We start from the raw sequence: 54,182 nt of genomic DNA on the forward strand, positions 1-54,182 counted from the left end.
GAATTTCTTCACAGAAATGATCTTTGGGCATTGGAATGGGCTGCCCAGGGAGGTGGCGGAGTCAACGTCCCTGGAGGTGTTTAAGAAAAGATTGGACATGTGGCACTCAGTGCCATGGTCTGGTTGACACGGTGGTGTTGGGTCATAGGTTGGACTTGGCAATCTGAAAGGTCTGTTCCAACCTAATTGATTCTGTGATTCTGTAAAAGAGAACAAACAAATGTTCCTTGGGGTCTCCATTTCTGTTCCCACTTTGGGAGTAACTGAAAGAAAAATAAGTTGCTCTGAGCAAAGTGTAGACCTAAGAAAACACTACTGAAAGAAACAGAAAAGCAAATCCATCCAGAATATATGAAGATTAGCCCCATCTCCATCCCAATTCATCTGCCACAAATTCTGTATAAAGATGACTCAAAATTGTAAACCTCCCTGATTTGGGACATTCCTTTCATTAAAAGGAATTAGGTAAAAACGTTCAATTACTTGCCTTCTATTTTTTTTAATTTTCAAAATCTTCTCTGAATAATATGTGTTTTGTTAGAACTCTGGCATCTCACGTTTCCAGAGCATGGCATGATTTTAGCAGGAAAACAAGGGGCAAAGGTGATTTGAGAGTTGTGCTGCATTCACTCATTACAGTAACTGGTACAGAGGGACAAGGCCCAGTGGAACAGGAACTGCTCTACAACACCCGATTCAGCTCCATGGTGGAGAAAAAAATATTGGGTCTGCTTTACACATGCAGCCTAATTCCAAATGGCATCTCACCTTGCAATGTTTCACACACAGGCAAAAGCGAGAAGTGTTAGTAAACGCTCCAGGTTTTAAGAAAAGGCTCCGCACAGTTCAGAAGTTTGTTACATCCTTCTGACCGATTCTGTGACATAAAGAGACAATTCTAACAATTTTAAAATGTTTCAGGAAGCAACAGATGGTATGCATGCAATGTATGCTGTGACAATATTCAAGGTTGCAAAGTGGAAAATCTGCAACCATGTGTGCAATGCAAAATTATGCAAAACAAAAGCAGACAAGAAAATACTGCAAATAACCTATGATGAGAAAAGTATCATGGAATCATAGACCTGTCTGGGTTGGAAGAGGACCTTAAAGATAATCCAGTTCCAATCTCCCTGTCATGGGCAGCAACACCTTCCACTAGACCAGGTTGCTCAAAGCATCCTTCCAGGGATGAGGCCTCCACAACTTTTTCTAGGCAACCTGTTCCAGTGCCTCACCACTCCCACAGTAAAGAATTTCTCCCTAATATCTAACCTAAACCTACTCTCTCTGGTTTAAAGGCATCCCTCCCTTGACCTGTCACTACATGGCCTCATCTAAAGTCCCTCTCCAGCTTTCTTGTACCACCCTTCAGGTACTGGAAGGTGCTCTCCAATGCCCCTTTGGAGCCTTCTCTTCTCAGGCTGAACAACCCCAACGCTCTCAGCCTGCTTCTTAAGAGATACTTCAGCCTTCTGCTCACCTTCATAATTTTGAGACGATAATTTCTTTTGACTAGTCCTGAGCTCAAAAAAAAAAAAAAAATGAAGAAAACAGAGAAGTGTCATCAGATTATCTCTTCAAGTTTTAGCCGACACGTTTTGGAGAGTTATCTTACTTAACATGCATTTTCAGTACGACTATGCTCGTGTAGCAATTCCGCGCACTCCTACATTTACTTTTGGTATGGCAATTTTTTGATGCCAAAATAACACCAAGAAAAGCATCCTAGCATCCATGATGGGCTTAATAGGGATTAAGCACTGTAGAGCTAACACAGTGTCATCATAGCCATATCTTCTCCACAGAATAATAGGATGAAGCAACATAATGCTATACTTGTACAGCAAACCCCACACTGGATGAGCCACACAGTTGTGTTGACAGCGCTGATTAACTGCTCTACCTTGCATTTGCAGAGATTAATTTCATGTGAAAGCATCCTAATAACAGACGTTCAGACTGAGCTCTGCTATTACACAACAGGACAGTAAATTGGCCAGTAGGAGATTTGGGTCTTGTTCAGAGATAATGATGAAGACCTGTCAGTACAGCAGTTGGTCTATTTCCAAACAACCTAAAAATGCATATCCTGCTTATGCTGCTCACATGGCAAAACATGTAATGTCTTCAGTGTATCTAAAGGCCAACCAGACAATCAGTGGTTTAGTCTAACCCTGCTAAAACTCCCTTTGAATACTTCTGCTTGATGCACAGTAAACCAAATCAGCTAAAAGGACGCCAGGTCTATGAGCTTACTTGTGAGAGTATCCATTCATGTCTGCCTATTTTTCAGTAAAACTAAGTAGGCAGTCATTCACACCCCAAATATATACAAATAAACTTTACTAGTCAGTATTTATAGCCTATTTTCTGTTGCATAACTTTTAACTAAAGTGGTACTGCAGCACTTGTAAAGGCCCTCTGCAGCACAGACTGCAATTATTAAAACTCAGATCTTATTGTTTATGTGACTTTTTTCCTTTATTTCACTGTTGTCTGAATTATTTTTCCTTTCACTCCTTATGGGGTTTTGTTCCTTCCATCCCTATTCAGTCACTGCAAGGCAAGAAGGGAATCTCAGGGGTATGTAGCTGCTCAAAACCACTCAAGGTTCAGCAGGACCAGCCATATACCCATTCCATTTAGTTCAAACACAACACAAAACTTCACAAGTCTGTTCCAGTTGTCAATTTTATTCAAAAGGTGTCTTCTATATATTTTTAATATATAGAAATAAATATCAAAGGCCTATACAAATATGAACACTTATAGAATACCAATACTGCCCTTCATTTTTTTATACTGATCTTTCAATACATAAGTGGACAAAACTGCAGCAAATAGCCCACATACTTAATAAAATAAATTTTACAAAATCTCTGGTAACAATGTCTGTCCATGTCTAACAGAACCTTTTAGATTGAGTTCTCTTTTACATACATGCAACCTCAACACAAAATACGTTCAGCTTTGAGATGTTCATAACACAGACTGATGTACATTTTCCTCAAGATGGACAGTAAACAAAAGATCATACTTAAGTTATACTTCAATGCAGGAATTTAGCATTATCCTTTTTCATGACATGCTGTCTTAACAGTATTTTTGAAACACAGTCCAATAAATTAAAGGGAATGCAATCTTGCCTTCAAGTAAAACCCAGGTCACTTAAACTTCAGAATGGGCGTTTGCTTTTACATAACGTGATTCTTCCCAAAGCTTTAAAAATTTTAACACCACGTAAAATGTTTTTGGTATAAGATAATGTCATAAAGTAAGCCTTTTGCTTCCTGCGAAACACATTTGATAGACAATTCCCCATTAAGTGATATTTTTCTAACACGGGGCATCACCCACATGCAGTTATGCAATGTCACTAATTTACACATTTAAAAGAGCATAAAGCAAAGTATGTGCTTAAATGGTGAGAGGAATGACTACTGTATCAAATACAACTGCTCCTTCAAATGTTGGTTATTTGTTGGGTATCTTTTTGGCAGTGGGTACACTTTGCTTTAAGAAAAGGTCACACACCACCAACATTGAAAGGCAACCACATCATATAGCAAAACCCTCTTTTTTTCTGAAGGAATCTGTACTCATCCCAGAACTAAAAATTCCCAGATATTAATTTATGAACTGTAGATCAAAATTCCTGGGAACTAGAAGAACTATTTCATGTATTTCCTATACGAACAATAAAACAATAGGCTTTATCTAAATAAAAAATATAACTTTTTAAGTGCACAAAAGCCCAATCTTGCATCTCTCTCCTGTTGATTCAATTGTTTTCACTTAAGGAAAATATACAGAACTTCCCTCTCATTCATTATTTAACTTATATAAATAACTGTTTGAAGAATATATTTAATAGTTTATTCACATACTAAATCTTAAGGGTATTTGGGAATGTCAATTCTGTTTTTCAAAAAAACTACTGCTTTTACAGTGTTGTAACAATTTTCTCTTTCCATCAAAACAAAGATTTTTGAGCTTAAATTACTAAACAGTATTGTCATTTCTACTTCTTGATGTTTGAATGCTTGGCTCATTGTTTCAACAGAGAATATGGAGATTCACTGAGAAATAAATGGGACAGGTGTCTTCTCAAGGGCGGATATCCAATATGCCTTGGCTTGGAATTGCAGTTGTGTTGTAGGGTTCTCATTCACAGCATCGGAGTGGTTTCTGGTTTCCATAACAAACCTCCTTGATCACTGTAGTTCTCTAATCAATTTTCACTCCTCTGAACCTTTTCTGAGCTCACCCAGCAAAATGAAACACTTTGCAACACAGGTTTTGCAGGCATTACTAGAGGTTCTTCAGGCCAGAAGTGGTGGACTGTTTCCCAGCAGTATGAGAGTAACAATTTCAGGACAGTTTTCATATGTGTTGTATGGCATTAACTGGCCCACAAAATCTCCTCACATTGATGAGGGTCAAGACAGTAAGACTCCAGGTCTGCAGAGGGTTTGACATTCAGGTTAGAGATCCATCATGGTGGGGATGGGAGACAGTGACAGACCAAAAGGGTGACAGACCAAAAGGATGACAGACCATATACATAAAGGCTTGCAGTATTATTTGAAAAAAAAACCCAAAAACAAACCCAGATCAACAACCCAGACACTTCCAAGGTAGGAATGCATTTATCAAAAATTAAAGTTTGTTCCATTATGAATGATTTGAAGTTTGGGTTCCTGAGCTTGATACTGGACAGGGGAAAGGGCAAGGCCAAGGGACTTCTATCTTAAATTATACAGCAGTATCATTAGGACAGTATTTAAAACCTATTGTTAGAAGTATGAATAATTTACAAATGTGACTTTAAGAATATTATAACTAAATAGTAGTTATAGAAGCTTAAGCTCAGAAGACCTTAATCGTCTTTCTTTTGTGTTTGAAATCGTTCCATTAAAGCCCTAAATATATTTCCTGGTATTTTCTGGTGTTTGTCTATGAGAGCTTGGACTGCTGCTTTTGTCTGTAGGGAAAGAAAAAAGGTTTTGGTCAGAAAACCTCATTTTCATACTGCTCATATAATAGCACAGTTTCTAGGCTCTTTTTAATCCTTTCAAATATGACAGATATATTGCAAATTCAAAACACTGTTCTTCCATATTTAAGCCCAGAGGATGTGATTGTGACAACATTGCCAAGAAACAGACCAATAAACTAGTATCTCTTCTGCGTGACAGCTGTGTTCACAAGCTGTATTAGTGATACACGAAAGTCAAATGACAACAGAGTAAATTCATGAAGAGACTTAGGGCTATAAAGCATGTTAAACACCTGCATGATGCACTGCAACTCAAACTCCTGCCTATGCCCAGATTTGCATCAATAACACTCTTCCAATAGGCACCACCTTGATTCTACACCTGCTCAGAAGCAGCACTGGAAACACCATTGTGTCTCAGCACATTTGACTCGTACAAAGTAATGCCCTCTGGCCCCAAGGCCCCTGAAGGGTCTGGTCCTGTGACACATGCTCAGGCCCCTTAGCTGCATGTGACAGCAGCCTTCACTTTCACTCAAAAAACAAACAGGCCAAGGAGTCATGGCAGTTACTCTTATTACATAAAAGCTATATAGGAAACATGTAAAAGCAGGGCAACATGCAAAAGGTGGGTGAGAACACTTCCTATTCTGCCTAGACAAGCACAGGCTAGGGAATTCTGCCAGAAACAGAACAACAGAGATTTGCCTCTGTAAACCAGCGGTCAGCAAGGGCAGATATTAGTAGAATATTGTTTGTTGGTACAAGCTCCCACTGTTTATATGGAGTAAGTGATCAAATGATATGTCCTGGGACAAGGACTTCATACATCTGGTCCTAAGTGATTGTACAGATCTAAAATTTGTATTAGGTTAAAAATTTGAGCTTTATGTTTTGCTCTATATAATGGGAAAATGCATACGGTGCCATTGCCTGAAACATGAGATACAACTTCAAAATCACTCTAACTAAATAGGATTCTAGGGAATTCACATTCTTGGGGCTTTATTTAGCAGAATCTGAACTCAAGTCAGAAAATAGTGACGGTTGGCATAAATGTAAGATGTCAATGCATGTCTGAAAGTAACTTAAACACATTCTCTGCTGAAAGGTAGTTCTGAAGTCCTGTCAGAGTGACCCCACAAAAGAAACAATCAGTGTTCCATAACCAGGGCCTAACATACTGCAGACAAACATTTTAAGAGTATTTTTGCAGAGATCTAATCATAGGATAAACAGACAAAGAGAAAACTGAACTGACACCTGCATGGTCAAGAAAAGTCTCTCTCTCAAATGAAATTTTTAGAATATTTTAAGTGATCATCTGTGGAGTTTTCAAAAATACCTGCTTCAGCCCACTCCATCTCACTGCTCCACCACTTAACTGGTTTATGTCTTTGCACTGTGAAATCTATTAATAAACTGAATGAACATGAGGACCTGAAGATCCTTTCTATAAGGCATGTAAATCTGAATTAAGAGGAACATTTAGAAGTTAAATTGCTGGGCTTGAAGCCGGACAAAATAGAAACATACTAGACGAAGCAGTGAAATTATATATTCTTTTCTTTTATTGTATGTAATTCCAGCAGTTTGTGAACATAGATTTGCTATGTTTGAAAGGCTTCCTTAGTATCTTTATGAAAACACCAGGAAGCAGAATGCTTCCTCTTGGGTGAAGTGCTTCTCTCTGTCAACTGAGAACTGTCTTGTCTGACCAAACTTCTTCAGTCTTTAAAGCAAGTTGTTTCTCAAAGCAAATATAGGGTGCAATTAACTTTATAAGACCTAGAACATCTGCAAGTTGCAGTAATAAGAAATACCCAGCAATTTAATTTAAGAACAACAGAGTTAGGTAAGTACAAAACTTACCATGATTCCACCAGCTTCTATAACTGGCTTCTAGACAGAAATCTCTTGACAAGACTATTGCAGTGGTTTTTATCAGAACATTCAGTATTTTAAATTTACATATATAGATATCTCTCTTACCTTTGTAGCTAGCTCCTCAGCAGTCATATTTGGTTCATATGGAATAGGTTCTCCAATAAATGTACGAAGCTTGACAGGAAACCCCCCGTACAGAGGAACTACTGGCAATCTAATACGCTCATATAGCGACCTAAGTATTTCTAATATGAAAAATATGAAAAAAATATGATTGAAAACGGGAGAAGGAAAGGTGGGGAAGGGAGAAGGGGAGTGGAGAAGGATAAAGGAAGGAAAAGTGAAAGAGAAAGAGAGAGAGAGAAAGACACTGGGATTATTCTCTAAACTTTTTTGTCCCCACTATGTCTTAACATTGAAACTGGCTTGCAAAGTAATCTAGCTCCCAATCCAAACTCTGAAATAATGTGGCATCTCAAGTGCTATCCTACCTTGACTTTCATTTCCTAAAAGCTGCATTAATGCTTATCTCAGACTTATTTCTACTCTAACTTGGTGTGAAATCTTTCCTCCAAAGAGCAGCTGAAACGAGAAGAAAGAAGAGGAGAGAAATTCAATAGCTGCCTCTCTGGAGAGGGAGAGAATCTTACACAATATAGGTTACAGGTTCAGCTCATTTGACAGGTTAGAATTAGAAACTAGTATTGGAAAACTGCACGTTCAGTCCCATTGAGGTCTACAGGATCAGAAATAGCCTTATCTGCCTAAAAGTCAGTCATGCTAACATACTGAATTGCTCTTTCATATCACACACTGGTTGCAGTTAAACAACAAAAAGAGAGAAAAAACAGGTATTTCAAACAGTTCTAAGAGGACACACTGTTCTCCACATGTCTGGGCACATCCCAAATGTACCCAGAAGAGATTCTTTGAAAAATAAGCACTAATATTATAATTCTCAATTTCAGACAAGGAACTTCATTAGCTGGCATGCTGGCATAAGAAACTCCTTGCTGATCAAGATGTGGAATTTTCTGTACACAACCTATAAAAACAAAGACAAAACTACTGAAACTGGAGTAACACCTCCAGTGATCAAGAAATTACACTCCTCTAACAACTCTGTTGTAGAATGCAAGGAGCACAAATGAATTTGGCTTCAATTTCCTCTGTTTGGGATTCTCCTGAACACAGCAACAATTAATTGCTGTTGATTTTTGTACAACATGACAAATGTGTGAATTATTCCAGCTTCTGCATCTGAGGCCTTGGCTTTCTCCATGCAATATATTTCTCCTCTTATACGGAGGGGGAGAGAAACAGAACTGTGCTGCCCTGCAGCATTCTGATGAAGGTGACAATGCCATACTTGAGGCAGAACATGTAGTGTGGAGACTTGTTCAGGCCCCTCTGCTAGACAGTAACTAAGAGATATAAAAAAGAGGGAGTTTAACACTAGCAAATGAGCAGAGATGTGGGCATCTAATCATCCCAGAGATGGACCCCTCAGACAAAAGACCCATCTATTCATTTTCTGGCTGCAAGTTCCACAGAGATAAGGAAGAAGAGCTGCCAAATGCAAGGTTTTGTGAGGAACCACAGGTCTAGAGCAGAACAGAAAAGCAACTACAGATTAAATGTAGTTCAAAACAGTCAAACTTTGAGTACAGGAAGAGGTGTAAGCACAAAGCTTTAGGAAAACAGGAATAATGTGTCAGTTGCCAACCTGTTTGCTTTGCTTCTTAACAGACTGCAGGAAACCTAGGGTTGGCCTAGCAGATATAAGCAGAGAAAAAAGTGCCTTAAATCTTCCTGCCTTTTTCTGGCTCCTTTTTTCTTTCTTCTACTGCTTGTGCAAAAGAACACTTATGTGGAAAGTAACCTAGATGAGCCAATATCACATCTAATGCATACAAATATTAAATCCTAGTAACATCTCTGAATTCTACCAGAGAGCAAACATCAAGAAACAAGGCTGTGTTAAATCTCAAGTTTATATGAGGATTATTTCTACAGATAGGCTAAACATACATGGAAAAATAAACTACAGAAAAATAGAAAATATCTTACTTATTCCTCCTAATGTCCTAAAGCCTTCTCGAACATTTTGTGTAAACATAGGAATGATGGGCTAGGAGGGAAAAAAAATAATTAAGAATTTAAGATAGCACTATCTAAAAAATTTCCACCTCACTTAATTAAAAGGCAAATTAATTTCAGAAGTGTTTCTCAGACAAGGATATATAGAGGGTAAAACAGGTACTCTGAAGTTCTTCTGTGACCTTCTGCCATGAGGTTTCAAACTGAAGAATACTACAAGATTCCAGTGAGTCACTGTTTCAGCAAGTCTATTAGAGCAGTCCAGAATTTCAGAACCTATGGAGCTTTCAGGTGTCCCTGCCCCCATCTAGCAGTTTCTGCACAGTTGTGACTTAAGTGCTTAAACCTCTTACCTAATTTGTAGTTATGCTCAAAGGGAAGGAATCACAGGATTGGGACACTAAACTTGTCTGATTCCTCTCTGCTATGCTGATGGTATTGCTTCACACTTGATGTGTCATATTCAATGCATGTCCATGACTTATTTCTGATGATGAGTACTTGGAATGGTGTTGAATATTTCAAGTTTTTATTGCTGTTTTTAAAATTGCAAACAGCTGCCAAGATTTATAAGAACTGTGAGGGGGTTAGCTATTATATAAAGTTTTTCAATAGCATTTTATAGTATGTCCCCACAACACACAGCATCATCAGAAATACAGAACTCTTTACGGGATTTTCATGAACTCAAATTATTTTAAACTTTTTAAAGACAAGCATGGGGATGAGCTAGCACATGTAACTTTCCAGACATGCATCAAGTTTGGGGTTTCTTGAGAGGAAAAAAAGGTCTGTAAATAATTACAGAGAATAAAAGGAAGTGCAGTTGCCTAAATTGAATGCATACAAATGTCTTTATTCTTGAACAATCTTATTTGGAACATCTTACTTTCGACACAGAGACAGAAATTTTTGTTTATATGATAGAAATTCTGGCAAAAAATCTGTTGAAATAAGACAGCTTCAACACATTGAAGGTCCCAGTTTTAGACAAATTTTTCTGATATTTCAGACAAATTCTTCTTTCCATGAGGAGTTCTGCTTATGATTCAAGGTGACTTAAAAGTTCATCTTTAATCTAAATAAAGATGCTTTTCCCACTTTCAGTCTGTCTCTGTCACTCTTTCTATTTTACTGCATCTCTCAGGGATTTTTTTTAGGGGGGAGGAAGCTACATACCTTGTGAGTGCATAAAGGGAACCAACACACATTCAATTAAATAAATGCAACTAGCACAATCACAGCTGAATCTCAAGCATAGCCTTTCACATGCTATTGTAATACATTAGTAAAATCTAAACCTGTTGAAAATACCTGCTTAAACAGTGTTATTTTCCTTGTGAGAAAAGTGATGCACACTTAGGTCTTAAAGTATTCTATTTCTGTGTAAAATCAACAGATTGAACTAGTCTGTCTTTGACAGTAGCTAAATATAAAACTCCTGGTGTGAGACTTGCTTTTAAATTAGGTATATGCAGACGTATGGACATATGCACACATCTTCCAAGTACGAATCTAGAACAGGAGGGATTCTGAAACGATTACTAAAATAGTTACAACTCAAATATATCTCACACTGTTTTGCCTCAGCATTTGGTCCGCTATGAATAACTACCTGCCTGCTGACCAAGCCCAATGCTGTACATTAGAACTGAAGAGTTCACACCAGTGACCAGCCCTGGACATCCCCACTACCATAAAATGCCAATACAGTACACAAAGTGTCAGTGAACCTATACCCTGCTGGGTCACACCATGCCTCAGTGACAGAACAAACAGAAACATGGAGTTGGACTCTATGATCCTGATGGTCCCTCCCAACTCAGCACATTCTGTGACTCTGATAGGGTTGTTTCCCAGCCATGCTGGTCAGGGAGGGCTAGGCCACCACAATACTAACCAGCTATGTATAAAACATCACATGCTTATAAGGAGAAACCATCTTGTATTTCATCTCTTGTTGTTTTGAACTCTGGATTTCCTAACCACACTATGCTTAGCTGACTCATAAGCCTTCTTATCTATCAAAAGCAACAAAAAGAGTCAGGAAATCTAGCTGTTAGAGCAAGTAGACCATACTCATGACAGTCAGAAATCTAACATCAAATACATGATAACCAAAACAGCTTTCTCTGGAAGAAAGTACTAATAACTTAGCTTTCTTTGCTTCTCTTCCATTACGTGTCATTCTTACCACTTTTGCATCAATGGCCACCTGAGCAAAGCCCTTCCGATCGCTCCACAAAATATTGTACGTCTCATCGCTGAAGAGAGCTTCCCGAACTCCTCCTGGGGCAATGGCCAACAGATGGCCCTGCTGCAGAGTCCTGACACAAGCTTCTTTTGGTCCATGTATAACTCCAAATACATCAAGTAGTATTCTGAAACCTGCAGGGGTAAGATAACATTAATTCCAAAAGTGTTAATTCATACTACCAGGGATTACAGATCCCCAGCACAGAACACTATGGCTAAAATTTAATTGTCTAATAAGCTGTGGCCCACAGTCCCCAAGAGGGACTGAAGCATTAAGTCTAACTTACAGATTTTGGTCTGCAAAGTTGAAGATTTAGAGGTTTCAGTGGCTTTTTGCTATAGTAAAGTCAGGTGCTAACCCACAGTCAGGACTAAACTGAAAAAGAACTGTCAAGCACTCTGTGATATCTTTCACATGTCCCATCAAAGGAATTGTTTGACTCAAGGGCACTGGCTCCTTGCCCAAGCTCCACTGTTCAAACACAGCACAGTCCAAACAGAGAGCAACAAGAAGCAAACTAGGAAAGCTGTGGTTCTGTTTTGCGAACTTCAGCAAAGAACAGTAGTGCATAAGGAGGAGAATGACAAAGAAAATGCATCATTCTCTGCATTATGGATCACTACAGCAATTGACTCTGGTTCAGTCTGTGAGTACCTGGATGGCATTTCATACAGAGAAGCACCTGGTAAGCCTCAACTGGGTACACTCACCTTCTCTTAATATTGTAACTGAAGTCTTTTACCTAATGTTACCTAAACTCCTCATATCACCTTGAATTTGACATGCCATTCAGACTGTACCCTTCAAGAAACAGTAGAACATCAAAAATTTGCTACAATCATCAACAGGAACACATCTGATCAATTTAGACAACTAGCCTGTTGTTAAAGGACATAGCTACCACAGACCTCTGTTTGCAGGAAATAAGTCCTGTTTGGTTGGTTCAATAGATTTTAAACTTAATACAGTACTTATGAGTAGTGCATACCAAAACGGTAACTTTGGATGACTGGGCAGTAAGGAAACATAATTTCTCTTCCTTGAAATTTTCCACAGAAGCAAACAACCTTATCAGCCATAGACAAGGACAAAGAACTGATCTAGTCAAGTTTGCCTCTTGGTAACAAATGAACAGTTGTGACTATAAACACACATTTGCTATATACACACACATGCTAAAGGAGAGCCCAAAGAAAGTTAAGAAAGTTAAGAAAGTTAAGAAGACAGAGGTCCATCTTCTCTTAGAGCCTGCATAAACTAAGAGCTTGGGAAGAAAAGCATCAAGCAACACATCATTAGTTTATTCTTAACTAAACTCTGATCTCTAGTCTTTTTAACTGGAGTGAGTATAATTCTCCCAATTCATCTCCATACCCAACTGGGATCTGTCCATACACATGACCACAGAACACAAGCTGCATTACACCTGTCTCATATTTTGCTGTGCCTGCCTCACACACTGCTGATGACACTCAGTCTTCATCCAAAAGCATTTGCATTGAAGAACACCTGGAATTGAAAGTCATTTCTTTCAGGTGCTTTTTTTGGGGGATTTTTAATAGCTGATTTTTACAATGCTTGACATTCCCAAACTAATTAAAGCTCTCTGGAATGTACCTGGTGGTAAAAGCTGCCAGTCTCCAAGTCCTTTCTGTCAGTGAGCTCAGGAGACAGACAAAACAGTAATTAAAATGGTTGAGATGAACAGGAAAAGAGACTCCAAGGAAGCAAGGACTGTGACAACACTGTTTCTGCATTGGATACACTGAGGAAGGGGTAAGGGGGAGAGTGTGTGTGACAAAGCAAACACCATGAGTTTGTCCAGTTCATTTATCAGTAAAAAAAAGCACAGAATATTGTCAGAATACAGACAAAAAAAATGTACTAAAGAATAGTCATCCAGGGAGGTGTTAAGTCCTCAGAAAATTTCTCAGCTGTGTATCCCCCTTTGATTAGAATCAACTTTATATTCTGAGCAGTGCTTCACAGCCTTGCCAGCAGATCACACATTACTATTGATATCTCTGCTTCAGTACCAAAGAAGAACCTGGCTCCCTTAAAGGAGCTGAGAGATGCAATCTGACACAATGGCCCAGAAAGGACAGCCAGTGTACCTGTATCCAAGACTAAGGTCACCACAAAGTTAAAAGAAACACTGGGGTAGTACCAGGTAGCACTGCATGAAAGGAACCAAGAATCTGTTTTTCCATTTTAAATAACAAAACAACTCTCTAAATTATCTAAACACAATTTTTCAGCCATACAGAACATTTTCTTCCAGACACCAAGAAGTTCAAACTTAATTTTATTCCACCCGAACTCTGCCCTTTGCCCCAACACACTCTTCTCCTATTTTCCACAAGACTGTATTGGCAGAAATGTTTGAAAACCCTTTGAAGAGCACCCAGTAAGGCACATAATACTGCTCTCAACTTGTGCACTACGTACACTTTTCTATCTTGGCCCCAGTGACTGTAATATCAGGGCTGTCAGCTACTGGATAGCAAGGATGTCATTGTTTTCCCCTTTTCCTTTAGGATCCCAACAGTGAGGAACCATTTAGACCACTGAATCCAATCTTCCATAGTTGTAGATAATTCACACATATATAGGTGCAGAGCATCTAGTCCACAAGATACTTTGAGACACATTCTGCATGTAACAGACAAGAAGCCAAAGCTCCTTTCCTCTGCAACATCACAGGAAATGGACTGTCTTAGTTACATAAACTAGCAGGCAACCTTTTAAAGAGGGCTCCTAGATGACTTCAGGAAGCAAAAATGGCCCATACTATAGCAGAGAATGATGGAGAACAACACAAGTGAAATCTCAGTCCTCTCTGAATGCATTGGGAAAAGGCTTTTTCCCAAACTTAGAGAAGTCAATGGTTTTCCAAGCACTACACAGCTAAGAGTCTAAAGGCAACAGAAAGCAGGAATATTTGGTTTGTTTTTTCCCTGGCAAACCTCTAGTTATAAAAGAGGGAAAAAAGAATTTACATGACCGTATTTTATATCCTTCTCCTCCAAAATGTAAGAAAAGCATACTTAATACTGACACGATTTTGACACATCCATGTGTGTCTAAACAGACTCCAAATGCACCATCACCCTGTCCCATTTCCCCTGCATTGAGCATTATTAACTTTTGGTTAAAACATCTTCTGAAAAGGCATCCAATTTAATCTGAACGCTTAATCAAGATCAGACAGCCTCAGTATTAGGATAAAATTATGCAGTCTTTCTGGTTTGATTCACAAAGGAAGCAGCATCTACCTAAGCTGTCAGTCATAGATTACTGTGCTTATTTTGAAACAATCCACAACATTTTCTGGGGTCTTTGAACTTGTCTCCTTGAACAGCCTTAATTCCTTCACAGAACCAGAGAATTATGTAGATAAGAAGGAAGTTGTGGAGGTCATCTAGTCCAGCCTCCCACTCAAAGCGGGTTCTACTAGATCAGGCTATTTAGAGCCTCACCCAGCAGAGTTTTGAAAGTCTGCAAGGATGGAGATTCCCCAAATTGCCTAAGCAATCTCTTCAGGTGTCTGATCACTCTTGTGGTAAAATACCTTTCCACATGTCCAATCAAAATTTCTTGTGTTGCAACATGTCTCTGTTACTTCTCAATCTATCACTGTGCACCTGTAAGAAGAGTCTGACTCCCTCTTCTCCCCACCCTCCCACTAAGTCACTGAAGACAGCAACAGCATCTTTCCACACCCTTATCTGGTAAACACCAAACAAATACAGTTCTCTCAACCTCTTTTGGTACACTTTGTGTGCTCCAGACCCCTAAAATCCACTGAACATGCTCCAGTGTGTCAGTGTACTCTCTACCAGGGAGTCCCAAACTGAACACCACATCATGGGATGTGCTTGCACAGGTGCCATGCCAAGGGAAAAAAATTTCTTCACCCAAACCGGTGGCTACATTCATGCTACAAAAAGTTCACCATGCAGTTAATCTTTTTTGCTGTAAGGGCACACTGCCAACTCACATTCAGCTTGTTGTCCACTAGAATCTTAAGTCTTTTCCTGCAAAGTCTCCTTTTATCCAGAGTACTGTTGCACAGAATTGCTCATCCCAGCTGCACAGCTCTACATTTGCTTTTGTTGAACTTCATAATATTTCTGCCACTTGAATTCTATGAAGTCACTCTGAGAAGAAGTGATGCCCAGTATATCAGCAGGTCCCCCAGTTTGGTATCATCAGTGAATTTCCTGTGCGTGCTCCAGGCCCTCATCCAGGGGTACTATAAAAACACTACACAGCAGTGGTCTCAGTATCAATCCCTGAGGAATGCCTGTAGCTGTTGGCTAGATGTTGTACCACTAAAACCAGTTCTTCAAGATCAGCCATTCAGCAAGGTGTTTCTGCAATGCTACTGAATATTTGGGGGACTCATAAGTATACTCCCACTTAGAGCCTGATCTTAAAGCAGAAAAGTAGCAAAATATAATGCCCCATTTGATAAACATCTGTGCCTATAAAGATACAATACAGAGCCAAATCTGCATCATGAAGTAGGTTATATTAGTCACCTGTATGCAAAAGATTTGATGGCCACTGATAAATGAATCTGTTGGCAAAAGCAGCTGTAGAGGCAAAGCAATACTGTAATCAGTATGAAAAAGCTCTTTTCAGGAACTAAGGCTGAAATAAATCTATACGAACAAAAAGACAATTTTCTTATATGAGTTGGTTCTATTAAAACCACCAGTACACTACAGGATTCTCCTTGTAACATTTGTGATTGACAGGCCTTTAATTACAAATCAAACTTGGGAAAGAAAGTGGGTACTACTGCATTCCATACAGACAAAAAAGCCCCCCTCACATAATTAATTTCACCAATTGTCAGTGCATTTCAACAGGCTCTCCAGCCAAAATCTTGCCCTAAACATATTTTTCATTTTCTATCTGCTTCTCCTCATGTTTCACACAAACATGTTGAACACCTCTCTAGCTTTCCTCCAAAACACATTCTACTTGAAACAGTCTTCCTGGGCACAGGTTCCACTGCCTGCCATCCTCAACTGGAAAAGAGTTGGGTGGAATAAGAAAATACACTATCTCTTCAGACTAGTATTTTTAACTTATTATGGGCATTTGTTCCAAAAAGTTTAATTCTTAATCAATTCACACCACTCATTCTGCCTATATTAATGAAAAAGAAACATTTTATTGAAATCTTTGCTAATGATTAATACAGAGAACACTGCTTTTCCTAAAATCTCCTTTTCTTTGTTTCTAAACACCCTAGAGTCATTGGAAAGTGTTGCCCAGACAGGACTATGTCCCATCCTTGCATGGGCCAGTCTCGTTCTTCTTTGTAAAGATACTCTGTTCCAAAACTTTCACTAAATTTGTCTGAATGTCTGTTCTGAAAGCTGTGCTCCTGCAACACAATTTTTATTAATTACACAATTAAAAAATTCAAATAATTCCAAAACTGCTTGTTTATAATGAAGTGTGTTACCTGGTACTCTAAAGACAAAATGATCAGCTACTACGCAGCAGCGCCTCTTGTTCATTATATGAAGTCTTGCTGTGAAATAGATATAGTCCACAGGAGTAGCTCCATGATAAAACACAACAAGTCCTGGTCCTTGAGGAATATTTTCGACACCATGAAGCTCATAACCTGTTAGGAGTTAAAAATGTAGCAGGTGTTAAACTTTCATACAATTTTATCGCAAAGAAACTAACTTTGCAGCAAGCTGGCAAACTAAAACCAGCATGGATTGAGAAGTGATAAGAGCAAAGTGACCAATAATAAATCAAGAAATAACTTGCAGTATCTACAGGAAATACAAGTTGCTTCAGAGAAAATACAAGTTTCATTTAAGGCACCACACTTAAGGAAAGAGAAAAAAAAACCAAAAACCCAGCACTAAAACAAAACACCCAGTCACACTATTTCAAACTGTATAATTTATCCTAATTTTTTCTGTTCACTGTATTCAAGGCTGCAAAGTCATCTGAATCAATCATTCAAAAGAAATCAAAATACAGACTGGAGTGGTGAAACAACTATTTCAAGGTGTTATTAACCTTTCAAAGTTTATTGCCGTCAGTGACTGTTTTAGAAGATTTGACATGATATCACACATTTTCATGTCTCCTTTTACTCCAGGATATGAAGCTTATCTTTGCTGCTTCTCTCCAAGTTATACCTGTTCCAGCTTTCCATCACTATATAATAAAACTATTTGGGACTATATAGGTCTAGCTGAAAAATACGTAAACACACATAAGCTTCTTCCTGACCTCACATTTCTATTCAAGTCACAGGGCAGAATATATTTAATTAACACAAAATGCATCAGTTTAGAACATACTCAGTTAACACCCAGTAGCACTGCTACAGTATCTTTTTTACAATAAAATAAACAAGCAAAAAGAAAACACCCCAAAAAAACCACCCTCAACCAAATTCTGTCACACCTTCTAAAGTTAATCAGGTCTGCAATTCCTATTCCATTAATTTAATTCTGAAGGTACTCTTGGCTCTTCTCTGTTTTACTGTGGAGCTGCAACACATTGCAAGTGTATCATCTGTCCCATCCCAAGGTATCCTTACTGTACTCCATGCCAGCCAACTAACACACAGGGAATTGGCATAATACATGTAAAGTTACAGGTATCAATCAGCACATTTGGGGCTTTTTGGTTGTAGGGTTGTTGTTTTTTTCTCCTCTTTTTTTTTATTAATGCTGTTAGATTTCAGGATGGAAAGTTCTTCTTATGATATCCTGATGAATCAATGAGGGAAAAAATAACTGGAAAACATTTCATTCTTTAGCAAGACAAGTGTATAGATAAGAGGGAAGCAGCTGGCAGGGCAGAAAAAAGTCACAGCTCTCAATGAGGGACCGGATAAGAATCTTCTTGCACAAATAAAATGTCAGACCTTATGAAAAGAAAAAGTTACTAAGGATTAAAAGAGCCAAGGTTTTAAAAAATAATTTTCTTGTGAAAAAAAAGTAAATAGCTTTTTATTGTGAAGTGAGCATTTTAAGCTCTTTGATGTAGCTGTTGATTTTGATGTAGTGTACTTTCTTAGATTTGAAAGTTACATCTTAGTCTTACAAAGCCTGTCTGATACAGCTGCTGCACCATCTGGTTATCAATGCCTTGAAAACCCACTTCTCTTTGACTAGAGAACAAATAGAGATGATTTTCAAGAAGGATTTATTCTTTATGTAAATTGTTCTTAAGTATCTCTTTCTCCTTTAGCTGCATCTAGACTGAATGACTCTGAAAGAGACTTGTGATTTCCTTACAGAGAAAAGCCAAATCATTTATTAAGTCTGTCTTCATAAAGAAATAATAGCAGAAGGACAAAGAACAAGGCCCTTAGTTTTGACATTCTAGTAGTGAAAGCAGTAGTCCAAAATACAAAGATAAAGAAAAAAGTAGGGTTCTGTAACAGTGTCAGGCTCTGAAGCTAATTTCAAGAAGGAACTAAGTGCTCCTTTTAGCCATCATTTGGCATTTCATGTAAGACTGGTTAAGTGCAATTAAACTATGCTAACATGTGCTGGCTGACATACTAGCTATCAGGGAACTGGCATTAAACTTCCAGTCTTCACATATTAACCCTGAAATGATACAGTTAATTGATCTAGTTTTTAACACAACACACATTTCAGGTCTTCTTCAAATGAGGAAATCCAGGAATTGTTATAAAAAGCATAAAATGGAAAAAAAAGGCACTTAAAAAAATTGTGCATATATTCAACCGGAACAGAGATGTCACTTTATAGCAGCAAAGGAATAAATGCATAAGACAAAAAACCTACATTCAAAAAAGTCTCAATGTCTTTTTTTTTTTCTGTCTCAAGCACCACTGACAGTCATTCATAAAACCAAAAAAGACCCCTGAATTGGCATGCACCAGCAGCAACAATCAGGCATATCGTGATAATCTTGAAAACTAAACAAAGAATAAGAGCTTCAGAAGTTTTAATGAAAGGTCAGATCTCACTTACCATGCCATATTCTTCCATGTCCATCCCATATTGTTGCCAACATTTCTCTTGCAGCTATCCAAACATCATGGGAATAAGCTTCCTTTATTTCATTCTTCCTTTTATAAATATGAAGCCAGAGAATGGAAACATAGAAGAGAACGACAATAACTCCTGGAAGTACAAAGACTACTACAAGTGGAAACAGCACCCATAAAATGTAAAATGCATAACTCAGATAATCTCCAATATCCTCCACACCAGTCCATTCTTCCAGAATGTAAGTCAGGCAAGTTAAGTAGGACATAGATGTCAGTCCTGCAGTACAGGATTCATTTCCACCTGTCATCTCCTGTTTAAAATAAAATTTTAAAAAATTATATTAATAAATCTTTCAAAAAGATAGATCTGTCTACACTGTTTAATCATTTAATAAACCTCTCTTATGCATTTTATTAATATACTATTTACCCCACATCCCAGCAGCACCTATTAGAAACATAAGAGTTTACACAGCAAAACTTTTACTTGACATTTACAGTCCTTTTCTTTTGGGTACTGGAAATGCTGACAATTCTAATGGAGAAAGATGATGCCACTGCTTAATTTCAGGCTAGGATTTTATCTCACTGAAAACTGTTCAACTTGCACAGACCCAGAACATTTATACTCTTGCCAATACCAACTATTACTGAATTTTTGAATTTCAGATAGCTGTATTGATTAGTCTAATTTAATGTTACAATAAAATAAAACCTTCTCTCAAGCACTAACTACAACAGTAAACAGCACAATCTCAAATCCAGTGCTTTAAAGAAAACCTACTGAACACTTCCACTCATTATAAGCCTAGGACATCTTAGGAAGAAGACTCTCTCAAATAAGAAAGTCTCAGCCCTGGAGAGACCTTAACTTGTACAAGGAAATTTACTGATAGTGACAGGTCAAGACCCAGAGCACAACACTGAGAGGCAGCAGAAAGGACAAGGGAAAAAAGTTCACAAAAAGTCCTCTTTAGAATTTTAACTGCTCTGGTTTTACTGTGGTTATTCATAAGAATCTCTCCAGTCCAGTACCAGCTCCTAAAAAGTTACCAGCCCACAGAAGTCAAGCCTGCAATTTCAGGCTTACTGTAACTCTGGAGCCACATTTTTTTTTTCTTAGCTTTGTACAATTTAGGGGACAACTTGCTATTCATATCACCTTATTAACACAGGACAGCCTGAATGCTTGGCTATGTTAACTAGAATACTTGAACAGCAAACCTCTGGGTACAAAAATTATTCTAGGCTAGAAAAAACTGGTTGATCAATATTCCAACTTCTGCTAGTCAGGACCAAGAAGAAAAAATGTTCCAACTGCAAAAGAGGCTTGTAGAGAGAAATGGAAGAACAGCATTTCTCAGAATGAACTTAATCTAAGCTTGAAGCTGCTGTGTTTTGTTTATTAGAGTGTGACTTACAGCAGGTATGACTGCAAGGCTCCTATGCCTAGACAGACACGTATGTCTAGCACTCTTTTGCTCTGGTTTTGCAAGAAACAAGAGACTGAAATACAGAAGATAATATTGCTTTCAGAACACCAGTGACAACAAAAATTACAAAGCAGATCAATTTTACTCCACCTTTGCTAAGGAACATTGAAACACATACTAGAGTAGAACTCATTTCACTTATTTTCCTACCTCAATTTTCTCTCACATTCTGATAGAGCAAGGATGTCCCTTTCCCTTTGGTTTTGGAAATCAGCCTCTACCCACATTACTCAAGGTACCTAGCTCCTATTAATAAGAAAGCTAATCTTTGCTCCCACAGTCCATGGCTGTTCCAAACTAAGTCAGGCTTACGACACTTTCCTCCTCAGCGTGTTCTTGAGGACAGTGTGATGGGCAGCTGATTTACCTCCAGCCAGTACAAGCACACAGCAGCACTGACACGTCCTTCACTGAATTCATGCACCCCAGTCTTTGGGGTGTGAACTAGGGGGAAAGGATGGGAGAGAAAGTGTGTGGGAGAGCAAGAGAAAGCTCTTTTTCATTCCAGTTGCCAGAGCTGAACTACAGAACCTGTCAGGCAGCAAACACCCACAGCAAGTGAAAGAAACACAACTTGTGCGACCAAGCAAGATTTCGGAGTAGCATTCAACACCACAATATTAATCAGATTGCTATGTCTGGACTTCTCCAATGGCTCTACCTACCACCTAGAGAACAATATGGAGTATGGATTATGGCACAGAAGTATTTTTTCAAAACTGAGAGGTGATTATGTAGCTTAAAAGAAGACTTATAGCTATACTCTCTCACTTACTATATATTTTTAATTGTTTATGGCTTTACCCAAACTCCACATCCTCCATCAAGTAAATTTAAAGTCCTGTTCACACATGTCAGTCTTGCAAAATATTACACGTCCTTTTGCCTGTAATGCTCAATGCAATACCTCCAATGCAATCACCACAGTTTTTAAAGTTTACTTGCATATCTGTGTGCTAACTTGCAATAGAAAATAAGATCTCACATCTTCTGTGCTACCAGCCACAGAGGTAAGAGCTAATGCACTGCCTTCCCTCAGGAACAGCGATCAAATCTACCCTGAACAAGGCTGCTTCCTCATCTTGAGGAGCATCACAGGATAAGTTATACTGAAATTTGTACTGTCCAACCTCTTCTTAATTAGCCAGATAGTTCAGGTTGTCCAATGACATATCCAGTCCAGTAGTATTCTGGACTGGATCTCCATGGATGGAGATCCCACAGCTTCTTCAGGCCCCTAATCCAGTGCTTGAATACCTTCATGGAGCAAATGTCTTTCTTTGCTAGAGTTCCCCTTACCACACCTTATATGTGCTGCCTCCTGTCCCTTTGCTGTGAAAATTCTACTTCCCACATCCATTAAGAGCAGCAGTAAGGTCATCACAATGTGGGTGCTATGGCAGTGAAGAAGGGAAGGCATATTATGATCCAAAAACCCCAGAAGTTCCACATTGAACACAGGTTCAATATAGTTCTTATGTGCCACTAACAGATAACAACACTTCTCTGTTCCAACTTGCCGTGGAGCAGTTCAAAATACACGTTTTTAAGTTCTAACTTGCTAATGTAGCAGCTTACCTTTTTCACTAGTTCACAAAGACACAATTTCTCGTTTGACTAATTACAGTGCACACCAACTTATGCTTACACTTCAAGCTTTATGATGTGGAAACAAGGCTAACACACAATTCCCGTCACTGACTTCTGCACATGACCCAGAAAAGTCCTCAACTAAACTACAACGGAGGCCCTCGGCTGCAGGGGGCAGATGCTGGGATAAGTGAGACCCTACAGATCAGGACAGAAGGAGCGACTATGGCCAGCAGCCTGCTCTGCCGTAAACGACACAAGCACCATTTCTGCATACGCAATGTGCAAGCGAAACCTCTGGAGGACATGCCAGTGTTTCCAAACTAGAAAGGCACTGAGAAGCGGCAGCTACGACACGTCCCTGCCAGCAGAAACAAACACACGGCAAAGGAGGGCGTTTCTACCAGAATTAGCACCGCCACCACAAGCACACCAAAAAAACCTCAAAACAAACGAAAAGTAGCAGAAGACCCTGATAATCCTGCTGAAGCCACCTGCGACAGGAGAGAGCCTAGAGGATGGTTTAGCCCTTGTTTTGGCCCAAGGACAGGGCGGGCTCTGGTGCCGGCGGGCGGGCGGCCGGGGGAGGTCGGGGCTCGCTCTCCCGACCAGAGGGACTCAGCCCCGGCCCGGCTGTCGCCGCCAAGCGCCCCCGGCTCCCACCGCGCTCCGCCCGCAGCCCTGTGGCTAAAGCAAGGCCCCGAGCTCGGCGGTGACACAGGCCACCACGGCGAGCCACCTCCCGCCCGGGCATCCGCGGGCCAGGCCCGGGCCGGGCCCCTCCACCCGCCCGGCAGCGCCCGCTCACCTTGCCCTGGCGGCGGCGGGACCGGCTCCGGCCCCGCGTCCCTGCCGGGGCCCGCTTTTACTCTCCGCCCGCCGCCCCCGCGGAGGCCGGGTGCCCGCGGGGCGGCCGGGCCGGGGCGGCTCCCGGCGGGGGGCGGGGGCGGCCGGGCGCCCTGCGGAGCGGGGGCGGCGGCGGCGGGGGCGCGCAGGGCAGCGGGAACTCCGCGCCGCCGGGGGCGCGGCAGCCGCCCGGACCCGCGTCCGGCACGCACCGCCCGCCGCTTCCGCCGCGGCGGCACCGGGCGGGCGCCGCCAGGGGGCGCGCGGGCCCCGCGAGCGGGAGGGGCGGGGCGGCGCGGGCGGAGGGCGCCCCCTGGCGGCGCGGGCGGGAGCCCGGAACCACGGAATTCCAGGGGGGATTGGGCTGGGAGAGGCCGCCGAGGTCATCGGGACCAACCCATGGCCGAACTCCACCTTGACAGCTGGCCCGCAGCAGTGAGCGCCACGTCCAGCCTTTCCTTAAACACCGCCAGGGACTCCACCGCCCCCTGGGCAGCCCATTCCAATGCCCAATCTGTGAAGAACTCCCTCCTCACGTCCCACCCAAACCTCCTCTGGTGCAGCTTGGGCCTGTGTCCTCTCACACTGTCCCTGGTTGCCTGGGGAAAGAGGCCGAACCCCAGCCGGCCGCAACCTCCTTTCAGGGAGTTGTGGAGAGTGATAAAGTCATCCCTGAGTCTCCATTTCTCCAGATTAAACAGCCCCCAGCAGCAGGCACCCACTGCTCACCCTCCTGCCTTGAGCACCACATCCCTCCCATCCACCCCTTCCCTGGTACCTGCCAGGTGGGTGCAATCCTCCGCCTCCAACCCCACTGGTGTTCCCACAGCAGCAGCAGCAGCAGCATCCATGCCTGGCACCCACTGTAGCCACTGCAGTATCTCAGTGTTCCAGGCACATTCTGGTTCAGACACGGCATTCACAGTGCTGTTAAGGCATTCCTGGTTGCCCAACAGCTGTGGATGTAATCCCTGGATTTAGGTATAAAAATTAAAAAAAATAATGGATTTACAGATAAAAATCAGTCAAAGAAGTAACTAGTGTTCCAGCTGCACTGGGTGCAGCTCCAAACACACGGGTATTGATGCAGATACCCTACCTGCTGGGATGCCATGGAACACTGCCATGGCTGCGCCCTCAGCCTTCGGTGGGACGAACTTGGCCAGCTCTTCCAGATCCCCTCCTGCTGTGCTTTTCTGACCAACTCTCTTCTACAGGTACATCATCTGCCTGCTGGACATCTGCAGCTGCTCAGTTGAGCAGTTGCACTCATTTCACCGTGTAACTGTGTGCATTGTCATCCAATGAATAATTGTGCAGTTGTACACACTCTTTACTGTGTAACTTCTTCCAATGCCATCCCATTAATGAATCGGTCACAGCCCCAAGCCCACCAGAGCTCAAGAGGAATTCTGACAGGCGCATGGGGTGAGGTGACTCTTGGGGCTGTCCTATGCAGGGCCAGGAGCTAGAGCTCAAGACTCCTTCTGGCTCCCTTCCAATTCCAGGTATTCTATGATTTTATTATTTTACTCTGTTTTCAATATCATATTCATCCCCAATGCAAAATCTTATACATAAAAAACTACAAAACCAGAATTTCTCTGCATTATTTACTGTGCAAACTATACCTAATAAAAGTCATAAATGCTGTTTTCATTTTGAGGCAGCACAGGTCATTTTCTGGTTTTCATTTCTTTTTTTGTTGTATGATGGAGAGGCTAAAAAATAAGTGTACCAAGGGAGTGATTTGATCTGCAAGTACATTTCTATTTGTATGACAAGAACTCTAATTTCTATAACACCAGTTTTCAGTTCTAGTTTCTATAATACTGCTCTAAAAAGAGTAAAAATTTAGAGTGAGCCACTAAAATAATATAACTGCTTATTATTAGAGCAGTACTACATGGTTTCTGGAAAAATTGCTTACAATTTTTTATTAGAAAAATATATAATTCAAAATCCTTCCTGTTTCTCAGTAATAATTTTGCCTATCATCATCTTGAGACCCCAGAAAATACTCTTAGACGACTATGACAGAAGACAACAAATAAAAATTATTTTTTACACAGAGAAGCTGCAAATAACACAGTGGTGCTGCTAAAAGATGTAATAGCCTGGGATAAACTTAAACCTTGTTAGAAGATATTAACAGCTGCTGAAATAGAGGAGATAGAGACAGAAATATCTGCTTTTGAAAATAATCAGCACTCTGATTACATATCTCCTACCCAAGGTTAGTGCTCCATTGTGAGTTGGAGCACAGCTCCTAGTATCACGTATCAGAGAGCATGGCATTTGAAAGGCTGTGCAAATTCTGATTACTGAAGTGGTTAATTGGTCACAGAATCAGGATTGTTAAGTTGGAAAGGAAGTTTAAGACCATTGAGTCCAATCAATAACCTAACTCTGCCAAGCCCGCCATTAAACCATATCCACAAATGCCACATCTACACGTTTTCTAAATACCTCCTGGGATGTTGACTTCACCACTGCCCTGGGCAGCCTGTTGCAATGCTTGACAACCCTCTCAGTGAAAACTTTTTACTGATATCCAATCTAAACCTCTCCCAGCACAACTCCCTTTTCCTCTAGTTCTGTCCCTTATTCCCTGGGATTAGAGACTGACTCCCACCTGGCCACAACCATGCTTTCAGGTAGTTGTAAGTGTTGGTCCCCACACAGGCTCCTTTTCTCCACACTAAACAACCCCACCTCCTTCAGATTTTCCTCATAAGACTTGTGCTCCAGAGCCTTTCCTAGCTTCATTGCCCTTCTTTGGACACATTCCATGATGGTATTAATGTACTTGAAAAACAGGATAGTCAGACAATGATTCTGTCTAGTCCTTCTACAGTTTCTGCAATACAAAGAAAGCCTTTAGATTCTGGTTGCTCATAATTCCTCTTGCTTCTTCATCTGTATCCATTTTAGTATTGTACAACCTTTTCCTTTAGTTCCTTTTCTCCCTTGAAAGCTCAGGCTTTGAATTTTAGCTTGTACAGCGGCAGTGCAGCATGTAAGACTTCATGGTCTGAATTCCTGCTTATGTCCAGGCATATCAGTCTGCATCTTGATCTGCTTTAGTTCATCATCTCCCATGCATGCTGAGTCTCTGCTAAGAGAAAAATCTTTCTGCCTGTACACAGCAGTTACAGTTAAGGTGTTCAAGTAAAGACTCCTTTGTCTTAAGAAAGATTTGAGGGTTGACAGGATTTGACAGGATTCCTGTCTTTTTGGTCCAGGGAAATAACTCACCTGTCCATCCTTCTCCCTTCACCAGATGTGCAAGAAATACTTGTGAAGAGGCAGGGTCAGGGAAGAATTTATTTTAATCCAAAGAGCAGATTTCATTTTCTACTGAAAAATGGGCAAACATTACATATATTTCCTTAGATGCTATGTAACCTTTTAGTATGTTGAGAGGAAAGATTATTTACATATTAAAAGTACATGAAGGAAAATGAGGCACAAAAATTACCTATCTTGGTCTTTGAAGTTGAGTTGGTTGCATTTAGAGGCATATTGGATAGATTACACAAAGTTGTCCCACTACCACCAGTAACAACATCCCACAGCCTGTAAAAACACATTCTGCTTTGCACCAACTCTCAGTTTTCCACAAGTTGCATTAGGAAGACAAGACTGCCTTTCCAAACAGGCATTTTGGTTCAATGTGTACCAGCAGTGTTGCACTACTGCATTATCAGGCAAACCACCAGTGTCGATCAGCCTCAAAGATGCACTGCCAGAGAAAGCTCCCCCTGAGCCTGGTCACTGGGAGATTTGAGTAAATACAGCACAACCATACTGCACACACCATCCAGGGGTTTTCAGGCTGGGGCAGCCTCATCCACTAGGCAACTATTGCGTGGTGCAATAGAACATGCACGAACCAGCTCAGACTTGAAACTACCTTCTACGTGTATTTGCAATATTTGCTACGCTGAACTAAAGCTTTTTTTCCCTCTCTTTAAAAAGCCTTTTTCTGTGGGGAAGAAGTCTTGGATGCACACAGTCCTGCTTTCCACGCTACTAAGATGATGTGTTTGAAGGAGTCTAACATCTGTTTTAATGGGATTGTCTCTTTTTGTAGTCTCTAGGAGGAAGGTGTAAGCAGTAGCTGATTATCTAAAGCAAGACAGTCTGTTCTGACATCAGGGAAGGTGCTCCCTGTTGTCTGGTGGGACAACACCAGCCCTGAGACTCTGCTCTGAGACCAGACTGTGCTCAAAACTCAAACACACAAGATCTAGACAACACCACTAAAGCCCTCAGATGTAAGTACAAACTTGTTTTAGGAACCAGGGAAACCTTGGCTGCATGATTTCCTTTGGGGGAATTTAGCTGCTGCATTGCTATAATACATAAGTCATCTTCATCAGTCTTTCTTAGTTCAGGGAATTCTCAAAGACATGGGGGAACTTCCTAAAGGTTAATTGTTGTCTTCCACCAAATCTGTAGAAATTTGTAATTTAAACTGGTTAACACCAACTATTAGTTACCAGTGCTGTAGGACATGGTTTTTTACTGTAGGCTGTAAAACCAATGCAATGAACATGAGCATTCTAATCACTTTTACGACGTTTATCAAATCTCTCCAGTAAAGCCTTCCATATGCTGCCTGGGATTGTTTGGTGCTTGCTTATGAGAGCCTGGACAGCAGCCTTGGTCTGAAAAGAGAAGAGAAATTTGCCTTTAAAGACCTATTTTATACACGGGAGAAAAGTATAATCACTAAGTTCTCAGAGGTTCAAGAGGGAAAATTCACACATAGCTCTACTGTAAGAAGGAAGATAATTGTGTTTTATATTAACTAGCTGTCCTAATGACACATTTCTTGGAAAAGAAAGGAACAAAAACAATGACTGCATTTTGGTAGGCTGAAATTATTGAGATTCATCAAATGTGCTCATTACTTAGTCGAAGTAGCTTTTAACATATTCAAACATTAAGTTTCTGCAACCTACCACCCCTGAAAATTTTCATCAAAAAAGTGATGGATAAAGCCTGGCTCACCTCATCTGATCTTATAGCTGACCTATCTTGGACAAGGAATTTGGAGTAGGAATCTGTCTGTCCTTCCCAACATGAATGCTCCCAAAATTTTATCATATACAGCATGCACATAATAAGAAAAGTCATAATACTCTTTACATGAGATTCAAATGAAAGTTTAGGAAGACAATGAATACAATATTCTGTGTCTCTAAAAGAAATAAGAAATTATCTTCTTTTGTTTTCCCTCGTGTGTTTAAACTTGAAATAAGGGTAGTAGAATATCACAGCGAATATAAAAAAGGAGTAGCAAAACCTTTCCTGACAGATTCATGTCCTAACTCCTTTGCAGGGCAGGATCAGAGAGAGGTAAGCCAGGCCACTGCTCACGTCAAGCCTCATTTAAATTACCTTTTTTTATAAGTAATATCAGCCACAGAAGACCTAACTGTACTCCCACCAGTAGGTGGTGGTCAAAGGGGGCAGCCAAATGTTTGCCTTAGTAAGGCAAATCAATATAATGGGAAATTTCAATTTCACTTTTGCAGGTACACAAAATACTGTTCCCCTAAAATACAAGAATATCAACCACCATAAGGGCAGTCATATTGCTTCCAGCCTCCTAAAGGTGCTAAGAGCAAACTCTACAGCTTGCTGGGCCTGTTCCCTTCTGACAGACCAAACCTGTCTTTCTGGTTTCACTTTTGTGAAGCTCAGCACAACCTACAGTAGACCCTTAAAAAGGAAAAAAGAAAACAAAAGAAGAAAAACTAGATTTGTTGCATCTTTTTGGGCGCAGAAAGGTGTTTTTTAATAAGTGATTTCTGATAGCTGATTTTTTTGTGTGTATTTCTAGGTTGTAGCAGATTTTTTTTCTCATAAAATCCTCTTTTTACCTTCGATGAAAAATTTTAAAGCCGCATTTTCAGTTTAGCTTTATATTTTGAAAAATGCTTAAACTCTAGATCTATAAACACTTTTATGCTCTAATCACTAGGCATCACTAATTTCACCAAACTATGGGTACTCAACATATTTTTATATTTTGGATGCAACTCTTTAACATTTTCATTTTGACAATGAGACTGAAGCTCTTGAAGAACTTTGCTTCTAGACCCCAATGCTATTTGGTGAAGATTCTCAAAGTTATTGGTTATTTATTAAATTTATTTTCATAGTTACTGAAAACTGCACTTAAAACACAATTTACGTCATTTCAGTTATCATAATTATCAAAGTTATCAAAGGCATGGGAAGAACAAAGTTGACATAACTAGAAGACAGAGCTCATACATTTGGAAAGGATGAGGGCATCCCAATCAACTGTTACTATGTCAATATTTATTGGTAGATATTTGTAGATTAAATGATCCCAAACTTCAGCTGCCCATAGGTGAACAAACTAATAAAAGTGTATTGGTCTTTATTCAAGCATGCAAAAAACTGGTTTCAAGTGCACCTATAGTAGAGGGCAAAGTATGTAGTTCAATATTGCAAGGAGAGAGAACTTACCTTTTCAACTAATTCCTCTGCAGTTATATTTGGGTCGTAAGGGATTGGCTGCCCAATGTATGTACGAAATTTAACTGGAAGTCCTCCGTATGGAGGAGTAAAAGGCAATCGTGTGCTCTCATATAACTGTCTAAAAAATCCTGAAATGGTTTATGGGAGGAAAAAGTGAGATTATAATCACAGTAAACACAATTCAAACATGAAATCTGATTAATGTAGAATACTTCTACTGCTTTATTTGATAGTCAGGAAGTTGTTACAGGTTGAAGCAAGTTGAAGCAATTGTCCACCAAAACAAAGCTTGATAGACTTAATAGACCAGAGAAATAAGTCAAATAGACCGGAGAAATAAGACAAATCACACACACAAACCAGTTATTCACAAGCTATTTCCAAATTTGAGCTACCTCTGACCCACAGCAAGTGTTAAAGAATCCAAAGTAAGCAAAAGTCTGAAAAGCAAAATCTAAGATAATAGCAAGAAAAATCTGAGAGAAAAAAGATAAAACATTCAAAATACATAAAATATATTTTTAAGTTCTTACTTCTTTCTTTAAACATCCTATAGCCTTCACGGACATTTTGAGTATACATTGGAATGATGGGCTAAGGAAGTAGAAAAAAAATTTAAAAGGTTGAAATTTTATACCAGGTTTGAATTTCTGCTTTAGTGCTTGCTAATGCAGCTAAGAAACTCACTCAAATACAGAGGGTAATTACCAGTTAGTTAAATAGTAAACAAGGAATCTTGATTTTAAAAACACCAGAATAGAAATAAAATGCTATTTTTCAGCTGCCATAAACATCTGTTTTAAAGTCACTATCTGTAAATAAAATTACTGACACTGTACTAGGTCTTGTATAACTTCTTTATTATGTATTTACTGCAATATCACTGACTGGAACATAAAACCAATTTCCATGGTTTCTTTGTCTAAAGCTTTCATTGTGAGTGGTGAATAGGAAAGTATTCAGTTTGTGAAGTCTTGCAGAAAGCAAGCAGACATTCACGGCTGGCTCGTCTCATCTGCTTCTCAAATAGGGTCTAACTGAAGCAGTAATGTTTGTACAAAACTTCACTGGAAATGACTTCTGCAGATCCCTTAGACAAAAAAAGCAATTGTGTGTCCTCACTGACCTGGACTACACACCTTCTGAGGATTACAGAACCAGGTCACTTCATCTTTGTGACTGAAAAGAGAAATGCTTGAGATACCTGCACTTGAAACAGTCACGCCTTACAGCCTGAGGTAAGATTTCCTAGTTTGTAGACAGACTGACAGTAGTTGTATCCATGTATGCAAAGATTTTTTTCTCCTCTGTTGTCCCTTTTCCTTCTCCTGAAACTCTAATTTGAACAGGTTGTAGGAACAACTTGTCCAGAAGGTAATGAAAGAAGACTTTCCTACTGTTAAGAATCACTACTACAGAACAGAAGCTGCAGGATGAGAAAAAAAACAAACAAGAAAAATACCTAACTAGAGCCTACCAAATAACTCATAGTGATAGAAAGCATTAAAAGGAAAAAATACCCGAGGGAGAACAAAAGTATTAAACATGCATAAAGCTGTAATAGTAAACCTTTCAGAATGCAAAATTAAGGGAAACTGCTAGAAATAAACCCTTAAAAAGTAATCAGTAATGCCGTTTAAAAATATATAAGTACTGGACTCTAAAAATACTTAACTTTGTTTCAGCTATTAATTGAATACTGTACAGCTAAGATGTAAAATGTTTGAAACCTATCTGTCACACAAACAAAACACTTTAAATTTTAGGAATAGTACAAGAGAAACATATGGTAGGCTGTAAAGAAATCTGGTAACTACAGAAGTTACTCTCATATAATGATCAGCAAGTGAGGTGCAGGGTAGGCAGCAACATTCAGTCCCTAATCTGGAAAACACAGGTATGCACATAAAATCTTACATTTCTAAAGCAGCACAACCAGATCTGCAGTAACCAACACATTTGTACTTGCTGTGCTGGAACTGCGCTGGGTCACTCCCAGCCAGCTTGAAAATCACAGAATTACAGGATAGTTGAGGTTGGAAGAGACCTCTGGATATCAGGTAGTCCAAACCCGTTGCCCATACAAGAGAATTTTATAAATCATAGCTCCTGTTTATTTTTCACCTAACTCAGCTTAAAGGAATTTTTTGGCACAGGTAAAATTCAGGGATCTTCAGAAATGATAATCCCTCCCCATAGCCTGCAAAAACCAAGCCATAGACTGAGAGTATTTATGAAAATCATGGATGAATTTGCCTGGGACAAATATAGGTCCTAGGGGTACATTGAGTCATAACACTAAATTGTAACACTCTGACTCCTGTTAAGCAGAGTAGTTACACAAAATGAAGTGGAAACCAAATGCAGAAACTTTGCAGGTAAGGACTGAGGCTGAAACTACCTTCCTTGTTTGCTTTTCTTCAACTTTTTCAGTGGAAGAACTATTGAACTTCTGTAATATTGTATGATGGATGGGAATGTCTATTCATATATAAAGTTGCTTTTGTCTTGAATTCTCCATTCAAGTAATCTGTGACAGGTTATTAACCACAATGTAGTCATTTTGATAAAGTGTGTGTAGTTCTTTGGTTGAGGGCTACACTGTATGTAGAGAAACTTTTAAAATACCCTTATAATTCTATCTTGCTTTTATTCATGATATCTGAATAATTATTAGCAAACTTATATTCATTGCTACATATAGAACAAGGTCTGATATCTGGATGAGTCTATCCCTGGTGTATTTGTTTTTTGTGGCCAGATTTTGGTAGAGGAGGAGCTACAGGGGTGGCTTCTATAAGAAGATGCCAGAAGCTTTCCCTGTGTCTGGCAGAGCCAATGCCAGCTGGCTCCAGGATGGATGAGCTGCATGCCAAGGCCAAGCCCATCAGGAATGATCAAAACACCTCTGTGATAACATATTTAAGAAGGAAAAATATTATTGTGCATACGTAATTGCGGACAGAGAAGAACAAAGTGAGAAAATGTGAGAGAAGTGACCCTGCAGGCACCAAGGTCAGTGTGGAAGGAGAGGAAGGAGATGCTCCAGAGCAGAGATTCCCCTGCAGCCCAGGGTGAGGCAGCTGTGCTCCTGCAGCCCACAGAAGACCCCAGCAATGCAGAGATCCACCCATGGAGGAGGCCCACACCAGAGCATGGATGCCTCAAAGAGGGTTGTGTAGCTGCAGGAAAGCAGTGCAGGAGCACAGGCAGGGGTCTGCAGACCCACAGAGAGAGAAGCCCATGCTGGAGCAGGTTTCCTGGAAGGACTTGTGACCTTAGGGGGGGCCCTCGCTGGAGCAGGTTGTGCCTGAAGGACTGCACCCTGTGGAACAGTGACTCACATATTCATGGAGAGCCTGTTGCCCAGGGGATGGTCTCAATTTGTGGTATGGACCCCATTCTAGAACAGGAGAAGAACTCCTCTCTCTGAGCAGTGGCAGAAACAACAAACTGGCCATGATCCCCATTCCCCATCTGCCTGTGCTACTGCAGGGAAGCAGGTAGAGCCAAGGGAGAAGGGAGAGGTGGGGAAGAGGTGTTTTTAAGAATTTTACTTTACTTCTCATTGTCTTGATCTGATTTTGTTGCTAATAAATGCAACTAATATCCCTAAGTTGAGTCTGGTTTGCTCATAATGGTATTCAGTGAGTGATTTCTCCCAGTCTTTATCTCAGCCCTTTGCTTTATTTTTTCTCTCTCTGTTCACTTGTGGAGGTCAGTGATAGAGAGGCTTTGATGAGTGCCTGGCATCCACTACACCCCAGTCTTTGGTCAAGCAGGAAGACTAGTCTAGCCAGTATTCAAAAGGGTGCAGCAAGAACAAATAATCAAATTTGAAATGTGTCAAAAGATGGGATCCAGTGACTACTGTGGACCTAACTTTATATAAGAAATTATATATCAGGTTAATATTGCCCCCTCTCCTGTTAAATGCACAGCAGTTCCCTTTTTTTTTTTTTTTTTTTTTAGTGTTTAGTTATCTAAGGTTTGTCTGATTGCAGATTTCCAGATAAATACCAATGATGCCCAAAGTTCAGTGAAGCTTGCAAGCTAATTACAGCAATGTCCATCATGCAGGGATCTAATCAGACTTCCTGATCATAAAATCCCACAAAACTGAATGAGGGTAATAAAAAGAGATATAAGAACTTCCAGCACTGTAAAGGTAAGTCCAGGATAGTAGCTATGAAAGGATAATATACTCTCTCTGCCCTCCTGGTAACAGTCCTGCATCGTGCCTGTTTTACCAAACATTATGCAAAGGACCACAGACTCTTTCACACTGCAAGAATCTTACCCTCAAAGAATACCCAATTCAATAAATAAAATTTTTAAAACCTCCATCAAGAACCAAACCCAAAATCGGTCAAGAAAAGGAGGTAACAATTTTATGTACTACTATTCAGTTATTTCCACGTGCTTCTATATTATGGAAAATTAGTAGAATTAGGAGAATTACTGGCAAGGATTCTTGTGTTGTCTTTTGATGAGGGTGGCAATCTATGTAAGGGCACTCAGAGTTTTTAATTCAATTTCTATTTAAAAATCCAAAACCTTTTACATTGCCTTACTGTAAGGTTCCATGTGAAAGGAGAACATCTGGCAAAAATTTTTCCAGATGTTTGAAGTAGCTTGAAAAACAGAGATGAAAGCAAAATCAATAGAAATATCTCAAGTTTTGAAAGTGACAACTCTTTCTAACTGTTTCAGCATGTAATTCATTTAATACATAGGAAGACTGTTAGGCAACTCAAGACGCCCATGTGAAACCCATGACTGAGTTTATCCCATTCACATTCTGATACTTTCCCAGTAGTGGTGGTGTGCAGGCCCACAGAGCATATGAAGTATTATGACTAACATTTACTCTTTTGAGAAAAAGGACAGGAAACAAAACAGAAGCACCTAAAACCTGACTTTTTAAAAGCCACATTAGACAAGATATGGAAACAGGATTCCAGGCCTAAAATTATTTTATCCATTGGTTAAATGTCCCTAATTTTATTCTAGTGTTTAATTATCTCCCCACAATAATTTAGAGTTACAAAGAAATATTTGCCTGAAGCATACATTTTGCACCTTCAGAGCCTTTGTACTAGGAGCCATAGCACAAGAGACCAAAACAAATTTTGAGAAGCAGCAAATCAGATGAGGTGCAAAAGCGATATAACTGCATAAAAAGGGATGTTAAGAAATTAAAGTTTCATGGGAAGAACTCAACTCCCTGTACAGCTTCTCCTATATAGACAGAAAACTTTATGTGGAAGATCAAAGAGCACTGCAAATGATGAGATATTCATAAGAATGTGAGGAAAAAGTGATGGTTGTGCAGTTCATGAGAAAGCAGCAGAAAGTGCATGGCAGAACAGATAAAGTCTGGATTTGCACCAGTATTGTCAGACACAAAAATCACTAGGTATGCTAAGTCAAAATTAAGGCAGAAAACTTGTGTCTCAAAGTGGTGATGATGAGGAGTGGCAGTTAGGAAAAATACAGAGTTGCTGCTCTTTCAGCGGCATGCCATCCCAAATACAATAATTTTCCAGAGACTGTATCAGAAAAACAGTCTGCCACATAGACTTAGATACAAGAAGTCAGAGATAGTGGTAGAAGGTTGTATTTGCAGATCATCGTCCGTATGGAAACTAACTGAAACCTTGGCCATGAGTACATTGGTGGAGTGCAAATCAAGAGAAGAACATATCTATAGGATGCTGAGAATCTGACACCCACACTGAACACATTTCAGTGCTCTGTTTTTATCTAGAACTAATTCTTGTTTGGCACCATTGACTGAAGACCAATGGAGAGTATTAGGTTCCAATTTTGGTTTCATTTCAGCCAGAAGGAATGCAGCTCCAGTATTCTAACATGTTCTTTGATGTGAATGAAGGCATGGTGAGGGAATGCACAAACTGCTTCAAAAGTGCGCATGATTCAAACTCAGACACTGATGTAGACACACCTTGAGTTAGTTGATGCAATCTTTCACAAACATGATGAAAAGTAAAGGAAAGGACAAAATCCTAGACCCTCAGAGAATAAATGAAAAGAAAGATAAAATAATACATTAAAGAACCATAAGGAAATGACTGGATATGTTGAAGTAAGATAAAGATGTAAGTCTATTAGGATAAGAAAAAAAGAATGAAACCTTAGGGCAGAATGGAGAAGGACCATAGTGCAGATTCTTGAAATACAATCAAGATGAAACACTGGATGCCTGCATGATGGAACTGCAGACATGGAACCACAGATTTGGATGCTTTGAAACAAACAGTCAGGGAAAAGTTTGACAGTTCCACAAAACTCTTGCTCCTTGTGAATGAATATGCTTGAGGAAAGCAATGGGAAAAGGAAATGAAATCTCTATTTCCCAACCATTTTTCCTGGAAGATTTTCCAACAAATGCTCCTAAGCTGCATTTTATAATGAAGCAGATATGCACGCAGAAAGCATAAACTGGGGTTGGTAATGTATGGCACTCACCACTTTTGCTTCTAGAGCCACCTGAGCAAAGCCTTTTCGATTTCCCCACATCAGCTGATAACTTTCATCACTGAACAGCGCCTCTCGAACTCCACCCGGTGAGATGGACACCAAGTATCCTTTCTTCAGGGCAACAAGACACTCCTCCCTCGTACCTGGCATGACACCTGTCACAGCCAACAGTAACCTAAGTCCTGAAATAAATACGGAGCAAATGTACATTTAATATAATAATATATACCCCAAATACTGTTTGCATGGAGGAGCCAGATTACCACTAAATTAATATCTAGTAGCTATATATTTATATTTATATATTTAGGCTAAGACAAATTTTTATGAAGGAAGTAAGACACCTACAGAATAAATGCTGGCAAAATGACAAATACCTGACAATATTTTTGCCCAAATATTATGAAGATGAACCATATTGTCAGAAATGCTTCAATTAAAAAATGCTTCCACATGCTATATTTCACAATTATCAAACAAATTATGTAAACAAAACTTGTGGGTCATAGCTAGAAATCAGAAAATAAGCATCTATTCCTCTCTCCTTCTTTTTACATATTTTAATACAGAAAAAAGAATCAGTACAATAAAGATTGGTACAAAAATAAATACTTGACAAGCAGCTATTTTTGGTCTTCTTTTAAAATGTGATATTTAACATTTTAAACATTGAGGTTTTGAGCTGTTTAATTGAGTATTTTGTGGTTAAATTGCAAACTATGTGGATCAAATTCATGCATCTCAAGATGCATGAATGACAGAAACTAGCAGGGCAATTTCAGCACCACATGAATGAATCATGAATGAATTCACCACAGTAAATCTCCTTCTTCTGTTTCCATAAATGGGATTTCTCTAAAGGACAGATTGAGAACCATAGAAGTACTCTATGATTTCTAATATTATCTTCATATTTAAAATATATCCGTTTGGAACTCTGATAGAAAGCAAACAAGCATTTCCGCAAACTTCAAATTCCCTGTTCAAAAAGCAGAGTTTGAAAATAATTTTTTTATATTAATAAGTGGAAGCAACAGCTCTGATGGAACTGGACTGACAGAAGTCTGCAACAAAAACTTTGGAAGGCAATAGATAACACAGTGCTGAATCCTGTAATTTAACTGTATTTAATCTTATTCAAGGTATCATGCTTAATAGATCTTTCTGTCAAAGACAGATGTTGACTTTGTTTAATCCTTTTTTGAACTCATATGTTTCATCCTAAAGTCAGGAAGATCATATTGTTATTAAGCAAAGAGGTTCTTCATTTTCTTGGCTTTAAAACTTATGAGAATTATAATGTATCATATGAAAATATTATCACTTCTTATTCCCCTTTTCTAGGTCTCACAGAATTTTTTATCCCTCAGCCATGCAAGGCTTCTGTCTGATGTCCTAGCTCTTCAAAGGAAGCCATACCACACCTCTGAATCATCTTTGACCTTTTTTTTTGTTACTTTATTATTTAACAGCTATTCTGATATGGAGAGACTTATTAATTCACAAGAAGAAATCTCCTGTTAGTGTAATTAATCCTGTAAATAAACTGAACTGAGGTCTAGCATATGCTCATGAGAAATCTTTAAAGAACTCATCTGTGAAGTGTAACATTTCTTCACAAAAAGTAAGCAGAGTAGAGCAAAAGAAGGTTAGGGAGGAATTTTACTTTTAGCCACATCTTCTGCTAATGCAGTGGGGAGGTCTAACTTCAATTATTTGTAGTCTTTCTTACCAGATGTCTTTTTATAGCCTTTTTGAAGGCTGACACAGCATTTGCCACCTTTTGTTGCTCTAGCATAATGAAATCAATATGTTATGTACACACCAGTAGTCGAGGAACTGCCCAGCTGAGAGTGTTGCTCAGTCGTAACAAATGTGTATTTTATATTTGTAATAAAAATATGTGCTAGGGACACTTCAATTTGAACAGTACCCTCTTATTTATTTCTTAAAAAAAGAAGTCTCCCTTGCAAGGTTTTGCTAAACTTTCTCCTTTTTTGAGGGTACTCTTAAAAGCCAATCAATCATCTTTTGATGACTTCTTACTTCCAATGTGCTCAGTACAACACAGTATTTACTAAATAGGACTTAAGAAAATTATTATAATCTTCTCAAGTCCTACTTAAGAAAGGACACTTTCTAGGAGTGCCTGAATATGGTTTTGGCATCAAATTTACTTGAGTTTATAATACTTGTTTTCAGGAAAACTCTGTTTTCCCAAGAGTGTCCTTCTAAATAGCTTCCTCTATTCTCTATTTTAAAACAGCTTTCAATATTAGTGGCATAAAGGTGCCTTAAAATAATTCCCCTGCTATTCCTTCTGGACACTCTTTTTTAAGCCTTGTCTTTCTAAAATTGAATTATTTTTCCTTCTCTGTGTCTTCTCCTGACCAGTCAGCACTAAGTCAATAGTAGAGTCCTATCCAGCACTTTCTACTGAGGGATGACATTTAATCCCAAAAGGATTATAATCTCTATTTGCTTGCTTTGGAGGGTTTACCAATGCTTACTGAAAAGACAGGATAATGCTACTCTGTTTGTCCTATTACATTTACCAACTTTTAGTTTAAGAATCTAAAAGCATTCTTTTAGTTTAAAAGCTCTCTTTCAAATATAGTAAATGTAAAGTTCACCAAAACTAGGACAGGTTTTGAATCTAAGAAGCTTAAATACAAGAGAACAGGTTCCTACCTGGTAAACGAAACACAAAATGATCAGCTACTGACAGGCAAAGTCTTTTCTTCCACAGAAACAGCCTAGACAAAAAGTAAAGGTAGTCTATAGGAATAGCTCCATGGTAATAGACAAGAATTCCTGGTCCTTCTGGGAGGTTTTTCACACCATGAAGCTCATAACCTGTTTGGGATGGAAAGCAGTACACTGACAATGATATCTGTAAATCATCTGGCAGTTTTCAGAAAACTTTTTACTTTGTTAAGTGACCTTCAGAGACTTGTGAAAGCCTCTGTAGTAGCTTTCAAAATAATTAAATTCTGGATGGATCTTTTGGTCAATAGCACAAAGAAAGTCCCTCAGACACCACAGCATACCACTAGACTGATTTGTTGGTCAATTTAATCATGAGATCAGACTTGAACCTGACATTTTTCCCAGTGAGGGAACTAAAGTAATTATTTCCTATTAGGAGCTTTTTGTAAATAGTACAATAATAAAAATAAAAAAATTTAGTAACTAGCGTGAAAATGTTTCAATTTCAGAAATAGTGGCTGACAATCTGCATACTTTCATGAAATCTGGAAGTATGAATCTCCATCCTGTGTCAATGAGAATGAAGAGTTTGGTATTTTCCATAATTAAGTTTTTCTCTTTTAGAGAAAGTGAGATGTTTAAATTGAAACCATTCTCTTTAAGAATCCCAAAGAGAGGTTCTCTCCACAGGAGTTAAATATATTCACTTCACAGTGGGAGGGAATTTCCTCACAGACATGAACTTCTATGAATCCTTATCATGACTCTTCCAACATTTGGTTTAGGTTTCAGGTGGAGCCAGACTAAAAGGGTAATGTATACAAAGGCTTGGGAAAGACACAGCTTTTGCCAACTAAGAGCTCTGTTCCACCTTGTCTGCCTTCATTTCCATCCCTGCTACATCTCTTGCCATGAGCCATTTGGATGGAATTGGAGCAGGCAGTATCCAGGAGCATGTGGAGAAAGTTTTATACTGCAGGCTGTTCAAAGAAGCCATATAAAGTATAATAAATGTGACTTATTTGCATCCATATGGAAGAAAAAAATTAAAACTTCTGTGTATTTACCACTTATTGTAATTCAATACTTCAAACAAGTCCTGTTGTACTTACCATGCCATATTCTTGCATATAAATCCCAAAAGCCTGCTATAGTTTTTCTTACACCATTCCAAACATCACTCAAGGGATCTGCTTTTAACTCATTGTTCCTCTGATATATTAAAAGCAAAATATTAGTAAGGTAAATGAAAAAGACAATTGTTAAAGGGACTATAAAAAACACTAATATTGCACTAATTGTCAGTGAGGCAATGATCAGATGAAAAATGTATTTCTTCAGGAGCTCCACAATAGTCCATTCTTCCAATGCATAGAAAAGGCAGCTGAGGCTGGTCATTGGTAACTGTCCTGAAGCACAGGATTCTTTTCTACCTAGCATGTCCTGCATGGAGAAGAAAAAAAACAAAACAAAACAAAAAAAAATGTAGTTTCTCAGTTTGGGAAAAAAGGTTTCTGTAAATACACCTGATCCTTATTTGGCACAACCCAGGTTCAAACATTTTGTGTCTCTCTGTCATGCTAGGATAGCTGCTGGCTAAGAGATTGTCCATGTATTTATGGAATAGGCGCTGAAACAAGAAGGACCGGAGTTCAACAAAGCCTCAGGATCCCTGCAACATGGCTGATCAGATAATTTCTCTCAAAAGAGAGTAAGTGAATAGTAATTTTAGCAGGGGAGTGAGCAGCTGAAGGGACAGCAGCAAAACCAAGGCAGTCATGGCTTCTTCACAAGGCCTGGAAGTATCTGGGACAACGCTTGGTACTGCTGTTAACCCTGGGACAAGCAGCTTCTCACCCCTTATCCATACAACACCTTTCTTCCAGCCCTAGCCAAGGCCAGGCCATGGTATGTTTTCCACATGCAACTCCCTAGTTAGTCCATTCCTGCAGCTGACCCTGCCTGTGTGGCAGCAGGTAGTGGTTACACTGGAATGTGAGAGCACTCCAGCATCACTGGCTGCTTTAAAGAGCCTTGAGCATTAGCCAGAGATTTAAACATTGCAATCCAGCTCAATAATCCATAACTGAATACAGATTTTCCTCGCCTCAATCAAGTTGCTGCTTGTTTAACGCGTGGATTTTTCTGCCCCACCACCAGAACAAGTTCCTACAAGAAACAAATCATAAGTGCCAAAGTCAGTGCCAGGATCAGAAAATACAGCAAGCTCAGACTTCTCTGATTTTACATCTCCACAGCAAAAAGGAAGCAGGCACTGTGTTAAAAGATGCTCAATGTGGTAAAAAACAAATGAAATCAGTATGACAAAAAGTAACAAGAATTAATAAAGAATTGTTTATATCCTGATGACTGGTACCTCACTAAGATATAGGAAGATCTGGATATTTTCACTGAAAAGAGATTTTATCAATAACATAAAAGAAAAAAAGGAATAGTTTGCATGATTCAGATATTTAAATATTTGTTTAGACTGTGTTTAAGAAGGATAAAACTGATGGTGTGGTGCTACTCTATAGTAAGTTATTGTTTATAAAGTTCTGATAAGAGCAAGGACTACAAATCCTCAATGTGTGCCAAGCTCTGTGCTGACAGAGCCCAGGAAAAGGCCATGTTAAGGGGGCTTGCCTCAGGTTACTGAATCAGAAATACTGAGCAGTACTGGGAATAATTTGTTCAGCCTGCAACATGGGGTGAAGGAAGTGAGTGGATTTTGTACTTTTGTTGGGGGGTCAGATCTGGAACACAGACTACTACAGCCAGCAGCAAAAGTGTCTTAAAATCACAGATAAAATGTTTATATCCATATCAAGGACATCAATAATAACCTCTGTATGATAGAGGGATTAATTTAGATATACAGATCACTGATGAACAAGAGATTGTATAATCTATCAACAAGATTTAAGATGATTCCAAAGCCCCCAAGCATGAGTAACTAATTGCAGACTCAACAGCCAGATAAACTTCTGACAAGATAACTGAGAAGCTGGTAACTGGTGCCACTCATTCTAATTTTGTGGGAAACAGACCTTGTAAACAAATTCACTTCCATTCTTTGAAGAAATTAGAGGTTTAATAGCTTGTACAGGTTTCACGCTTATATCATTTTAACAGGAGCTTCTTAAAGAGTCACTTTAAGCCGCACATGAGCTGCTACTTGAAAGTCATCCTTCCACCAGTGATTCACTCTCTGTTCTTATCCCCAGCCTGATCTCCCTCAGGATCTCCTGGCTCCCTGCTAGAGATTCCAGTGAAAATGCTGGCACAATCAAAATCACTCTTGGGAACAGCCCAAACTTAGGTTGGTATACAGGTATTATGCATGTATATTACCAATGCCACTTGACATTTTTATTAAAAAATAAATCTCTTTGAAATTGAGCATATATGCAATGAATGATGTCATCAACTAGCACGACAATAATGTATCCATCAGTAGTGGAATCTCTACCAAATAAGAACTGAATCTATGTGCTACATTATTCAGCATTTTCAGAATTTTCTTCTAATATTAATAGGATGTTTACATTGATCAGTTTTAGCAGTGTAACATTCCACTGATTCCTCTTCCTCCAACTCAATTTTTATGTAGCAGAAAATTACTTACTGGCTGGAAAACCACAACCCTTAACTTTGTTAGCTCACAGATTACAATATAAATGAACATCTTACTAATTTTTGATTTTAAGTTCAATATAGACACTAGAAAAATGCTTTAGAAAGAAAGTAAAATGCACTGATGTGCAAAATTATATTTTTTAAAAACCTACAAAACAGATTTAACAGTACAAGTTTGACCAAAGAGATCTGAAAGTAGTTGTGTAGATACAGAGTTCACCTTCTGCCAATTAGCTGGATGGGTGGGATGCAAGCTAATTCAACATCATTCCAGCTGAATCCAAGGGTAGAAAAAGAATAAATGATTGACTGATTGAGGAACAACTAGAAGCAGCATGGCTTCTTCTGGAAATTGGGTACTCAACAGTGGTTCAGTTACTGCTCTCACAGTTCAATTGCAGACTACCTCAAATATTTAATAAGAAAAGAATGAATTCTAATCACTGAAACCTGGACCCTGATATTTGGACTATATGATGCAAGTCCAACGTGGCAAATGCATCCCTCTGCTGTCAGTATATCACAGGGCTACAACAGGACAGGACTTCTATTTTCCCATGTTCCACTGGCAATGTCTCACCAGTTCCCTGCTGAAACCCCAAATACAATTTTGAAGCATTCTTTCCACCAAACACCATATATGAAATTATTACAACTGTATGAGTGCCTATTGCAAGCCTGTTACTAACAATCTCCTCGATTATGCACTAGGAGACAATGCAGGAGTGCTACCACAAAGTAAACACATTTACTTATAATGGCTTTGGTTTGCTCCAAATGTCAAATCTAAGGGAGAAATTTCTCTTCTGCTTTTATCAAACCTGAGCCAGGAGCAGCTCCAACATACTTCAATACTGAATATCCTCTAAAAGGTTAACAAGTGGGCATAGTGTCATATTGTTTAGCAAAAAAGCCCAAACAAACACTTTTGAAATTGTCTACATTTTTCTTATCTTATCTAGTGATGGGCTTGAAGCTACTGTTCTGAGTGATTTCATTGTTCTTATAGAGAACAACATATGTGTTGACATGCGAGGTATTTGTTTGGGCTCCACCTCTAAAGCATATCGAATTCCAGAGTAATCACTGTATCTACAGTGTAAAATTACAGGTGATGTCAGAGAAAGACAGAACTACTCTCTCCCTACTTAGAGAGGAGCTCCCATTTCAACAAAAGTCTCCTGTAATACAAGTTGTTCAGATCCTAAGGTCTTGCTTATCATATGCTGATAAGGATAATCTTACCAACACTATAATCCCAGGAAGAACAAAGGTGTCACAAGAGACTTACTACGTTAAAATTAAAACCTTGTAGCTGGCTTTCAGTCATGACTGAAGAGTCATAATCTTGGTCCTGCTGCTTGCTAGTTTGCTCTTGGCAATAAGTTTAGCAGAGCATAGTGAGAAGATGCTTTACACAGAAGCAAGTGTAAGTGTAAGGTAACTGCAGACTCTTGGAGAGAGAATTTTTTTAACGCTTTCTTGTGTCAGGCTCCTACTCTGTGCTCAAGCTCAATTGTTCTGTTTCATAAGGGGAGTCATCCAACAGCTACAATTCTGCCTCTTGCTTTTCAATGTAAATGAAATCCCAGTTTTATATTTCCTGGATGTTTTGTGGTAGTTCCATGGAAAATAACTCTCTTCCTGGTCTCACCCTGCCACCACCCACTTTATTTTTCTCCATAAATCCACCCATCTTGTACCCTTCTGTGTTTGTAGAACTTCCCCCACCTTCAGCACATCCATCCCAAAAGTGAACAGTCTATCCCCTCCAGACAGAAACTATTGGCCATTACAGTGCTCAGTCCCCCAGGTTTTTGCAGCCATTCTACCTTTTCCACACACTGAGGATATTAAGCCCAGAACACTGTTTCTCATTTACAGCCTCAGCAAACATGAATAACTGAATTCCCACTTGGCTTTGATTGAGCATGTGGATATTAGGCACTACCCCTGGCTGACCATCTTTGCTCAGCTTGATTGCCAGAAACATGGCAGGTAAGAGCTAGAAGAATAATAAAATTATAGAAGGGTTTGGGTTGGAAAGGACCTTAAAGAGCATCTGGTTCCAACCCCCCCCATGCCATGGGCAGTGATATCTTCTACCAGCCCAGGTTGCTCAAAGCCCAATCCAACCTGTCCTTCAACACAGCCAATGATGGGGCATCCACAACTGCTCTAAGCAACCTGGTCCAGGGTCTCATCACTCTTATAATAGATTTCTTACTGATATTTAATCTAAACTGCCCTCTTTCAGTTTAATGCCATTTCCCTCTTGTCCTGCTGGTTATATGCCTATATAAAAAGTCCCTTTCCCTCCCTCTTGTAGGTCCTTTTCACACACTAAAAAGATGAAATGAGATCTCCCTGAGGCTTTTTCTTCATCAGGATGAACAATCCCAATTCTCACAGCCTGTCTTCGCAAGAGACTGCTCTGATCATCTTTCTGATCCTTCCCCGTACCTGTTCCAACAGGCCCATGTCTGTACTATGCTGAGAACCCCGGAGCTGGATCAGCACTCCAGGTGATGGCTCACGCCTGGAGCAGAGCAGAGGGGCAGGATCAGCTCCCTCACCCTGCTGTGCACGGCTTGGGATCCAGCCCGGGACGTGGCTGGCTTTCCCGACCTGTGAGCACACACGGTCGGGCGCATGAAGAGGGTGTACAAGGAGCAGCATCTGCGTTCAGATCTGGTACTTGTCCCGCTCAGGCACCAGTAAAACACCGCAAGTGTCCAACACCTACACTTGTCCCCTTTCTTCACCTGGAAGTGTCATTGAACATTTCCAAACACCAACACCGCGAAGACTCGAGGGTTTCCTCAATGGCTGGCATTAAGGGCCCCTAAGAGCAGCAGATCGCTGCTGAAGCCCAGGAGTGCTGGACCGCGGCTGGACCTCCCCCCGCCGCCCTCCGTCCCATCCCATCCCATCCCGTGCCGTGCCGAGCCGTGCCGAGCCGAGCCGAGCCGAGCCGAGCCGAGCCCCCGCCCCGCTCACCTGCCCGCGGCGGCGGCGCCGTCCCGAGCGGCGGAGCAGCCCCGTCCCGGGATAAGCGCGCCGCCGCCCCCGCGGCCGGGACCAGGAGGCGGAGCCGCGCCGGGCACACACGGCAGCCTCCGCGCCCAGGCATTCTCCGTGGAATTCTTCACCGATAAAAAAAATCCCGCGACGGGCGTCGGGAGTCCCGCCTGGGATGGAGGAGCCGCTTCCCATCGCAGGGGAGTGCGGGACGCGCAGAGCCCTCTGCGCCCTTCCCTGCTTGGAAGATACAGGGCTCCCTAGGACGTGCCTCCAGACAATTCGTGTCCCATTGATCAAGGAAACTTTCCGGCAGTGACATTGACTGCTACGTTGAGAAAATGCACTGGTTTTGCAAAGGAAATAACCTCTTTAAAAAGGTTAAGAGACTTGGGTGCCACACAGACTTGGGCTATAATTAAAGCAGAACACAGACAGAACATGCTAATAAGGCTGAATTCAGCAGAAGAAACCTGAAATGTAATAAATGCCCTTATGTTGTACAGTCGTTCACCCTCTTCCTTATATCATGGAGGTCTTAGGCTGATACAACCCATAGGTATCAGCTTTGAAGTTCAGGAAATGGTTAATCCAACCTGTTTAAGGCAAGTGATTGAGTTTCATTGATTTGATTTGATGCAGAACAAGGAGTTGGCTCCCATGAAGTAAAATGCATGACTGCAGTACATTGCTTCCCACACACGTACAGTGCTGTAGCTGCGGGCCAGGGGAAGGGGACACAAAGCTGCAAAAAAAGCATCCACCATTGATGCTTTTTTGTTGGCTTCTGGCTTTTATGGCACAAGACAGATTTGTTCAGTAACAGGTTTTCTTGTGAGGGAATAAAAAACTTGATATTCCTTACCTAGCATGAAGCAGCAAATCATTGGAAAAGTGGTTTTGCTGGTAGAGACTGAAAGAATGCAGATAGAAGGTATACTTGAGAGGTAAAAGTACATTCAGATGACCAGTGCAGAGAGAAAAAAATGTTGTACATAATACTTACTGGGCAATGCCAAATGTAGCTGAAATTATTTTGCTTTGTTCGCATGTGTTTTGTTTCCTTTGTGTTTGCATGATGGTGTAGACCCAAAGAGTCTGGATGGAAATGCAAGAACTAAAACCATTATTCAGGAACAGAACTAGAATGAAACCGCAACATGATAATATGGATATGGAAAAATACATTGGAATAAAAAGTACTGAACAGTATTGTGTGAAGAAAAAGAAATAATTGTATTGCTATCTTTGCTTTTCCTTCTCTTTTTTTTTTTTTTTTTTCTTGAGAGTCATCTCAATGAAAAAGTGGTATGAGGCTTTTTCAGAGTATTTTTAGGAATCTGATATGGGCTTCTATCAGCAGATTTGCATATGAAGGGAGATTTCTAATGATAGCCAAAACTACTCTGAGGAATCCATGTCATTACATGAAATCAAAATTTAAGTATTTGGATCTCAGGGAGTGGGAAAATATAATAAAGAGATGTAAAATCAGCCTGGAATTTTTTGGTGAAATAATGGTCAAAAATTTTAGAAAGTTTCCAAAAATCCTACAGATACCTAGTGTACAATGTGTATTATCATGACTTTAAAGATTCTACAAGAAATGGAGCAAAAGGAGCTGACTGGTACAATAAACTGTGCCATGTGAATCAGATGCATACGTTAAACTTCAGCTAAAAATAAAAGTAGCAACCAAAGTGAGATAAATAAAAAAAATTAATAGAGCTGAAAAAGTACTCTGCTCTAATTTTGAATTAAGGTAATGAGATGGAAAATTGGCAGATTGATCATAAAGATGAAGGAGGAGAAGTAATGAAACGGGAATGAAAAATCAACATTCAGACATGGTAAGAATAGAACCAGTTCATTTTCTCAATCTATGCAAGAACAGTGTCCATCAGATTTAATTCCAGGCCCAGTAGTGAGGAGTTTCTAGTAGCTTTGTGGAGTTTAGAATACCATGTGACCAAGAATACCATATTGATCACTTATATTTGAGAAATTAGGAATAATTAGGAGTCTCCTGTATTCTGCACTACCCACTGTGTTCCAGACCAAAAAGTGTTAAGAAAATAGGAGCTCAAGATGTGGAGAAATGGTAAACTCATTTCCTTTTCTAATTGTTAATGTTGCCAGGCAGTCCTGCCAATGGCATGAAGTTATGGGAAGAGTAAATATAACCTTAGGGCTCATCTTACAACGTTCCGGGTAGGATTACTGAAGTGTTACAGCTAACATTGAAGACATGGCTGAAATCTCTGAAATATTTTATATAATTCTATTTCCTCCATTCTATTTCCTCCACAGGTCAATTTAGATTGAAACAAGGACAAAAAATGGTCCAAAGAATGAGGCAGATGCATGTGGCTTTTTTAACCTACCAAAATGAAATTTGAAATGAGATATGGCTTTTGCTGTTAAATAATTTTGGGAGTAAGAAGGTAAAAAATTAACCGAGTTAAAGGTCAGTCAAAGCACAGAATAAATGAGAGTTAATGACAGTATAACTTGGGCACATTTTATATTCCAGTAAATTTTCCAGCAAGAAAAACTGAAGTTATGAATCTGTTTACAAGAGAAGTAATAGTGTTTCTGCTCCTATTTGAAAGTTGAAAATAAATAGGTTACAGAATTTGGCAGTCCCAGTCTGGTGTTGCTTGCATGACACTGTAGGTGAGTTGTACTGGAAGCTGGCTCCCCCTCATCAAGGATGATTCCAGTAGAACATGGAATGATTAATCCTGTTGGTAGCTGATCACAGGTGGTGTTCCCTAGGGATCAGTGCTGGGGCCTGTCCTATTTAATATCTTCATGGATGACCTGGATGAGGGGATTGAGTGCACCTTCAGTCAGTTCACAGACAGCGCTAAGCTGGGCAGGAGTGTTGATCTGCTGGATAGTTGGAAGGCTCTGTAGAGAGATCTGGCCTGGCTGGATGGATGACCCTAGGCCAGTTTTATGAGGTTTGACAAAGCCTAGTGCTGGGTCCAGCCTTTGGGTCACAACAACCCCGTTGGGGCTCTACAGGCTGGGGGCAGAGTGGCTGGAAATCTGCCCAGTGCAAAGGACCTGGGAGTGCTGATCAGCAGCTGAACATGAGCCAGCAGTGCCCAGGTGGCCAAGAAGGCCCGTGGCATCCTGGCCTGCACCAGCAATAGTGTGACCAGCAGGACCAGGGCAGGGATTGTCCCCTGTACCCAGCACTGGTGAGGCCACACCTCAAGTCCTGTGATCCCTCTTCTCTAAAGAAACAAGCAATATGAGATGGTGTAAAGTTGCACAAGGGGAGGTTTAAATTGGATATCAGGAAAAATTTCTTCACTGAAAAGGTTTTTCAGGCATCGGAACAGGCTGCCCAGGGCAGTGGTGGAGTCACCATCCCTGGAGCAGTCCTGGAGGTATTTTTTTAAAAAAACAAGTAAATGGCTTTTTAAGTGTCCATAGGGACATGGTTCAGTGGTGAACTTGACAGTCTTTGGTTAATACTTGGACTAGATCATAAAGGTCTTCTCTGCCCTAAATTATTGTGATTCCATGCTTAACATAAAATGACAACTTGTGCTTGGAGGCTATAAAGTTTCTTACTAAAATAAACTGATTACTTGGTTCTAAAAATTAGCCTCAGTCTTGCCTCCTGTCTCTTAATACTTGCTTGAGCATATATGCCAGAACCCAGACAGGATTGGCAATTGCTACTGACCCCATTCTGGAGCAATGCTGGTCTTTGTGGGTTCTTAGCGTTGGATCCTATTTCAGGCAGTAATGCTGCAGAGTGATGGGAAGAGATGACTGTCTCAATAAACTGAATTTGAATGCTTTGCTTTTTTTTTTTTTTTTTTAACATTGACATTCTAAACATATCAATCACTGACGGTAAAATGTGGGAATCAGGATAGTACCACAGATGTGGAATTATTTGCAGGCAGCCTTGGAAGCTTTAGAGGTGGCGGCCAAGACAAAGAGTCATTAGTTTTTATCTTCTTGGAGAGGTGTTTCACTGATGAGGAAGCAAATGAGTTTTTCCTTTAGATCCTGAAGGAAACATCCCCCAATAACATTCTTGGAAAGCTGTTATATAGATTGAATTTCCTGACTGTAGATGGTGTAAGAAACTACATTGCTCATGGCAGAGGTATTCAGATATTAACTGCGAAAACTTGTTCTGGTTTTTCCTATGTAAAATCATCAGAATTAAACCAAATTCTGCCAAGGCTCAACCTTATCCTGTGCTTGCAAATATCGCTGCTGTCCTGGAGGAAAACACGAAGTCACTTGACATTAAAATTTAGTGGTCTAAAAACTAACTCAGTTCCTTTGCCTTGAAGCAGAAGATGATAATCTGGGGAAGAACACAGAGTATTTACTCCTAGCTCCAGGAAGAGCTCCTTCATCCCATATCTGGGTAAGCCATCCCTCTTACATATGCAAGATCATGAGAGCCGAGGCTACTTTGCTGCACAATTCTCCCCATTTCTTTTTCATATCCTCCATTTCCTTCTTCTCATCTACAGCTGTCAGTGGGGGCAGCTGGTTCTAGATTCAGAATCTAACTACTGCCAGGGACAGTGGTGTCAGCCTGAGGGCTGGAGACTTCGTAACCACTGCAGCTGGAGGTTGCAGCTTGCAGAAGGGTATCCTTCACTATCCCACAGGTTTGCATCCTGCCTTCTTGTCACCCATGGTTTTCAGCACATCATTTGGTGATAGCAGAGATGTGACAAATCATCTGGAATTTTTAGGTCTCATCCAATTTATAAGAAAACATGGTATCTAGCTGGTATTTTTATCTCTCTTCTATATACCTTAATATTTTGAAAGTGTCTCTGCATTCTTTTCCAATATATGTGCACTCTATTAACCTTCGTATAATTTTCCTGCCTTCCCTTTCTTTCTTATCTAATTTCAGTCTGCATTATTCTTACTCCCTATTTCTTTCCCAGCACCAGTTCTTAGGCTGAGATCCTCTCTCCTTCTGCATCTCTCTTTCTATTCTCAACATTAATCCATCTGACTTGAACAAGCCCTGCCTTGTCTCCATCACCTTGGTTCCTAGTTTCTTTGCCCAGTTTGTCACAGTGTCACCAAAGAAAACTCCTTTCTACTGTTAGGTGCTTTTTTCCCAGCATCCTTTCATTGACCCAAAACTATTGAATTTCCACTGCCTCATTTTCTCGAAATTCCTTTGTCATTCCCAGCTCTTTTACATACATACATAGTTTGTTTGAAATAAAGGCAGTTCCCCAGCTTCTTTCCCACCCTGGTATCTGTAAAACCCCACTGATGTTTCCCAATTCTCACCCTTCCTTTGCACAATCTTTACTATTCCCTGGCACTTCTCTTTCACTCCAGTCTGCTGGAATTCAGCAGTTGCCATGAAATTTCATTGCCTGCACTGTGTCTTGTGTTGTTTGTGTGCCTAGAGGCAGGGAAAATAGGATGGATTTTCCTGTTTAATTGTTATTTTAGTCTGATTAACACTATATATTGAGGAAAAATATAGCATAGAGAGGACAGAGTCTTGCAGATCATAAAATCATAGAATGTTTTGTGTTGGAAGGGACCTTAAAGATCATCTAGTTACAACACCCCTGCCATTTAGATATTAAGGTCTTAAAAGGTGACACTTTTCTGAACATAAGCACACTACATTTTTTATGCTTCATAATAGGTCAGCCTAGATTCAGGTCAGAAATTTATCTGGTGATTTCCCTCCATTCAGTCCAGTGTCTCCATGTACTGTTTAGCCTCTAAGTCAATGGCTCAAAGGCTAAATAAGCAGTTGGTAATGTAACCAAGAGCAACATATTGGTCAAAGGATAGAAATACTTAAAATTTACCACTAGACCATAACAGTTGTGTCACACACAACCTGCTGACATCAAGTTCAGAGAAGAGGGAGGAAGAAACAATTTATCCCAAACAGAAACAGAGGTTCAGAAATGTTTGCAGTAGTTGCACACTGTTTCCGGGATTGCAACACCCACGGTACCTCAGCAAAGCCATGCTCACATAGTTTCTCTGATAAATCAGTGCCATTTTGAGCAGAATAAACCAAGACCAGTGTGGTGTGAACAGTCAAAATGCTAGTGATGGCCATAAGTGTACATCCTTTAGGAGGACTGAAGTGTATTCAATGTACTTGCCCTGTGTTGCTGTAACTGAGATACACAAATGCAAATAATATGGATATTAACTATTGCATGCACCAGGATACATGGTTATTTCCTAAACTCATGTACATATACATACAGTAGACTATGGTTTTATCTCATTAAACATTTTCCATTATGTAAAGGCTCCTCCCATGGCTGGACTCAGGTCTTCCCTTCAGAACAGTCTGATTGTCCCATTTCTCCTGACTGGATGTGTACCACTTCAAGCATTATAAACAGCATTCACCATCAAATCTCAAAATAACATTGTAATATAATTTAGGTCTGGATTGTCAAGAGATTGGATGGCTTTGCTCTAGTTATTACTTCAGTTAAATACTGTAATAATAGCATCCTTTCTATTGCAAGCAGTTGAGTGGGTGTATATGTAGCAATTATCTAAGTGGGTAGAATTTGCACTGATGAAAATAAAGTAGATGAGCTGTAATATCAAGTGTGGGTGACATGCTTCCCTTTATACACCCTTTAACCTTGCCCACACAGGAGGTACACACCAAACAGGATGGCATTCTGTAGGACTGGAGGATCATGAAACCTTACTGGAGCATGGGCTTTGCTGAATGGATCTATCTAGGATGCTTTACGGCTCAGAAATTTATGAGAAAAGTACTTGCTTTGGACATTTATGAAACTGTAACTTCAAATGTTCTGCCTAAAATGAAAATTTTAGGAATGTTTTCTTCTACATAATTAAGAAAAGATTACCTGAATTATAATCTTGAATAAGCCACAGCAGATAAGAAACGCTAAAACTTGCTTCAGAAGTTTTTTTGTTTTGGAGGGTTTTTGGGGGGATTTGGGGGTTTGGTTTGGGTTTGGCTTTTTTTTGTTTTTGTTTCAGAGAGAAACCACAGTTCTCATAGGGGAATGTATTTAAAGACAAATGAGAAAATATTGTAGCATCATTTCAGATTATGGGTGTGTTTCATTCTTCAATAAAACCAGAAAACTCACCCTGAAATGTGACAAATGTCACCTGTATGTTGACAAGGAGTCAGATGCTGTAGTCAAGTTTCTTACTGAGGCAGTTTTTCTTATGGTAGAAAGTACAACAGATTAATGCCTCAATAACATGCTTGGTCCAGTGTCACTAAGACATTTGAACCATCTCTTCAGTAAACCACTGAACTGGAAAGGACATGGTCACCTCAAGAGGGGATCAGATCCATCCCCTTCCTTATGGCAGTGCGGTGTCCGTGTTGTCATAGATGTTTGTCTGTATCAGTCTAAAAAACAATCCAGTGATAGATATTACCCCACAACCCTCCAACATGATAATTAATATTAATATTTTGTTATGAGTCTTCTGTAAAACCAACAGGCATTTCAGGAGATAGAGGATTGTCTGTTGGAAGGGACTGAAAGATGATAAATTAAAGCACTTTACTATTCCATTAAAACTAGTGGTAATCAGAGATACACATTTTCTTGGTTGCAAATTTAAATGCTCATTGCATGACACAAGAAAAAAATTTAGGAGCTCTTCGGGAGCATGTAAAGTACAGTAATCTTCAAAATTAAACAATAATAAATCATGATTCAAGTAATTTTGCAAAGGTAATGCTATTAGCTGAAAGGAAGCTAAAAAATGGGAAAAAACCTTAAACTTATATTTTAGTAATAAGAAAGTGAATCAAAAGCATCACACTTTCTTAATTAGTCTGGCTTAAACTTTTATCTGTCCTGCATGTTTTTCAGTCTGTTTTTCCTTCTAGAAAAAGTACCAACATGCTTCTTGACTTTCTTTTTTTTTCTGTATTTTCAATTTCTAGCTTTTCAGTGATCAGCCCCACTTTGTACCAAATCAAACCAGGATTGTTCAATACCTCTATGACTAGTAATGAATTAAATAGCTGATTTACAACACAGAGAAGAGACTTTATTCCATCTTAGATTTGCTGGTATCTAAGGTTACACTGTGCCATGTTTTAACCCCAAATGGCAACTAAAGCTGCTGTTGAATCCACTCCCCAGCCTACAGTGGGATGCAGAGGAGAATCAGAAGAAGTTAAAACCTGTTAAGATAAGAACAGTTGAATAATTTAAATAAAGTAAATAATAATAATAACAATAAAATCCATGAAAAGGGAATTACCAAGAGGAGATAGAAGAATAAAACCCAAGACAGACAAGTTGATGCTCACTACAGCTGCTGACCAATGCCCCAGCCCACCCCTAAGCTGGGACTGGCCCTCTCCAGCCAACTCCCCCCAGTTTATACACTGAGCATGACACTCTGATATGGAACATCCCTTTGGCCAGTTCAGGCAGCTGTTCCTGACCTGGCCAGCCTCCTCCCGGCTTCCTGTGCACCTGATCACTGGGAAACTGGAAAGTCCTTGACTTGGGGTAAGCCCTGCTTAGCAACAACTAAGCACATCAGTGTGTTGTCAACATCATTTGCATACTAAACCCAAAA

At 39.8% G+C, this 54,182-nt stretch overlaps 2 protein-coding genes across 2 annotated transcripts; both read right to left on the bottom strand.

Annotated features, from left to right (window-relative positions):
- Positions 1–4,637: 4,637 nt before the first annotated feature.
- On the bottom strand, positions 4,638–23,240 carry LOC131089743 (transmembrane protein 68-like). The gene is made up of 7 exons (XM_058034686.1): positions 23,155–23,240; positions 19,244–19,574; positions 16,729–16,893; positions 11,184–11,377; positions 8,960–9,020; positions 6,995–7,134; positions 4,638–4,987 (listed from the first exon to the last, which is right to left on the bottom strand). The coding sequence occupies exons 2-7, from the start codon at positions 19,569–19,571 to the stop codon at positions 4,883–4,885; spliced, it is 993 nt and encodes a 330-aa protein (XP_057890669.1). The 5' UTR covers positions 19,572–19,574; positions 23,155–23,240; the 3' UTR covers positions 4,638–4,882.
- A 4,520-nt stretch (positions 23,241–27,760) lies between these two features.
- On the bottom strand, positions 27,761–45,620 carry LOC131089752 (transmembrane protein 68-like). The gene is made up of 7 exons (XM_058034699.1): positions 45,567–45,620; positions 40,040–40,370; positions 38,910–39,074; positions 36,207–36,400; positions 30,248–30,308; positions 29,703–29,842; positions 27,761–27,865 (listed from the first exon to the last, which is right to left on the bottom strand). Exons 2-7 carry the CDS (start codon positions 40,365–40,367, stop codon positions 27,761–27,763), a joined length of 993 nt encoding a protein of 330 aa, XP_057890682.1. The 5' UTR covers positions 40,368–40,370; positions 45,567–45,620.
- Positions 45,621–54,182: the final 8,562 nt, after the last annotated feature.

This window comes from Melospiza georgiana, chromosome 1 (genome assembly GCF_028018845.1).
Source record: "Melospiza georgiana isolate bMelGeo1 chromosome 1, bMelGeo1.pri, whole genome shotgun sequence".
Lineage (NCBI taxonomy): Eukaryota > Metazoa > Chordata > Aves > Passeriformes > Passerellidae > Melospiza > Melospiza georgiana.

Excerpts from the sequence above, each read along its gene's own strand:
- LOC131089752 (XM_058034699.1), bottom strand. The coding sequence starts at position 40,367 with ATGCTAGGTAGAAAAGAATCCTGTGCTTCAGGACAGTTACCAATGACC. Across the intron at positions 36,401-38,909 it reads TTTTGTGTTTCGTTTACCAG|GACTTAGGTTACTGTTGGCT; the intron begins GTAGGAACCTGT and ends TATTTATTTCAG. Across the intron at positions 29,843-30,247 it reads TAGGATGTTTAAAGAAAGAA|GATTTTTTAGACAGTTATAT; the intron begins GTAAGAACTTAA and ends AAACCATTTCAG.
- LOC131089743 (XM_058034686.1), bottom strand. The coding sequence starts at position 19,571 with ATGACAGGTGGAAATGAATCCTGTACTGCAGGACTGACATCTATGTCC. Across the intron at positions 16,894-19,243 it reads ACATGGAAGAATATGGCATG|GTTATGAGCTTCATGGTGTC; the intron begins GTAAGTGAGATC and ends AACTCCTAACAG. Across the intron at positions 7,135-8,959 it reads TAGGACATTAGGAGGAATAA|AAATACTTAGGTCGCTATAT; the intron begins GTAAGATATTTT and ends TTTTCATATTAG.